The 72,089-nt window shown below is 41.9% G+C and overlaps 3 protein-coding genes across 4 annotated transcripts; 1 reads left to right on the top strand and 2 right to left on the bottom strand.

Annotated features, from left to right (window-relative positions):
* Positions 1–26,236: 26,236 nt before the first annotated feature.
* Positions 26,237–32,746, top strand: hsp90ab1 (heat shock protein 90 alpha family class B member 1). The gene is given in 12 exon segments (NM_001124231.1): positions 26,237–26,293; positions 27,811–27,954; positions 28,064–28,270; positions 28,365–28,524; positions 28,707–28,840; positions 28,988–29,302; positions 29,499–29,664; positions 30,028–30,218; positions 30,715–30,862; positions 30,970–31,238; positions 31,764–32,097; positions 32,217–32,746. Coding segments are annotated over 11 exon segments (2,181 nt in total). The 5' UTR covers positions 26,237–26,293; the 3' UTR covers positions 32,330–32,746.
* A 9,316-nt stretch (positions 32,747–42,062) lies between these two features.
* On the bottom strand, positions 42,063–48,985 carry slc35b2 (solute carrier family 35 member B2). Of its 2 annotated transcripts, none has more exons than XM_021611604.3 (4): positions 48,644–48,985; positions 47,136–47,323; positions 46,719–46,879; positions 42,063–43,984 (listed from the first exon to the last, which is right to left on the bottom strand). In XM_021611604.3, exons 1-4 carry the CDS (start codon positions 48,661–48,663, stop codon positions 43,052–43,054), a joined length of 1,302 nt encoding a protein of 433 aa, XP_021467279.2. In that variant the 5' UTR covers positions 48,664–48,985; the 3' UTR covers positions 42,063–43,051. The 2 variants fall into 2 exon arrangements, with proteins under 2 accessions (XP_021467279.2, XP_021467278.2); XM_021611603.3 differs by having other exon boundaries at positions 47,115–47,323; positions 48,644–48,888.
* A 9,174-nt stretch (positions 48,986–58,159) lies between these two features.
* LOC110529432 (nuclear factor of kappa light polypeptide gene enhancer in B-cells inhibitor, epsilon) lies at positions 58,160–68,318 on the bottom strand. The gene is made up of 6 exons (XM_021611602.3): positions 67,354–68,318; positions 64,636–64,738; positions 63,002–63,212; positions 60,996–61,084; positions 59,984–60,232; positions 58,160–59,648 (listed from the first exon to the last, which is right to left on the bottom strand). Exons 1-6 carry the CDS (start codon positions 67,695–67,697, stop codon positions 59,580–59,582), a joined length of 1,065 nt encoding a protein of 354 aa, XP_021467277.3. The 5' UTR covers positions 67,698–68,318; the 3' UTR covers positions 58,160–59,579.
* Between the last annotated feature and the right edge of the window lie 3,771 nt (positions 68,319–72,089).

Genomic DNA, 72,089 nt, shown 5'->3' with positions numbered 1-72,089 from the left:
TTGTTCTTATCTTTTCATGTCCTCCCTTAAAAGGACAAGCCATATGACATTATTTATATGACTTCAGTGGCACATTGATTCACCGAAACTAAAACAATCCTCATATCGTGCCTCTCCCCTCATTGTTCTCAGGGTTTCATGCTGAGTGTGCCGCACTCATGTGTAGTACACATTTTCGGGGAAAATTTTAGAGTAGGGGTAATACCTTTTACATTCAAGCATTCCCACGGTTGGATAGTGGCCAACCTGAGGTCTGAGTGTGACACAGACATGTCATGAGGGGCTCCCTCTCCACAGCTGACCCACTGCCCCAATGATACTGGAGGTAAACTTCTCTGTTTAGGGCTAGGTCAAGGTACAGTAGCAATTTAATCACTTCCAGGTCAAACTCTGAAGTGTCCCATGTCATCATATCTCATCTTAGCTCTAAGCCTCAAAGGTCTATATTTCAAAGTCTATACTAGCATACCACTTGGTAGTTAAATAAAAATACCCCAAAATGTAAACGTCTAATACCCAGTTAGCACATAACATTCTAAGAACCATATGTTTCTTAGCGCTTGATGAGAGCGAGGTTGTCCTGTGATTATTTTGGCCTAAAACCTTCCCTCAACTTTCTTGGAATGGTGCAGAACAGTTGCTTGGATTTGGAACATTCTCAGCATATTTAATGAACATGACATTGATATTTCATTACTTTAGCCGAATGTTCTCCTAAAAGTTCAAACATGGTTACATTTAATATCTATTTTGGTAATGTTCTAAGAATGTTCTCCAATTGGTTTGACATTGGGAATGTTCTGTGGGAATTTCAGTACTTCAAAGTATACCGATTTCCTTTAGGTTTGAAGTCTATTTAAAGTCATGTTCTCAAATTGTTCCAAGAACTTTAAGAAACAATGTTCTGTGGGAAATTCAGTACTTCAGCATAACATTTCCTACAGGTTTCCTCGTGGTTATATTTAAAGGCATGTTCTCAAATTGTTCAGAGAATGTTAAGAAAACGATCCATAAAAACACTAGAAAACATTAGTAACGTTCAGAGAAAATCCTAAGAATGTTATTTGAAAACACATACACCTAATTTTGTGGGCAGTGTGTACGTAGCCTGTCTTCTCTTTGTCACGGCAGATTTCCACCTCTTCCTCTGAAGAGGTGTAGCAAGGATCGGCCCAAAACGCAGCGTGGTAAGTGTCCATGGTTTTTAATAGGAAAACTCAACATGAACACATACAAAATAACAACGTGAACTGGCAACGAAACAGTCCCGCGTGGCACAGACACAGGAAACAATCACCCACAAAATACCCAAAGAATATGGCTGCCTAAATATGGTTCCCAATCAGAGACAACGATAGACAGCTGCCTCTAATTGAGAACCAATCTAGGCAACCATAGACATACAATTTACCTAGACAGGGTCCCGCCCCATAAACATACAAACCCCTAGACAAGACAAAACACATAAAACCCCCATGTCACACCCTGATCTAACCAAAATAAGAAAACAAAGATAACTAAGGCCAGGGCGTGACAGTACCCCCCTCAAAGGTGCGGACTCCCGGCCGCACACCTAAATCCATAGGGGAGGGTCTGGGTGGGTCTGGGTCTGTCCACGGTGGCGGCTCTGGCGCGGGACGTGGACCCCACTCCACCATAGTCTTTGTCCGCTTTAGTCTCTTCCTAGGAACGGCGACCCTCGCCGCCGACCTAGGATTAGCAACCCTACTAAATGGCTCCACTGGACTGAGAGGGTAGCTCAGGACTGAGGGGTAGCTCCGGACTGAGGGGTAGCTCCGGACTGAGGGGTAGCTCAGGCTGGTTGACGGCTCTGGCGGATCCTGGCAGCTCTGGCGGACAGGCGGGAGACTCTAGCAGCTCTGGACAGGCGGGAGACTCTAGCAGCTCTGGACAGGCGAGGCGCACTGTAGGCCTGGCACGTGGTGCCGGCTCTGGTGGTACTGGGCCGAGGACACACCTCAGGGCGTGTGCAGGGAGGAGGAACAAGGAGTACTGGGCTCTGGACACGCACAGGAAGCCTGGTGCGGGGGGCTGCCACCGGAGGGCTGGTGCGTGTAGGTGGCACTGGATAGACCGGACCGTGCAGGCGCACTGGAGCTCTTGAGCACCGAGCCTGCCCAACCTTACCTGGCTCGATGCCCTCTCTAGCCCGATCCGAGGAGCTGGAATGTACCGCACCGGGCTATGCACCCGCACTGGATACACCGTGCGCTCCACAGCATAACACGGTGCCTGCCCGGTCGCTCTCACTCTCCGGTAAGCACAGGAAGTTGGCGCAGGTCTCCTACCCGACTTCGCCATACTTCCTGTGTGCCCCCCAATAAATTTTAGGGTCTGACTCTCGGGCTTCCTAACGCACCGCCGTGCTCGTTTTTTAACCCTCCTCACACAGCTCCAGCAAATCCAGGCGGGCTCCGGCACTCTCCCTGGGTCGACCACCCACCTGTCTATCTCTTCCCAAGTCGTATAGTCCAGATTCTGCTCCCAAGTCCAATAATCCTGACATCGCTGCTCCTCCTGCCGCTGCTTGTCACCACGCCGCTTGGTCCTGTTGTGGTCGGTGATTCTGTCACGGCTTTCTTCCATCGAAGGAGAGGCGGACCAAAATGCAGCGTGGTTAGAGTTCACGGTTTTTAATAGGAAACCTCAACATGAACACATATACAACGTGAACTGGCAACGAAACAGTCCCGTGTGGCATAGACACAGGAAACAATCACCCACAAAATACCCAAAGAATATGGCTGCCTAAATATGGTTCCCAATCAGAGACAACGATAGACAGCTGCCTCTAATTGAGAACCAATCTAGGCAACCATAGACATACAATTTACCTAGACAGGAAACAGCCCCATAAACATACAAACCCCTAGACAAGACAAAACACATAAAACCCCCATGTCACACCCTGACCTAACCAAAATAATAAAGAAAACAAAGATAACTAAGGCCAGGGTGTGACACTCTTGAGAGCCAGGTCTGCCTTCGGCAGCCTTTCTTAAATAGCAAGGCTATGCTCACTGAGTCTGTACATAGTCAAAGATTTCCTTAATTTTGGGTCAGTCATGGTGGTCATGTATTCTGCCACTGTGTATTCTCTGTTAAGGGCCAAATAGCATTCTAGTTTGCTCTGTTTTTTTATTCTTTCCAATGTGTCAAGTAATTATATTTTGTTTTCTCATGATTTGGATGGGTCTAAACACATTCTGTTCTCATTACCAACAAAACTCTTTCTATCCTCTATCTTGTTAAGTGTGTTCAGGTGTGTTGGCCACACCCACTTATTGGCCACACCTGATCTTAATGAGTGATTGTTGTCTTTGAAATGGGGTCTGTTTGAATGGGCTAAAATTAACAGCTTTCTATACATAAGATAACATGGCATACTAGCTCCATCCTGGTGGTGCAGTGGATAAATTCCATGGATGAAGATCATAGGTTTGAATCTCACTGATGCTGTGTCACAATAAAAATGCATGGTTAATTAATTTCTGTGTCCTATCTGTGCTTGGAGTTCAAAAAAGTGAACAAAAAACTGTCTTATTGAAACATTCAGTGAACGTTTTATGGAAATTGTTCAAAAACCTCCAAATAACCTATAATTTCCATTATCAGAGCATTAATAAAACTTCCCAGGAAAACTTTCAAGGAACCATAGTAAAACATTCTCAGATCCTCCCTGCAACCTAAAACAAAAAGTTTCCCAGAACGGAAAAACTTTGGTTCTTAAAACGTTTAAAAAAAGTTCAGTTTTACCGGTCAGAAACGTATGGCTTCGTTTTCACATACGATGAAAAACCAAATACATTCCCACAACTTTCAAGAAACCAAAAGTGCTAGCTGGGTACATTGCTTCATTCTAGGTCAGGCCTCGGTAAAGGCCGGCCCAGGGGTCGTATGTGTCCTGCGACCTGATTCAATACGGCCCGCGGAATAATACTCAGACCACATAAAGAAGAAAGAGCTGTTTGAAAATGTTTCCCCGTCAAGACGAACAGTGACACAGCGTGTTGGGGGCATCGCAGAGAATATGGAACAACAGTTGAAAGACAAGGTAAAGGATTTCACCTATTTCTCCTTGTTCTTGGATGAGAGCAGTGATGCACGTGACCCGGCACAGTTGTTGATATTCTTACCAGGCATAACCCCATACTTTGAAATGACAGAGGAGCTTACTTCACTGTAGTAAATTTAGAGCACAACCACAGGGAAATATTTATTGGAGGAGGTTAATAAGTGTTTGGCAAAGCTGGGACGGAGTTTTGAATAGTTATCCAGTGTGACCACTGATGGATGCCCAAACTTGACAGGAAAAAACTTTGACCTTTTGAAAAAGATCAAGTAGTTGAGCGGAACCCAGATCATAAAAAGCATTTTCCTGCATTGCATTATTCATCAGGAGGTGCTCTGTAACTGTGTTCTGAAAATGGGCCATGTTGTGGATACAGTCACTAAAGTGGTAAACTGTAAAGTGGTAGACTCATATCTCCCTCACTAGGTTTAAGCACCAGCTGTCAGAGCAACTCACAGATCACTGCACCTGTACATAGCCCATCTGTAAACAGCCCATCTATCTACCTCATCCCCATACAGTATTTATTTATTTATCTTGCTCCTTGGCACCCCAGTATCTATACTTGCACATTCATCTTCTGTACATCTACCATTCCAGTGTTTAATTGATATATTGTAATTACTTCGCCACCATGGCCTATTTATTGCCTTAACTCCATTATCTTACCTCATTTTTACTCACTGTATATAGACTTTGTTTTATTTTTTTCTACTGTATCATTGACTGTATGTTTTGTTTATTCCATGTGTAACTCTTTGTTGATTGTGTCGAATTGCTATGCTTTATCTTGGCCAGGTCGCAGTTGCAAATGAGAACTTGTTCTCAACTAGCCTACCTGGTTAAATAAAGGTGAAATAAAAAAATATTAAAATAAAATAAGAGCTAAATCTTTAAACCACAGGCAGTTTGTCTCACTGTTGGAATAGACAGATTCGGGTCATGCAGATCTCCCCTACCACACAAACGTGAGATGGCTGAGTTTGGGGAAGGTGCTTAAAAAGGTGTGGGACCTGAAGTCGGAGATTGTTGAGTTTTTGCAAATGAATGGAAAAAATGTGGATTTCTCTCAACTGCAAATAAAGAATGGTTGGCTGATTTTTGTTTCACCGTGGACATCATGGCCCTGGTAAATGAACTGAATTCCAAACTACAAGGGAAGGGCCTTTTTGCACACCTGATTGTACAGCCTTGTCAAAGCCTTCAAGGGAAAATTACTCCCCCTGACCCGCCAAGTAGAAGCCAACGATCTCATCCACCTTCCGACACTACTAGTCTGTTTCCTATCAGATGACCTTCCGACACTACTAGTCTGTTCCCTATCAGATGAACTTCTGACACCACTAGTCTGTTCCCTATCAGATGACCTTCCGACACAACTAGTCTGTTCCCTATCAGATGACCTTCCGACACTACTAGTCTGTTTCCTATCAGATGACCTTCCGACACTACTAGTCTGTTTCCTATCAGATGACCAGCAGGAGAAGTTACATCGCTGCTGCGTGCTTTAAAAGGTGAGATTTCTCGTCGTTTTGAGGATTTCAAAGTGTTGGAAAATGGCCTGCTCTTGGTTTCCTCTCCTTTCACCTTCAATGTGGATAACTTGACCACTGAGCTGCAATTTGAGCTTATTGATCTTCAATCTGATGCAGTGATTGGAGAACTATTCAAAACAATGTCACTGACGAGGTTCTATGCATCTCTCGATGAGCAAAACTTTCCAAAGAATAGGAGTCATGCTCCGAAGAGGTTTGTACTATTTGGGTCAACCTATGTATAGGAACAGACATTTTCAGTGATGAAATATAACAAGGCACAGGTCATCTCTCACTGACTCTCACCTCTCAGCAATCCTGCGCATAACGTCAAACTGTACCGGACTTCACTGCTCTAGTCAGAAACTATACCTTACTTCACTGCTTTAGTCAATGCCCATCAGAGACTTCACTCCTCACACTGATTTGAGTAGTTTAAATGTAATGTTGAGCTCTCTCTCTTTCTTGTGTTTTTGTGCATACGCGTTAACAAGAGTTCTATCTGTGGTGCTGAATGCACAGTGTACTTTTCCCTCCGTGTAGTTCATTGCATGTTTAATAATGAAAATACCTACCAAAAGAAGAACATGGATGTGGTTTTATTTCTGTGCATGTTAAAAAAGTATAACGAGTAGCATATCTGGACGTGATTTACAGTAGATATATCTGTCAACAGTCATACACATTATGTATAATCTTGTAATATGATTCTGTCCTGCAGTGGCAAAAATATATTCTAATGTGGACCTCCATGGAAAAGAATTGCCCAGGCCTGTTCTAGATAGTATGCTAGTTTCTAGGTAGTATGCTACTGCTGCTTTAAAACAATTTGTTTTAATAAGATCAGCTTTAAAACCATTTATTTACTCGTTCATGAGTTACAGACATTTGTTTTGCATCATCTCTGTTTTCTTGCTTTTGATATATATTTTTTTAAACAATATCATATTTATTCCACATTACGCTATATATTTGTTGTTGGTTATGTTTCACTAGTCGTATGGGATCAAAAATATACATACAAATACCATAAATACAAAACAATACATTACATTTAACAGCATTAGTAACTTGAGTCTGATAATTATCTGTACAAAACAGTTCATCTGATAATATTTGTGGAAAATAAAAATACTTGCTTGATATGTTTTCCAGTTTCTTGAAATACTTTGCAAATGCAACTTTTTTCTGTTTGAAAACTGAAATAGTCTGTTCATTCCTTTTACATACACTCTTATCCAGAGCAACTTACAGTAGTAAGTGCATACATTTTCATACTTTTTTGTACTAGTCCCCTGTGGGAATTGAACCCACAACCCTAGCATTGCAAGCACCATGCTCTACTATCACAGTACATCGTCACAAACCACATGATGTCTCAACGTACTCAATTGCTGTATTGTGCAATATTGTTTTTCTTCATGGTGATGGAAAGTCTACAGGTACAAACCTAGATGACCAGCCTATATACAGTAATGTATATACAGTATATACAGTAATTAATACTGCACAAAATGTGGTTGTTTTCTATGTTATTTGATTAAGAAAAATATTCAATTTGATGTGTATGTTTTGTGTCTTGCCCATAACATTGCACCTTTTGATGTAAATGTTTGAGGACTGGGTTTGGTTCTTTGTGGATCCCATTAGAATGATGATCACAGAGAATGAAACAGGGAAACAACTCTGACAATTCCAGCTATTGAATCCTGCAAGGTACTGTTCGTAACTATACAACTTCCTTTTGTTCGGACAAGGAAATGTTTTTGCCCATGCGACAGATGTCTATATTGGTCTGCGAATACAGGACTAGTAAAGGCCCAATGCACTACTTTTATGAAAATGCACCCTCAGCACCCCAACTTCCCGCAGCTATGTTTACAGTTTAGAATACAAAAAGATTGAGAATGATTATTAGGAATTGGAAAGTCAAGACTCTTCCACCTAGGCTAATTCATTTTCCAATTCCTATAAATGTCCGTTTTTCAAATGTAGTTGTATGTCTTTAAATTCAGATAAGGATATCATTAAAATATCTCTACCTATTATTTTGTGCTTTGTCTAATCTAGTCTTACTATCCGCAGAATGGTGATCTGAGAGCAGCAGGATAATAATCTAAAATGAAATGCAGTGGGAAAAGGAAGCACATGAGAATGATTCCACTTTTTCAACTAACTCGATTTTGAATCATCAAGCCAGCTCAGAAGTCTCTTGATCCCTAGTCCAACACATAGTAAGAGCGCCCCCTTGTGTCCTTGTTGTAATTGCATGTACTGCATAATGAATGCCTGACTGCTTAGGAATTAGTCCAAACAAAAATAAAGGTACACTAGCATCATTTTGAAGCCTTTGAGTTGACCTAGAATACAACCCACACAGGATATAATGCTGCGATTGTCAGTCTGGTATCTCCAGTATCTTCCTGTTCTCTCTAGATACATAGTATTATTTGGATAAAAATGTATTTCATCTACTTGTTGCGGCTACGTACGTACATAAACGATTTCAAAGAACTGCAGCTGTAGGCAGTTAACTCTTTTGAAGTGGCTAAAATAAAGCATTGATGTTGTTTTTCTCATTGACTGTTCATGAATTGTTTGGAGATTTTGCTCAATCATGTAAATCACTGAGAACACATTTATAATAGACCACAGCCTTATGCAAAAACATGCTTCTTACTTATCTTGATCTCATTTGACAGGGCTTTCCATTAATGATGACCAAGACAGTAATTTCATATGTGTGCTGCACAGTGTGTGGTGGTAGGTAAGGTTTGAGGTGACATCTCAGTGAAATTAAATATGTGACACTAGCAAGGTTTCAATACAACTGACGACAGATTTTCATGCACATACTGTAAAGCGTGAAGACAATATGCACACTTTTCCACCAGTGGTGTTGCCAGCAAACAGACTTGTTGCAGATAAAAATCAGTGCTTGATGACGTAGTACACACACAATGTAATTTTTTGCTTAAGTTTTCATGTCCCTAATTAAAAACCATAAAGTTCAATGTGTTGCCATTACATTTTCGAGCCTACCGACAGTTGGTGTTGTCGCGTGCGCTCTAGTGTTGGTACTGTAGGCTGTGCTGAGATCTACATGAGATTATTATGGATAATAGTTTTATTTGTCAAACGGCAGTCAAGCATCGATCACCATGTCACCATAATAAGACCCTGGATACTTATTGGAAATTAGCATCAAACTCATCACCATGCATTTTCACATGTGTAGCTCGTGAAAGTTTATTTTATTTCATCTGTAGCGTAATAAACTGCATGGCTTCCCAAATCATAGTGAGAGGACCACACACCATATCAACGAGTGAATCCAAGTTTATGATATGATGGTTATTGTATCAATATTTGCGCATAAAGCAATTTCCACCGCAATTTCCCGCAAACTTAATTTAAACCGACACAAAAAATCCCAACACATCTAACGAACAAAATAAGAGCTGATGTGAAAAGATCTGCTGTGATTGTATATGCAGCCAATGAGGGAGTCTGTGGCCATGTTTGAGAGCATCAAATCCATGATGCATTGTGGGTAAATGGTGACTGGCTGATCTAAAAATACTAATGAGTAGTTATTTATGATGCAATGTGATTTGTAGATCACTCAGTCGCCTGCACTGTCGAACAAGCCCTGTGTACCGTTGCACTCACTGGAAACTGCAGTAAACTGGGCCCAGGTCCGGATCCACCACTGAAAGCTTTTTAATGTTGCTCTGAAATTTATAACAAGTAATAACAATTTATCTCCACATATTTTTCATAATCATGAATTATGGGCAGTTGAACCAGAGTAGCATTGGATTGCAAACCTTTGATTTGTTTGATTGGAGACTTACAATTTATTTATTTATTTTATTTTACTAGGCAAGTCAGTTAAGAACAAATTCTTATTTTCAATGACGGCCTAGGAACAGTGGGTTAACTGCCTGTTCAGGGGCAGAACGACAGATTTGTACCTTGTCAGCTCGGGGATTTGAACTTGCAACCTTCTAGTTACTAGTCCAAAACTCTAACCACTAGGCTACCCAATTCCCTACAGCTGTACTTCCTGTTGCGCAGCACACACAGTGTGATTGCAATGCAAGATGGGATAGGAGTTCTTGTCCTTCTCTTCTTTTGCCCTGTTGATCTTCTTGCACCTTCCTGGGTTATTCTTTGGTCAGAGATGGTTGTCTTTGCTTTGGACACTTTTGAATGGGTTGCATGAAATTAGCCTAATAATAACTCCTATATTGAAAAAGATTTAGAAATACTTATTTTAATTTTAGAAATACTTTCAATATTATTCATTTCCATGTTGGAAATGCCCTTGTCCGAAGCAAAAGATCCCAATTTCAAACTCAAACCCCAAAAATACTAATCTAAAAACGGGCAAAAATGAATATTAACTAAAAATTAATAGTATGTAGCTACTTGCAATTGCCCTGCGTGAATATTTATCTCAAAACTAAAAGATGTGTCCGGAGATTCCTTCCTAAAAGCTGTGTGTAGGGCCTCCTGGTCTAGGGCACTGCATCGCAGTGCTAGCTGTGCTGTGCCACCAGTGCTGTGGGTTCGCACCCAGGCTCTGTCGCAGCCGGCCGTGACCGGGAGGTCTGTGGGGCAACGCACAATTGGCCTAGCATCGTCCGGGTTAGGCAGGTAGGGATATCCTTGTCTTATTGCGAACTAGTGACTCCATTGGCGGGCCGGGCGCAGTGCACGCTAACCAGGTCGCCAGGTGCACAGTGTTTCCTCCGACACATTCTCTCTCTCAGAGGACCTGAGCCCTAGGACCATGCCTCATGGTCCGAGGGATGATGACTCCTTGCTGCCCCCAGTTCACCTGGCAGTGCTGCTGCTCCAGTTTCAACTGTTCTGCCTGCGTTGAGAACATTTACTCCTGAGGTGCTGACTTGTTGCACCCTCGACAACTACTGTGATTATTATTATTTGACCATGCTGGTCATTTATGAACATTTGAACATCTTGGCCATGTTCTGTTATAATCTCCACCCGGCACAGCCAGAAGAGGACTGGCCTGGTTACTCTCTAGGTTTCTTTCTAGGTTTTCAAATCAAATCAGAGTTTATTTGTCAGGTGCACCTTACAGTGAAATGCTTACTTACAGGCTCTAACCAATGGTGCGGGGAAAAAAAGGTATGTGTGTGTGTGTGTGTGTGTGTAAGTAAAGAAATAAAACAGTAAAAATACATTTGAAAAAAGAGTAGCAAGGCTTTATACAGACACCTGTTTGTCAAGCTTATTGAGGTAGTATGTACATGTAGGTATCGTTAAAGTGACTATGCATATATGATGAACAGAGAGTAGCAGAAGCGTAAAAATAGGGGTTGGAGGGTGGTGGGACACAATGCAGATAGCCCGGTTAGCCAATGTGCGGGAGCACTGGTTGGTCGGGCCAATTCATGTAACAGTATAACTTTAAACCGTCCCCTCGCTCGAACCAGGGACCCTCTGCACACATCAACAACAGTCACCCACGAAGCATCGTTACCCATCGCTCCACAAAAGCCGCGGCCCTTGCAGAGCAAGGGGAACTACTACTTCAAGTAGTGAAGACACAATAGTGAAGACATAAAGCTATGAAATAACACATAAGTGTTAAACAGATTATTCAAAGTAGCCACCCTTTGCCTTGATGACAGCTTTGCACACTCTTGGAATTCTCCTCTGAATCAAATCAAATCAAATCAAATGTATTTATATAGCCCTTCGTACATCAGCTGATATCTCAAAGTGCTGTACAGAAACCCAGCCTAAAACCCCAAACAGCAAGCAATGCAGGTGTAGAAGCACGGTGGCTAGGAAAAACTCCCTAGAAAGGCCAAAAGCTAGGAAGAAACCTAGAGAGGAACCAGGCTATGTGGGGTGGCCAGTCCTCTTCTGGCTTTGCCGGGTGGAGATTATAACAGAACATGGCCAAGATGTTCAAATGTTCATAAATGACCAGCATGGTCGAATAATAATAAGGCAGAACAGTTAAAACTGGAGCAGCAGCACGGTCAGGTGAACTGGGGACAGCAAGGAGTCATCATGTCAGGTATTCCTGGGGCATGGTCCTAGGGCTCAGGTCCTCCGAGAGAGAGAGAGAAAGAGAGAATTAGAGAGAGCATATGTGGGATGGCCAGTCCTCTTCTGGCTGTGCCGGGTGGAGATTATAACAGAACATGGCCAAGATGTTCAAATGTTCATAAATGACCAGCATGGTCAAATAATAATAAGGCAGAACAGTTGAAACTGGAGCAGCAGCACGGCCAGGTGGACTGGGGACAGCAAGGAGTCATCATGTCAGGTAGTCCTGGGGCATGGTCCTAGGGCTCAGGTCCTCCGAGAGAGAGAAAGAAAGAGAGAAGGAGAGAATTAGAGAACGCACACTTAGATTCACACAGGACACCGAATAGGACAGGAGAAGTACTCCAGATATAACAAACTGACCCTAGCCCCCTGACACATAAACTACTGCAGCATAAATACTGGAGGCTGAGACAGGAGGGGTCAGGAGACACTGTGGCCCCATCCGAGGACACCCCCGGACAGGGCCAAACAGGAAGGATATAACCCCACCCACTTTGCCAAAGCACAGCCCCCACACCACTAGAGGGATATCTTCAACCACCAACTTACCATCCTGAGACAAGGCTGAGTATAGCCCACAAAGACCTCCGCCACGGCACAACCCAAGGGGGGGGGGGGGGGGGGGGGGCGCCAACCCAGACAGGATGACCACATCAGTGAATCAACCCACTCACGTACGCTACGGTCACAAGACGCAGGCCTCCTAATTGTCCCTAGAATTTCTAAGCAAACAGCTGAACAGCTGGAGGCAGGGCTTTCTCCTATAGAGCTCAATTTTTATGGAACGGTCTGCCTACCCATGAACAGTTGATGTTGAGATGTGTCTATTACTTGAATTCTGTGAAGCATTTATTTCAGCTGCAATTTCTGAGGCTGGTAACTCTAATGAACTTATCCTCTTCAGCAGAGGTAATTCTGGGTCTTCCTTTCCTGTGGTGGACCACATGAGAGCCAGTTTCATCATAGCGCTTGCTAGTTTTTGCGACTGCACTTGAAGAAACGTTCAAAGTTCTTGAACTTTTCCGAATTGACTGACCTTCATGTCTTAAAGTAATGATGGACTGTCATTTTTATTTTTTTATTTGAGATGTTCTTGCCATAATACAGACTTGGTATTTTACCAAATAGGGCTACCTTCTGTATACCACCCCTACCTCAACACAACTGATTGGCTCAAACACATTAAGGAGGAAATAAATTCCACAAATTAACTTTTAACAAGGCACACCTGTTAATTGAAATGCATTACAGGTGACTTACAAGAGTGTGCAAAGCTGTCATCAAGGCAGCTGCTGGAAAAACTTGTGTTATGGCTTTACACCCCCTGCTATAATGTGGATAAAGAGTTACTTGTCTAACAGAACACAGAGGGTGTTCTTTAATGGAAGCCTCTCAAATATAATCCAGTTAGAATCTGGAATTCCCCAGAGTAGCTGTTTAGGCCACTTGCTTTTAATTTTTTTTACTAACGACATGCCACTGACTTTAAGTAAAGCCAGAGTGTCTTTGTATGCGGATGACTCAACACTATACACGTCAGCTACTACAGCGACTGAAATGACTGCAACACTCAACAAAAAGCTGCAGTTAGTTTCAGAGTGGGTGGCAAGGAATAAATTAGCCCTAACTATTTCTAAAACTAAAAGAATATTTGGAACAAAACACTCAATACACCTTAAACCTCAACTAAATCTTATATAAATAATGTGGAAATTGAGCAAGTTGAGATGACTAAACTGCTTGGAGTAACCCTAGATTGTAAACTGTCATGGTCAAAACATATTGATGCAGTAGTGGCTAAGATGGGGAGAAGTTTGTTTATAATAAAGTGATGCTCTGCCTTCTTAACAACACTATCAACAAGGCAGGTCCTAAAGGCCCTAGTTTAGTCGCACCTTGACCACTGTTCAGTCGTGTGGTCAGGTGCCACAAAAAAGGACTTAGGAAAATTGCAATTGGTTCAAAACAGGGCAGCACATCTGGCCCTTGAATATACACAGAGAGCTAACATTAATAATACGCATGTCAATCTCTCCTGGCTGAAAGTGGAGGAGGTATTGACTTGTTGAATGCAACGAGCTGTCTATCTAAACTACTGGCACACAGCTCGGGCACCCATGCATACCCCACAAGACATGCCACGAGGTCTCTTCACAGTCCCCAAATCCAGAATAGATTATGGGAGGCACACAGTACTACGTAAAGCCATGACTACATGGAACTCTATTCCACATCAAGTAGCTGATGCAAGCAGTAACATTTGATTTAAAATAACAGATAAAAAAAAACACCTTATGGAACAGCGGAGACTGTGAAGCAACACAAACATAGGCCCAGACACATGCATACACACAACAACATACGCACTATACATACACATGGATTTAGTACTGTAGATATGCATTGGAGTAGGGGCCTGAGGGCACACAGTGTCGTGAAATCTGTGAATGTATTGTAATGTTTCTAAAATTGTATAAACTGCCTTGGCAGAAGCTAATGGGGATCCATGATAAATACAAATACTTTGAAGAATCTCAAATATATTTTGATATGTTTAACACTTTTTTGGTTACTACATGATTCCATATGTGTTATTTCATAGTGTTGTCTTCACTATTATTCTACAATGTAGAAAATAGTAAAAATAAAGAAAAGCCATTGAATGAGTCGGTGTCCAAACCTTTGACTGGTCCTGTATGTCATAATTTTATGTTATGTGTCAGTGGTGGTGGTTCCCAAACTTTTTATAGTCCCCTACCCTGTCAAACATTCAACCTCCAGCTGCGTACCGGCTCTAGCACCAGGGTCAGCGCACTCTCAAATGTTTTTTGTTGTTGTTGCCATAATTGTAAGCCTGCCACACACACACTATACGATAAATGTATTAAACGTAAGAATGATCGTGAGTTTGTCACTTCCTACGAGCCGGGCTGTGACAAAGAGTTTTATATGACCAGGGCACAAATAATGTAATAATAATTCATTATTTTGCTCTTTATTTAGCCATTGTATATATAAAACATTATTTGTTAATCAAAAATTGTGAATAGCTCACCAACGGTTAATGAGAAAGGTATGCTTGAAAGGATGCACATAACTCTGAAATGTTTGGTTGTATTGGAGCGAGTCTCAATACTAAATCATGTTCCATACACATTCTGTGCCTGTATTTAGTTTTCATGCGAGTGAGGGCTGAGAATCCACTCTCACATAGGTACGTGGTTGCAAAGGGCATCAGTGTCTTACCAGCGCGATTTGCCAAGGCAAGAAACTCTGAGCGCAGAAATCTGGCAGTGATTAAATGCAATTTACACAAAACCGCTTGTTGCAATTTCGATGAGGCTCTCTTGTTCAGATATCGGTAAGTGGACTGGAGGCAGGGAATGAAAGATATAACAAATCCAGTTGTTTGTGTCGTCAGCTTCGGGAAAGTACCTGTGTAATTGCTCACCCAGCTCACTCAGGTGCTTTGCTATATCACATTTGACATTGTCCGTAAGCTTGAGTTCATTTGCACACACAAAAAAAAAAATCATACAATGATGGAAAGACCAGTGTGTTGTCCTTGTTAATGCAGACAGAAAATATCTCCAACTTCTTAATCATAGCCTCAATTTTGTCCTGCACATTGAAAAATTTTATGTAGTTGCAGAGTCCCTAGATTCAGATAATTCAGGCAGAAAAAACATCACCCAGATAGGCCAGTCGTGTGATAAACTCGTCACCACGCAAACTGTCAGACAAGTGAAAATGATGGTCAGTAAAGAACACTAAGCTCGTCTCTCAATTTAAAAAAAACTTGTCAATACTTTGCCCCTTGATAACCAGCGCACTTCAGTATTTCCTCCTCTTCCTCTGAAGAGGAGTAAGGATCGGCCCAAGATGCGGCCCAAGATGCGGCGTGGTAAATGTCCATGACAAATTTTAATAAGAAAAGCCTGAACACTATGAAATACAAAACGATAACATGACATAAACCGAAACGAAACAGTCCCGTGTGGCACTGACACAGGAAACAAACACCCACAAACCAACAGTGAAACCAAGGCTACCTAAGTATGATTCTCAATCAGAGACAACTAACGACACCTGCCTCTGATTGAGAATCATACTAGGCCGAAACAGAAACCCAAACATAGAAACCCAAAACATAGTCTGCCCACCCCAACTCACGCCCTGACCATGGTCGCTGCCCATATCATTGCATAATGCAGAAAATACAAGAGAGTTCAGGAGCCTTGCTTTAATAAAGTTAACCATTTTCACTGTAGTGTCCAAAACGTCTTTCAAGCTGTCAGGCATTCCCTTGGCAGCAAGAGCCTCTCGGTGGATACTGCAGTGTACTACCCAAGTGGCGTTGGGAGCAACTGCATGCACGTGCATTACCACTCTGTCTCCCTGTCATGGCTTTCAGTACAGATACAGATACCAACCCATTTTGACCACCAAAGTCCATTTGATGTCACAAAGCTGTCCAGTACTTTAAAAATATCCTCTCATGTTGTCCTGGTTCCAGAAGAGGATGTCTTCCTTAATTGACCCCCCATAAACTTAATGGACATATACCAGGAGCTGTGCCAGGCCCGCCACCTCTGTTGACTCATCCAGCTGTACGCATATAATTCACTGCCTTGGATGCGAAGCAGTAATTGTTTCAAAACATCTCCTGCCATGTCACTGATATGTTGTGAAACGTGAAGGCATTGTCTGTATATTTTTTTTTAACCTTTTCCCCAGCATTGTCCCAGCCATATACGCGGCAGCAGAAATAATTTAGTCCTCCACAATAGTATGGGGCCTGCCTGTCCTAGCCACTCTGTAGCTCACCATAAAAGACGCTTCTAGCCCCTTCTTATTAATGGTATCTATTGCTTTTATACATGTCTTACTACTCGAAAGTTGTCCTTATTCTCACTCAAAAAACTCCTGTGGCTTATTTTTCAAATGGTCATGTTTTGTGTCTAAATGTCTGAGCAAGAGGGAAGGTTTCCCGCAAGAGAGTAACGGTTAATGGGATTTGATGTTAATTATTTGACTAGGCTACCTGTATTTGACATTGTGTTGTTGTTTCACTGAACACTAGATGTTTTAATTTTATTTTTGGCAGTGAAATGAGGCTACTCAGGCGAGAATAAAACCTCACCCAAATGTATAGTCCCATTGGAAAATATAAAGGTACTGTTTGAAAATGTGAAGAAAAATTACAATTATTTTTAGAAAACTGCATTGCGCGTACCCATACCCCAGTTTGGGAATACCTGATCTAGGTCATTATATTAGATATACACTACCGTTCAAAAGTTTGGGGTCACTTAGAAATGTCCTTGTTTTGAAAGAAAAGCTAATTTTTCGTCCATTAAAACAACATCAACTTGATCAGAAATACAGTGTAGACATTGTTAATGTTGTAAATGACTTGTAGCTGGAAACAGCAGATTTTTTTATGGAATATCTACATAGGCGTACAGAGGCCCATTATCAGCAACCATCACTCCTGTGTTCCAATGGCACGTTGTGTTAGCTAATCCAAGTTTATCATTTTAAAAGGCTAATTGATCATTAGAAAACCCTTTAGCAATTATGTTAGCACAGCTGAAAACTGTTGTCCTGATTAAAGAAGAAATAAAACTGGCCTTCTTTAGACTAGTTGAGTATCTGGATCATCAGCATTTGTGGGTTTGATTACAGGCTCAAAATGACCAGAAACAAATAACTTTCTTCTGAACCTTGTCAGTCTATTCTTATTCTCAGAAATGAAGCCTATTCCATGCGAGAAATTGCCAAGAAACTGAAGATCTCATACAGCGCTGTGTACTACTCCTTTCACTGAATAGAAAGGAGTGGGAGGCCCCAGTGCACAACTGAGCAAGTGGACAAGTACTTTAGAGTGTTTAGTTTGAGAAACAGACGCCTCACAAGTCCTCAACTGGCAGGTTCATTAAATAGTATCCGCAAAACACCAGTCTCAACGTCAACAGTGAAGAGGCGACTCTGGGATGCTGGCGTTCTAGGCAGAGTTCCTCTTTCCAGTGTCTGTGTTATTTTGCCCATCTTAATCTTTTATTTTTATTGGCCTGTCTGAACTTTTTCTTTGCAACTCTGCCTAGAAGGCCTGCATCCCTGAGTCGCCTCTTCACTGTTGACGTTGAGACTGGTGTTTTGCGGGTTCTATTTAATGAAGCTGCCAGTTGAGGACTTGTGAGGCGGACTTGTGAGGCGGACTTGTGAGGCGTCTGTTTCTCAAACTAGACACTCTAATGTACGTTCATGACTGCAAGACAGAAGCTTAGTTTACAGTCAATTGGTGTGAGGATTTGAATGTTTTATAGCACCACTTTGTATTTAATCGCACATTGAAATTAAATTGAAATGAAGCCAGCTAAAATTGGTCAGTATTTTGCAACTGCATTTAGTACTAGTTAGAAATGTCCTAACAAAGTAGTCATGCTGCCTGACCAGGTGAACGACGCTAGTCTTGATGAGGCTCTTATTCTTTTGGGGTTGTTGTGTGTAGCGTGATTTCCTTTGGGTCAAGCAACCTGGCTTCAAGCCTACCTCAGGTCAATATCCCCTCCTACCATTTGCTACTCTGAAGAGCAGACGTAGGATAGATAGTGTATGAGGGTCAAAAGTATGTCCTGTTAAGGCGTGAGGGATTTGTGATAGAGAAGCACAGGTTGTGTTTTCTGAACCGAGGGAGTAGTGTAACAATTTCTTAATAGCCTTGATAAGTCTATTAAGAAATACCCCAAGGGAGATCTCACTCTTCAAATCAAAATTTGCTCTGAATACAACATGTCAAATGCTTACTTACAAGCACTTAACCAACAATGCAATTTTAAGAAAAATACCCCCCAAAAAGTAAGAAATAAAAGTAACTATTACTTAAAGAGCAACAGCAAATAACAATAGCGAGGCTATATACAGGGGGCACCGGTTAGTTGAGGTAATATGTACAGTGGGGAGAACAAGTATTTGATACACTGACGATTTTGCAGGTTTTCCTACTTACAAAGCATGTAGAGGTCTGTCATTTTTATGATAGGTACACTTCAACTGCGAGAGACGGAATCTAAAACAAAAATCCAGAAAATCACATTGTATGATTTTTAAGTAATTAATTTGCATTTTATTGCATGACATACAGTGGGGCAAAAAAAATATTTAGTCAGCCACCAATTGTGCATGTTCTCCCACTTAAAAAGATGAGAGAGGCCTGTAATTTTCATCATAGGTATACTTCAACTATGACAGACAAAATGAGAAAAAAAAATCCAGAAAATCACATTGTAGGATTTTTAATGAATTTATTTGCAAATGATGGTGGAAAATAAGTATTTGGTCAATAAAGGTTTCTCAATACTTTGTTATATACCCTTTGTTGGCAATGACAGAGGTCAAACGTTTTCTGTAAGTCTTCACAAGGTTTTCACACACTGTTGCTGGTATTTTGGCCCATTTCTCCATAGAGATCTCCTCTAGAGCAGTGATGTTTTGGGGCTGTTGCTTGGCAACACGGACTTTCAACTCCCTCCAAAGATTTTCTATGGGGTTGAGATCTGGAGACTGGCTAGGCCATTCCAGGACCTTGAAATGCTTCTTACGAAGCCACTCCTTCGTTGCCCGTGCGGTGTGTTTGGGATCATTGTCATGCTGAAAGACCCAGCCACGTTTCATCTTCAATGCCCTTGCTGATGGAAGGAGGTTTTCACTCAAAATCTCACGATACATGGCCCCATTCATTCTTTCCTTTACACGGATCAGTCGTCCTGGTCCCTTTGCAGAAAAACAGCCCCAAAGCATGATGTTTCCACCCCCATGCTTCACAGTAGGTATGGTGTTCTTTGGATGCAACTCAGCATTCTTTGTCCTCCAAACACGACGAGTTGAGTTTTTACCAAAAAGTTATATTTTGGTTTCATCTGACCATATGACATTCTCCCAATCTTCTTCTGGATCATCCAAATGCTCTCTAGCAAACTTCAGAAGGGCCTGGACATGTACTGGCTTAAGCAGGGGGACACGTCTGGCACTGCAGGATTTGAGTCCCTGGCGGCGTAGTGTGTTACTGATGGTAGGCTTTGTTACTTTGGTCCCAGGTCTCTGCAGGTCATTCACTAGGTGCCCCCGTGTGGTTCTGTGATTTTTGCTCACCGTTCTTGTGATCATTTTGACCCCACGGGGTGAGATCTTGCGTGGAGCCCCAGATCGAGGGAGATTATCAGTGGTCTTGTATGTCTTCCATTTCCTAATAATTGCTCCCACAGTTGATTTCTTCAAAACAAGCTGCTTACCTATTGCAGATTCAGTCTTCCCAGCCTGGTGCAGGTCTACAATTTTGTTTCTGGTGTCCTTTGACAGCTCTTTGGTCTTGGCCATAGTGGCGTTTGGAGTGTGACTGTTGGAGGTTGTGGACAGGTGTCTTTTATACTGATAACAAATTCAAATAGGTGCCATTAATACAGGTAACGAGTGGAGGACAGAGGAGCCTCTTAAAGAAGAAGTTACAGGTCTGTTAGAGTCAGAAATCTTGCTTGTTTGTAGGTGACCAAATACTTATTTTCCACCATAATTTGCAAATAAATTCCTACAATGTGATTTTCTGGATTTTTTTCTCATTTTGTCTGTCATAGTTGAAGTGTACCTATGATGACAATTACAGGCCTCTCTCATCTTTTTAAGTGGGAGAACTTGCACAATTGGTGGCTGACTAAATACTTTTTTGCCCCACTGTAAGTATTTGATCACCTACCAACCAGTAACAATTCCGGCTCTCACAGACCTGTTAGTTTTTCTTTAAGAAGCCCTCCTGTTCTCCACTCATTACCTGTATTAACTGCACCTGTTTGAACTCGTTAGCTGTATAAAAGACACCTGTCCACACACCCAATCAAACAGACTACAACCTCTCCACAATGGCCAAGACCAGGGAGCTGTGTAAGGATATCAGGGATAAAAGTGTAGACCTGCACAAGGCTGGGATGGGCTAAAGGACAATAGGCAAGCAGCTTGGTGAGAAGGCAACAACTGTTGGCGCAATTATTATAAAATGGAAGAAGTTCAAGATGACGGTCAATCACCCTCGTTCTGGGGCTCCATGCAAGATCTCACCTCGTGGGGCATCAATGATCATGATGAAGGTGAGGGATCAGCCCAGAACTACACGGCAGGACCTGGTCAATGATCTGAAGAGAGCTGGGACCACAGTCTCAAAGAAAACCATTAGTAACACACTACGCCGTTATGGATTAAAATCTTGCAGCGCACGCAAGGAATGGGAGAAGGTCATGTGGTCTGATGAGACAAAAATAGAGCTTTTTGGTCTAAACTCCACTCGCCGTGTTTGGAGGAAGAAGAAGGATGAGTACAACCCCAAGAACACCATCCCAACCGTGAAGCATGGAGGTGGAAACATCATTCTTTGGGGATGCTTTTCTGCAAAGGGGACACGACGACTGCACCATATTGAGGGGAGGATGGATGGGGCCATGTATCGCGAGATCTTGGCCAACAACCTCTTTCCCTCAGTAAGAGCATTGAAGATGGGTCGTGGCTGGGTCTTCCAGCATGACAACGACCCGAAACACACAGCCAGGGCAACTAAGGAGTGTCTCCGTAAGAAGCATCTCCAAGGTCATGGAGTGGCCTAGCCAGTCTCCAGACCTGAACCCAATAGAACATCTTTGGAGGGAGCTGAAAGTCTGTATTGCCCAGTGACAGCCCTAAAACCTTATGGCTTGGAGGTAGAAGCTGTTTAGAAGCCTCTTGAACCTAGACTTGGCGCTCCGGTACCGCTTGCCGTGCGGAAGCAGAAAGAACAGTCTATAACTAGGGTGGCTGAAGTCCTGGTATAGAGGTCCTGGATGGCAGGAAGCATGGCCCCGGTGATGTACTGGGCCGTCTCGGCATCTCCCTTGGGGTTCCTTTAGGGCAGGGTTTCCCAAACCTCTCCTTGGCCCCTCCAGACGTTTCACATGTTTGTTTTAACCCTTAACTGGCACACATGGTTCAATTAGTCAACTAATCATCAAGCCTTTGACTAATTACATCAGGTGTGGCAATTTAGGGTTAAAACAAAAATGTGAAACTTCTGGGGGGGCCAGTGGACAGGGTTGGGAAACCCTGTTTAAGGGTCAGATGCCCCAGGGTCAAGCTCTATTTAAGGCGGTATTCACCCCCGCCATTAGCTGCAATATGGTCACCTGTTCCGGTATAGTCCATGTCCTCCGCTTTGATGACAATAATATACAATTAACACGAGGCAGCCAGGACTGGCATATGTTATCTAATTAGAAAAAATGGTTACACTTTGCACGCGTAAACAAACACACAACTAAATAGGTACATAATACATACCATGTCTTGAGGTCTTCTTAGACCTTTTTTGTCCAGGAGCAGGTGACTGTTGCTTTGCAGCTCGCTCCTTCTGAACCTAAAGTATTTATTCAAATCAAACATAGAACTCGAATCTGTCTGTGATTAGATTTAGAACACAATACCATTGTGGTTGGGCTTGTCCCCGAAAACCCTCAAACATTTACAGATGCACAATTGAGAGCATCCTGTCGGGCTGTATCACCGCCTGGTACAGCAACTGCTCCGCCCACAACCACAGGGCTCTCCGGAGGGTGGTGTGGTCTGCCCGATGCAATACCAGCGACACACTGCCTGCCCTCCAGGACACCTACAGCACAGGAAGGCCAAAAAGATAATCAAGGACAACAACCACCCGAGCCACTGCCTGTTCACCCCGCTATTATCCAGAAGGCAAGGTCAGTATAGGTGCATCAAAGCTGGGACCGAGAGACTGAAAAACAGCTTATATCTCAAGGCCATCAGACTGTTAAATAGCCATCACTAGCACAGAGAGGCTGCTGCCTACATACACAGACTAGAAATCTTTGGACAATTTAATAAATGGAACACTAGTCACTTTAATAATGTTTACATGTCTTGCATTACTCATCTCATATGTATATACTGTATTCAATACTATCTACTGTATCTTAGTCTGTCACTCTGACATTGCTCATCCATATATTTATATATTCTTAATTCCATTCCTTTACTTAGATTTGTGTGTATTAGGTATTTGTTGTGAAATTGTTAGATATTACTTTGCTGCACTGTCAGAACTAGAAGCACAAGTATTTCACTACACCCGCAATAACATCTGCTAAACATGTGTATGTGACCAATAAAATGTGATTTGATTTTGTATGTACCCACAATTCAATTGCCCTAAAAATATACTGGGGAAATGGAAAGAAATATAACTTACAGCTAGCTGTTGAAAATGTAATTCTGTGCGATAGCTTTCCCAAAGAGCCTCCTCAAATGCCACCCATGCCGCATCGCGCTCTTTGCTCAAGCTCATTTCTCTATTTGGTTGAACATGAAATCAAATTGAATTTGTCACATGCGCTGAATACAATAGGTGTAGACCTACAGTGAAATACTTACTTGGGCTCCTGAGTGGCACAGTAAGGCACTGCATGTGTAAGGCACTGCATCTCAGTGCAAGAGGCGTCCCTACAGTTCCTGGTTTGATTCCAGGCTGTATCACATCCGGCCGTGATTGGGAGTCACATAGGGCGGCGCACAATTGGTCCGGGTTTGGCCGTCATTGTAAATAAGAATTTGTTCTTAACTGACTGGCCTAGTTAAATAAAATGTTAAAAAATGCACAAGCCCTTAACCAACAATGCAGTTTTAAGAAAAATAAGTGTTACGAAAGTACTTACTAAAATAAACTGAAGTAAAAAATAGATATATAAAAAATATAAAACAAAAAAAGAAAGATTATTGTAAGTTAACGTAGATTTTTTGTTTAACCAAAATGTGTGATCATATACTGTGAGACACAATCAAATATATAATAGTAGATTCACACATGATAGAAGTGAATTGGTATACATTGTGGATGGTTGGTTTTCATTATCGTGGGAACTGCGTTATATTGTGCAAAAGACAAAGCTTCCACAGTTAACGCTCAAATGTTTTTGTTATTTATCTGCTTTAATTCATTAACATCTCAGGTGCAAACAAAGCTGGTATTATTATTTATGAACTAGGTGTATTCATATTTACACAATTGGTAAACAGACAGCAAAAAGAGAAATACAGTTTATGGTTTAAAATGTGCAGACACCTGTGTAATAATTTCTATGGGACACACACACACACAGGCCATAAATAAACTAGCTACTCCATCAAATATCTAATTAAAAGGAAAAATTGTTTATTCTGTTATGTACTCTGTGCAGAGTAATTGTTTAAGTTGGGTGAGTATTCAACACAAACACAAGTGTAATAAGAACGAACACAAAGGTCAGTTCCGGTAGAAATGATAAAACGTCAGTTCCGGTGCTACGGAATCATGCGATTGTGTTTCAGTCTGTCACTCACTGCCAGACACTTTTAAATCATGAAATAAATACCTTAAAAAATCAGATAAAAAGTATTTCCATGTGCTTACACGATTGATATTATTGATTGTCTTTTTACATAATTAATAACGGCGAGCAGCTAGCTAAAAAGGTCCAATGTTCACTGGGGTTGCAACCGGCGGGAACCAAAAAGCTAACGTTAGCATACAAGCGACTGTTGGCCAGGGCGAATAAATATCACTTCCTGTCTACAAGATGAACGAATATACATAACTGATTGAAATATATTATTTAGAATTATGCGGGCCGAAATACAGAAATTATACTAGATTATGTGTAATTTATTGTCCAATAATTTACCTCGTTCTCACTATAAAATAGCTAGCTTCAACCAAATAAGCATTTATGTTTATTTGTATTTATTGCACAAACTCAGGTCGCATCGAGTTTAGAGATTCAGAAGGGGCGTGGCATCAAAGGTGTTATTGATTTCGATGAATTTCCGCAATTAGTGCATACAAACATTGTGCTTATTTTTGACATATAGTACACACTTAATGAGAGACTGGGTTGCAACCCACCTATAAGTGTGACCGGTGATTTATATTGAAGAAGCAGTTTCTGCCTGTCTTTGACTGTAATGCATCATTGACACGGCATATACCTCCGCTACACTACTTTGATACGCATCCGTGGATTAAAAAGTGAGTATAAACAATGCCCACTGAAAAAAAGTGGGTACAGTATACGGCATACACTGTACTTACGTATAGTCTCCACCACACCAATGCTTCCTTGACATTCTTTGTCTGTCACCTTCAGCAATGAGTTGTCTTTTAATTATAGAACAGGCATAGCTCCCTGTATTCATGTATGTTAGAATTTGGTTACCATATTATTTGTCTGTGTTTGAACAGTTTGTGGCTCATTTCTGGTAATCCGAGTAGCCTGCTCTACCGCGCGACCAATGGGCGCGACATCTGTGCCGTGAGGACTGCGTTTGACACGCACGTGACGTCACTTTGTAGGCGGGTTTTTCATGGAAAGTGCTGGAAAAAACGAAGTACACCCAAAAGAGCTGACTGATATTCTTCCGTGAGAGTAAAAAGACCCATAATTTCCACATTTGTATACATTTTAATTTGCGGCAATTTCTTACTACACTGTCCGATTGATACAAAATGTGACATTATGGTTTAAAATCATATATGTTTCCTAATTCACGGTGTCCACAACTAAATGTTAAATATTTGCTTTGAATAAAGCTGTAGTCTGTCATCGTGCCATGTAATCAAAACTCAAAAACCGGCAGTTCAAACAACTATATATCTATTCCTTATCACGTCAATAGCCTTTCCAAAGATATTTCAGATAATTTACAAAATATTCCACACGCTTGAGAATGCAGAGGCAATTCAAGTCTCAAGTTTTAATGTCACATGCACAACTACAGTTAAATGCCTTTCTTGCAAACTCAAAACCCAACAATGCAATAATCAATAACAATGTAATACTAGAGAAAAAAACAAGAGACATAACAAATTTGAAGAACACAATAAGTACTCGTACTATAGACAGGGTCAATTCCAATATCATATGTACAATGTGCAGGGATACTGGAGTGATAGAGGTAGATATGTATAGGGGTAAAGTGACTAGGAATCAGGATTTAAGATAAACAAAGCAGCAGCTTGTATATAAGTGGGTGTGCATGGAGTCAGTCTAAATGTATGTGAGTGAGCAGATGGAGTGAGTGTGCAGGGCCCTGTGAGTGCATAAAGACACAAATATAAATAAAAATGTCAGTGAGGATACAAGGTTAACTCACAGTCTGTGTAGCTATTTCATGATGGAAATGGATGAAGATCATTATGAAAGAAAATGAAAAAATAACTATTACTTCAATGAAGTTATTCATATTTATTTTAACGTGACAAGCATTTACATGCAATTTAACTTAAGTGTTTGGTTCCTTCATAATTGTTGGAGATGCTGCACCCAAAGATGCCGCAACAACACAGCTGCGGATGGATACGTCCGCACAATCAAACACACAAGAGGGTATAAAGATATCGGTCTTTTAAAAGGAAATCCCTTTCTATTTTCCTGCGTCAGAGAGCAGAGGGGACTTGAGATATTGGCAGCATTTTATTCAAGAGAAGTCAACGGAACAAATAAAGGTATATATTAACGTCTTAACTCTTAAACGCAGCCATGTACTCATAGATTGATTTATCAAATCACTGCTCAACTAAAGTATTATTTTTGTCTATCGTAACGCGTTAGCATCTCTGGCTTGGTCATCAGTCGAGAATGTTCGATTCAGTAACTGACGTTACTGTAGCTAGTTTACATACGTCTGCTACATTTCGCGTAGTTATATGATTAAATTCGTATTCCTTACTTATATACTAAATTATCTAACCGATATCCACATTTTGCGGCAATTTTGAGTCCCCACTCATTCGTCTCACCACACCTGGTTCTGTCTCATTCGTCCTCGATGTGTGTACTAATGGAAGTTAGCTAGATTGGTTCACTTTTGGAAAAGCACATTTAGAGGCTAACGTGACTTAACTAAATAATGTTAACTTGGTAACGTTAAGTCGGCGTAGACCTTGTCGATAACAGGATTGGCTATCGTACTAACTGTCAACGTTTCGCTCAGCAGCCATTTGCTAGCTTTCGTTTTCCGTCTGGCCAATGCAGCTAACGTTAGCTGGCACTGGGTAACGTTAGCTAGCTACACCTGCATGGTTTCTGATACTTTACAAATTGTTGCAGTCAGTTTAGTGACCATTTGACCTGCCCTGAAGTTGGCATTGGTTGTGCCATGAACCTTCTGAATGTAGTTAAACATTGTGTGCAATGGTTGACCTTGTCCTTTATGACTCCAGTAACGTGAATTGTACATTGCGGACACAGGCAGCATGACTTCGCGAGACGGTACGCTAGCTAACATTAGCTACTTCCTCGTGCATTTCTAGCACTGCGGAATCGTCGTCACCTTTGATATTAGCGAGTCGATATCCACGTGCGGACTAATTCAATTTCGGTTAACGTTCTGGAAGTCAATTTGGAGTAGAATTCTTTACGCATTCCCTGAAATCCTTCCACCGAATTTGTGAAACACGTGCTGGCAACGTCTATTGTCTCCTGTATGTCGCCATGTTGGCTGCTAGTTCCTCAACCTCCAGTAGTTGGTTAATCACGATGAATTTACATTTTAAAAATGTAACCTTTTTTTAGCTAGGCAAGTCAGTTAAGAGCAAATTCCTTGGACGAGGCTGGCGTAGGCCGTCATTGTGAAAAGGAATTTGCTCTTAACTTGCCTTATGGGACTCCCTTGTGACGCAACCTGGATTCGAACCAGGTTGTCTGTCGTGACGCCTCGAGCGCCGAAGAGCAGTGCCTTTGACCGCTGCGCCACTCTGGAGCCCCATGAAATGGCACTTGTTAATGCCCAAATGGGCATTTCTTGTATTGAGGCATTTGAGTCAATAATGCAGTCAGATTGGCATGGCCATTAACCCCGTTAGATTTGAAGACTGCTATGGAGGTGTTAAATGACTAATTTGCACCGAAGGCAATGAACTCCCCTTGTTACTAATGGCACTAGAATATGCATTTAATTTAAATCTACTTCCTATATTTGGGCGTTTTCCAGATTTCATAACATTGCTGCTTTTGCCCCCAGATGCCTGAAGAAATGCGCCAAGAGGAGGAGGCTGAGACCTTTGCCTTCCAGGCAGAGATCGCTCAGCTCATGTCCCTGATCATCAACACCTTTTATTCCAACAAGGAAATCTTCCTCAGGGAGTTGATTTCCAATGCATCTGATGTAAGTGAGAAGGTTGGCGTTTGGCCCCATGTTGAATATGTTGTGAAACACCCCACTTTGGACTTAGTGATATTTGATGCTGACATTTATTTCATTCAATGTCTTTCAGGCTTTGGACAAAATCCGATACGAAAGTCTGACGGACCCCACCAAGCTGGACAACGGCAAGGAACTGAAGATTGACGTCATCCCCAACGTGGAGGAGCGCACCCTGACCCTAATCGACACTGGAATTGGCATGACCAAAGCTGACCTCATCAACAACCTGGGAACCATCGCAAAGTCTGGCACCAAGGCCTTCATGGAGGCCCTGCAGGTATGTCAATTGGATTACAGAAATATTCGCATATGCATTCAAATACTATACAGGGAGAGAACATGTTGTGATTAATTATTTCCCTCTTTGCTAGGCTGGAGCTGACATCTCCATGATTGGGCAGTTTGGCGTGGGTTTCTACTCTGCCTACCTGGTGGCCGAGAGGGTGACTGTCATCACTAAGCACAACGATGATGAGCAGTACATCTGGGAGTCCTCAGCCGGAGGCTCCTTCACAGTCAAGGTCGACACTGGTATGTGTCCCATTCAATGAAAGCTGGGTTCGGGGCGTTGCACACAACAGAACAATGAGGAAAAAACAAAGTACATCTGTTGTTTTTAGACGGTATAGTGGATTAAAGGTGTTCTTACACTACGTGTATTGTAGTGATGACAAAATTGGTAAATGGATTTCTATGGTGTAATTAATTTCCAGGGGAGCCCATGTTGCGTGGAACTAAGGTGATTCTGCACATGAAGGAGGACCAGACGGAGTATGTTGAGGAGAAGAGGGTCAAGGAGGTGGTCAAGAAGCACTCTCAGTTCATTGGATATCCCATCACCCTCTTCGTAAGTATATGTATGGAAGTATTTGACAGGTGTGATTAGTGACCACTTTCGGTAGGTGTGGCTGAGGATACAGTAGTAAGGGAAAGTTTGTTTTATATATTTTTCTTGAATGATTCAAACTAAATTGCTCCCTTTGTTTCTGTGCAGGTTGAGAAGGAGCGTGAAAAGGAGATCAGTGACGATGAGGCCGAGGAGGAGGAGAAGGCCGAGAAGGAGGAGAAAGAGGAGAAGGAGGCAGAGGACAAGCCCAAGATTGAGGATGTGGGCTCTGATGACGAGGAGGACTCCAAAGACAAGGACAAGAAAAAGACCAAGAAGATCAAGGAGAAGTACATTGACCAGGAGGAGCTGAACAAGACCAAGCCCATTTGGACCAGAAACCCTGACGACATCACCATGGAGGAGTACGGAGAGTTCTACAAGAGCCTGACCAATGACTGGGAGGAACACCTGGCTGTCAAGGTACGAACATTGAAATTTAGAAATTGCGACCAAAATCAAAATAGTTTCCTGTGGTTGCCCAGATGGCCTGGTCCCAGATCTGTTTGTTGTGTAGCCAACTCCTATGGTCTGTGGGAATAACTATAAGCACACAGATCTGAGAACAGGGTAAGGTGATGTGAGTATATTTAACTCTCCTGCGTCTTCCCTTCTGCAGCACTTTTCAGTGGAGGGCCAGCTGGAGTTCCGTGCTCTCCTCTTTATCCCCCGTCGCGCACCCTTCGACCTCTTTGAGAACAAGAAGAAGAAGAACAACATCAAGCTGTATGTCAGGAGGGTCTTCATCATGGACAGCTGTGAGGAGCTCATCCCGGAGTACCTGAGTAAGTAACCCAGTCATGTCTTTTTCAGCTTTGGAGATCCAAAATGGCTGCCATTTTGTCCCCTGGGACATGTTTGGTTGGAAAAGTTCTTAAATGGTCAGTGGTTTCTGTAATGCAAATACCTCTGGCCACAGGCTATTGCAGGGCCACTGAATGCAAAGGCAGCACTGTCTCAATGTTTTTTACATATAGGCTAATGCCAAGGGCTGACAATGCTGCTCTGAAATAGTTGGCTACTAGTCTGTTCTCTTTAGCCTACTTATGATGTATATTAGTGTGTTTTACACAGGTTATTTCTATATTGAAGTGCTATAAAAGGGAAAATCATGTCTGTCTGTGTTTCCCTCCCCCCCTCCCCTGCAGACTTTGTGCGTGGTGTGGTAGACTCTGAGGATCTCCCCCTGAACATCTCCCGAGAGATGCTGCAGCAGAGCAAGATCCTCAAGGTGATCCGCAAGAACATCGTCAAGAAGTGTATGGAGCTGTTCGGCGAGCTGGCAGAGGACAGGGAGAACTACAACAAGTTCTATGATGGCTTCTCCAAGAACCTCAAGGTAACTATTGCGTATGTCAGGAGAAGGGTATGGACTTGAGAAAATAATTATGATTGTCTTTTGAACTGAAATTGTTTTGCTACTAATAACTATACTTGTCCTCTCCTGCAATTGCTGTCATTTGGTGTTCTTCAGTGAATCAGGTGTACCTCACTGGGTATTAAACAAAGGCTTACCTAGAGTAGATTCCTTTCTAGCAATGTAGTTTGCCCAATTTCTTAATAGCAATATTAGTGATATCTTACCTAGAGTAGATTCCTTTCTAGCAATGTAGTTTGCCCAATTTCTTAATAGCAATATTAGTACTGCATTCCAAACAGGAGCCAGGAGCCAGCCTCTCTAGTGTTGTAGAACCATCAATAATATTTAGACTGGCTTCAGGACCCACAAAGTTCCATAAGCTAAATGAGTGCATAACTTCCCTGGGCAGTAGTTTAATGTCTAATGGCCTCGTGTTGACTACCAGATTATACTAATGGTCATTGTTTCTCTACAGCTGGGCATCCATGAGGACTCCCAGAACCGCAAGAAGCTGTCAGAGCTGCTGCGCTACCACAGCTCTCAGTCAGGAGACGAGCTGACCTCCCTCACGGAGTACCTCACCCGCATGAAGGACAACCAGAAATCCATCTATTACATCACTGGTGGGTCTAGTTAGCCATTTCTCCCCAATAAAGTAGAGCCCCAAACTCAGGGGCAGACAGTGAATCATTGAAGTTGACTGACACTGTATATATATATTTTTTTTTAGGTGAGAGCAAGGACCAGGTGGCCAACTCTGCTTTTGTGGAGCGTGTGCGCAAGCGAGGATTCGAGGTCCTGTACATGACGGAGCCCATTGACGAGTACTGTGTCCAGCAGCTGAAGGAGTTTGACGGAAAGACCCTGGTCTCCGTGACCAAGGAGGGCCTGGAGCTGCCGGAGGACGAGGAGGAGAAGAAGAAGATGGATGAGGACAAGACAAAGTTTGAGAACCTCTGCAAGCTCATGAAGGAGATCCTGGACAAGAAAGTAGAGAAGGTAGGTGACTGGACCAACCTATGATTTCAGAAATTATTTAATGATTTTCTGGTATTTGATCTATTTTAGAATGCCACAGTTGATGTTTTACCTTGTATTTCTGGTTGTGAACAGGTGCCCTAGTTCATCATTAGTTAATATTGATCCCGGTGAGTCCATGTAGTCTGGGGTGGTCCTGTTGGGCTCCCGTGGTGTGTTGTGACGCTGATCACTTTGGCATTGAGTGGGAATGCTGTAGTTTTTGTCCCCAGGTGTTCGTGGCATTACCCAGAGACTAGAATACGTTGTGAATTTGAAGCAGTGATTGCGTGTGGCGATAACATTCTAACACTATCATTCAGAATTTGCCCATTTCTGACTAAATTTTGATGTGCTATTTGGGTGATGTCTAACCAGACTGCATGATATTTAACTGGATTTTGTCCATTTTAAAACATCTTGACTAAATTAAGTTACACTGGTTCTTGCCTAACTAATCTCCCATGCTGTTACCACGTGAACTAACGCTGCTTGGTGTTCCACCAGGTGACCGTGTCAAACAGGCTGGTGTCGTCGCCCTGCTGCATTGTGACCAGCACGTATGGCTGGACGGCCAACATGGAGAGGATCATGAAGGCGCAGGCCCTGAGGGACAACTCCACCATGGGCTACATGATGGCCAAGAAACACCTGGAGATCAACCCAGACCACCCCATCGTGGAGACCCTGAGGCAGAAGGCTGACCTGGACAAGAACGACAAGGCGGTGAAGGACCTGGTAATCCTGCTTTTCGAGACCGCTCTGCTCTCCTCTGGCTTCAGCCTGGATGACCCTCAAACTCACTCCAACCGTATCTACAGGATGATCAAGCTGGGCCTGGGTGAGGATGCACGCAACTGTGGGAGGGGGTGAATGAAGGTCAATAATGAAGGTCATCTTAGTTGATTATAATTGAAATGTATGCTGATCTAATGTTCCCCCCCCCCCCCCCCCCCCCAGGAATCGATGACGACGAAGTGATCCCTGAGGAGCCCACCTCCGCACCTGCCCCAGATGAGATCCCACCTCTAGAGGGAGATGATGATGCATCACGCATGGAGGAAGTGGATTAAATGCCACTTAAAATCTACTCCTTATATAGCCTCACGTTTTCCAATCGAACATGTTTATTTGCCCTTTTTTAAATGGGTAACCTGGTCAGTGTCCTTTATGGTATAAAAAGTCTTAATTCTAGAAATGCGGTTCATTTGTTGTACAAGCTGTATGTAATAGTTAATGGTGGGCAACGCATCTGGAAAAAACAGTACCCTGTTGCACTGAGTTTTAAATATTGGACTGGTAGATGTGTGTGAACAATGGGAAATGAAACATTCCATTACTGACACGGTGTTGGGTGGGTTCTCATGTGCAACATAACATGCACGCTGCATGGAGAGTTGACTGCAAGGTTCCTTTGCCTGAGTTCAGACCTGTCTGTATTCAGTCTTTGTTTTGCAGAAATTAAAAGATGTAATACCTTAAACGTTCTATTTTGCTGTCTGGACTACTTTGTTCTACAAAACATTAGAAACTGCACCTGCAGGGTTTTGTTGAAAATGAGGAGCAATTAATGTCCGATCCCCAGTTCAACCACTAGGTGTCACTGTTTCTAAGGGCCAGGTTTAATAAGTAACAGTTGACACTAGTCTAAACTACTGCACAAATCGGGGGAGTATTTTTTTTTTTTTTTAAGGGGAGCACAGGCAAACTGGCTTAATTTTGGCATACTTCTGATTTAGAATGGAATCTTGACTACAGAACAGATGTTGGCAATTGTGATTTAGAGGGTTCATTAGTGGTGAACAACCCTCTACAGTTTGAGGCTAGAGAAATGCAACCATTAAAATTCAGACTGCTAACTACAACTGACCAGCCATGATATCAAAATTATAGGTAACACTGGTCTCAATGGGTTAGACGAGTATAACAAGCATTGGGTTCTGATAAGACTGTTTTAAAAAAAAATAAAATAAACCTCTTCGGGATTGGTAAACAAATTTCCCAGGACCGACATCAGATATTGGTAGAAAGCTTATTCTTGGAAATCAAACAGCACTGTCCAATTTACAGTGAAAGAATACCATGCTATTGTAGTGCACAATTTTGAACATAAGTTAAATTAGACATATTTGGGCAGTCTTGATGCAATGGTTCTTTAGGTCTGTCAAACTGCCATCTAGTGGCATGTATTTTGCCCCTGGGATGGAATAATACATTACAGCCTTACATTTCAAAGATGATGGTACAAAAAAATAACTCTTTCACCAGATTGACTATTCTCCTACATTCCTTTCAAATTTCCACAAACCTGAATTTTTTTTCCTTCAGGCAGTTATACCCTTAAGAGGTTAACTGACTTGCCTAGTTAAAGGTAAAATAAAACTTTCTGCTTTGTCATTGGGATATAGTGTAGATTTTCCCAATCTAATCCAACTTTAAAGGCTGTAACATGTTGAAAGTCACAGGTCCAAATACTTTCCGAAGGCACCCAGTGTTTCTCAAACGCCACTGCCTCGTGCTTAGTTAAGAACAAATTCTTATTTTCAATGACTGCCTAGGAATGGGGTGAACTGCCTGTTCAGGGGCAGAACGACAGATTTGTACCTTGTTAGCTCGGGGGTTTGAACTTGCCGGAAGGTTGCAAGTTACTAGTCCAACGCTCTAACCACTAGGCTACCCTGCTATAAACTCACATTTACATTAGTATTCAGACCCTTTACTTGGTACTTTGGCAGTGATTACAGCATTGACTCTTGAATATACAAGCTTGGCACACCTGTATTTGAGTTCCTCCTATTCTATGCAGATCTCAATCTGTATGGTTGGATGGGGAGCATTGTTGTACAACTATTTTCAGGTCTCTCCAGAGATGTTAAATCAAGTTCACATCCAGGCTCTGGCTGGACTACTCAAGGACTTGGTGCCCTTCCCCAGATCTGTGTCTCAGAGCTCTATGGACAATTCTTTGACTTTGTTTTTGCTCTGACGTGCACTGTCAACTGTGGGACCATATATAGACAGGTGTGCCATTCCAAATCATGTCCAATCAATTGAATTTACCACAGGACTTCAATCAAGTTGTAGAAACAGGATGTACTCAATTTTGAGTCTCATAGCAAAGGGTCTGAATACTTATTTACATAAGGTATTTTAATACATTTGTAAAAAATGTAACCTGTTTTTATTTTGTCATTATTGGGTATTGTGTGTAGATTGCTGAGAAAATTTAATCCATTTTAGAAGAAGGCCGTAACGTAACAAAAATGTGGAGAAAAAAATCAAGGGGTTTGAATACTTTACAAAGGCACTGTAAATCAGTGGATGAAGCAACTTCAGATTGTCTCTAAGTTGGACCTTGCATAAAACTGTCTAGAATATATGTTTTCAACTTGAACCATAATGGTAGTGGTTCACACCCTGCAAATGTCTCCGTTGTCACTCAAGGCATTAACACACAAAGATATGTTATTGAGGTTATGAGTTATTCATACAATCAATGAGAATCATGAAAAAGTCAGGGTGGATTCTTTGAAATCACATGGTTTGTAGTATATTGCAGAGGCCTAGTGAGGGGGTGGAGATAAATGTAGATTTGCAGTTTTCAGCTGATGTATGGAGGAAATGTGTTCACTTGTGTGGGTGTCTTACTCGCGTCTGACCCCTGGCCACTTCTCAGTCATTCTGATACTGAAGGGTCTAACCAAGCGAGTGACAGAAACAATGGAGACCCTCTGCTAGGCTACTATGAATATCAATGGAGTGAAAAGATAATGCAGTAGTAAATTAAAAGTTTAAATGGACAGTACATACTGATGGGGAGGGACTTTTAGACAACGTTTCAATTAGCCTTTTACTACTGCAACTAGAGATTTCACATGTAAAGATTTAACTCATGTGACTTCTCTGCTTCAACAAATGACTTCCTGTGGAACTTGTTCTTCTAAAAGATCTGTGGTTGTCTTCACACTCTTGGTGGTGACAAAATGTGTCCCCAAGTAGGTGATTATGTTCATTCACACTGTACCACACCTCCCTACATGATCTATAGAAATGATAACTCAAGATCTGATTAAAGAAATGTCATCATGGGGGTGATGAAGGTCAATTATGTCGGGCAATTGCTGAGCACCCTGTGGTTGATTCTGAATGGCGTGATTTAAAAAAACTGCTCAAAGTAACGTGTGTGATATTTGCTTTACAGTAAATTGAAACCACAAGATGCAATATAAGGAGCACAACTTGCACCCCACAAGATTACAATTTGTCTTTGTCAATGTACACGGTATCGTCACTGCGGCTCTCTTGCACGATACCAGTGTTGTATTTAGGTTTCCATTACGTTTATGAGCCCTGAGAATGAGTAGACCTGAAAGGATAGAGAATCTAAATAGAATAGCTTAAATCAGAGATTACTATCTTCAATATCTGAAGGAGGAAATATTTGATTACGCACGCTGATAAGTTATCTAAAACATCACAGACAGGAAACTGATCAACCCTAAAGAAGCGGCTGCAATTCAGATGACATAACCAGAGAGGTGACCTAAAATATATGACACAAGAACTGGACCCACCAACTACTAACCTTTACAGTTGGGTGGAAGGAGATGTAGAACATTACACACAGAGCATAACACTTCACATCTGTTTTGTTCCACTACTACAGTAAGCATAATCACTAGTTAACCCTTTCCTGCCACTCACAGTGAAAGCTTGTAGTGACTGGTTGGTTTCCCCAGGAGTGGGAAGGTTAACTGAGGGTTGGCTGAGGGTTGTGTGTGTGTGTGTAGCCTTTTGCCCCTTTACACCAGTGAAGAGGCATGGAGATGCTCACGTCACCACACACTGATCCGGACGGTTTGGGAGTAGGAGGTGTTGTAATGACAGCCCGGGGGTTCCCCCCATATGGCTGTGTGTATATGTGGATGTCACACTGATAAAATAATGTGACAAATATCACACACTACCATAATAGCTTTAAATCAACACCACACACTAACAGCCAGCTTATGGAGAAGATTATCATTCTGTTCTCTGGTAATCTAGTTTACACACAATGACCACATTTTACTGACTCCTTGACGTGAGAACTACACTGGATCAGGATAGCACCAAATTTTCCTTAGGTTATAATAGTTTAATATCAAGAGGTCATGACCTTTTAAAGGTCAATAATCAATATGTGCAAGAGGAAATAATGTATCACTAGTGTAGTCAGCCCCCCTAGGGCACAGCAACATCTCATAGCACCCTCTGACCTTTTCACACAAAAAACAACCCATTCAAGGTGGAAATTACACATACATCCATTCCAAGTGTTAACTTCATGTATTTAAATGAATTTAAAATATTTTAATGATCAATCCAGCCTACTAGTTGAAATACTACAAAGGATAAAAACAGAAAGTACCGGTTACATGTAGTTCCACGCCAAAGCCCAAGACTGTCCAATCCATCCTTCACATTCCTGAGAGAGAACATCAACCACCATCACCATCCATTCAGGCCACATTAAAACATTCACACATCAAAAAGCAGATATCAACAGCACGGCTCTCCCCAAAATAAGCACATCATTACAGACAGATTTTTTTTTTTTTTTTTTTTTTAAATGTACGACTCCATCATAAGAAACATGTACTGTATTCGACTACGCGCCATGTGTCCAAAGACAAATGTTTACATTGCATTCTCCCCTAGGCAACATTCAAGGCTCTGTAAAAACCATTGAATTATCTTGAATATGCCACATCCCATGACCCATTCTATGACATTTGCTTTGCTACTAGTACATTAGTTGTTCTAACTATAGTCTTTGTCTAGGCCGGATAGAGGTGGGGCAAACAGTCTATTCAAACACCACCATAAGCCAACTGACATCTCAACAAAGTTGTCAAGCTAATGTAAACAGAACATAAAAATATAACATTTGTACAGCCTATACATAGGGCATTGATATTGTTTTGAATCTTATTCATCTCAAGTGTTGCAGCAAGAGCAGATTGGCTTCTGGACCATAGTTAATGATACAGTGCTGTATATTTGAATGTTTTATATTTCAACTTCATGATTGCAATTTGACAAATAAACACCCTTCATTGACAGTGCCTGTACATGGGTGATTACTGACAATGGCTTGTTTGAATATAAATTCAAATTTTGATAATACCAGTATAACAGGTCCATGTCCGGTTCCAAGTTATACACCGAGTGTACAAAACATTACAAACACCTGCTCTTTCCATGATGGATCGACCAGGTGAAAGCTATGATCTCTTATGATCTCGATGATACTTGATAAATCTTTTGAGGGCAAAAGTGGGGGGTGCAACTCAATATTAGGAAGGTGTTGTTAATGTTAGGTACACAGTGTACCAGGAAAAAGTTTGAACACACCTACTCAATCAAGGGTTTTTCTTTATTTGTTTCCATTTTCTACATTGTAGAATAATAGTGAAGACATCAAAACTATGAAATAACACATATGGAATCATGTAGTAACCAAAAAAGTTTTTGAAAAATCTCAAACATATTTCGGTTCGTTTAAGTAGCTAAACACTGCTGCATTTCAATTAACAGGTGTGCCTTGTTAAAAGTACATTTAAAAAAAAAAAAATCCTTCTTAATGCGCTTGAGACAATGAGTTGTGACATGGTAGGGGTGGTATACAGAAGATAACCCTATTTGGTAAAAGACCAAGTCCATATTATGGCAAAAACAGCTCAAATAAGCAAAGAGAAATGACAGTCCATCATTACTTTAAGACATGAAGGTCAGTCAATCCAGAAAAGTTCAAGAACTTTGAAAGTTTCTTCAAGTGCAGTTGCAAAAACCATCAAGCGCTAAGACGAAACTGGCTTTCATGAGGACCGCCACAGGAAAGGAAGACCCAGAGTTTCCTCTGCTGAGCACATAAATTCATTAGAGTTAACTGCACCTCAGATTACAGCCCAAATAAATGCTTCACAGGGTTCAACGAACAGACATGTCAACAACTGTTCAGAGGAGACTGTGTGAATCAGGCCTTCATGGTTGAATTGCTGCAAAGAAATCACTACTAAAAAGGACACCAATAAGAAGAGACTTGCTCGGGCCAAGAAACACGAGCAATGGACATAAGACCGGTGGAAATCTGTCCTTTGGTCTGATGAGTCTAAATTTGAGATTTTTGGTTTCAACCGCCGTGTCTTTGTGAGACGCAGAGTAGGTGAACGGATGATCTCCACATGAGGGGTTCCTACCATGAAGAATGGAGGAGGTAATGTGATGGTGCATTGAAGGTGACAATGTTAGTTATTTGTTTAGAATTCAAGGCACTCTTAACCAGCATGGTTACCATAGCATTCTGCAGCAATATGCCATCCCATCTGGTTTACACTTAGTGGGACTAACATTTGTTTTTCAACAGGACAATGACCCAAAACACACCTCCAGGCTGTGTAAGGGCTAGTTGACCAAGAAGGAAAGGGATGGAGTGCTGCAGATGACCTGGTGTCCACAATCACCCGACCTCAACTGAGATGGTTTGGGATGAGTTGGACTGCAGAGTGAAGGAAAAGCAGCCAACAAGTGCTCAGCATATGTTGGAACTCCTTCATGACTGTTGGAAAAGCATTCCACGTGAAGAATTTAAAATCTATTTTGATTTGTTTAACACGTTCTTGGTTACTACATGATTCCATACACTACCGTTCAAAAGTTTGGGAACACTTAGAAATTCCCTTGTTTTTGAAAGAAAATTGTTAAAAATTGTCCATTAAAAGAACATCAAATTGATCAGAAATACAAATAGTACCTGCAAAACACCAGTCTCAACGTCAACAGTGAAGAGGCAACTCCGGGATGCTGGCCTTCTAGGCAGAGTTCCTCTGTCCAGTGTCTGTTCTTTTGCCCATCATAAACTTGTATTTTTATTGGCTAGTCTGAGATATGGCTTTTTCTTTGCAACTCTGCCTAGAAGGCCAGCATCCCAGTCGCATCTTCACTGCTGACGTTGAGGCTGGTATTTTGCGGGTACCATTTAACCTGTTGAATGTAGGGGGCAGTATTTTGATGTTTGGATGAAAAACGTACCCAAATGAAACTGCCTATTTCTCAGGCCCAGAATTGTGAATATGCATATAAATTGTCAGATGAGTGTTTTCTATCCTAAAGTTTCCAAAACTGTCAAAATATTGTCTGTGAGCATAACAGAACTGATATTGCAGGCAAAAACCTGAGGAAAGTCCAACCAGGCAGTGCCTAAGAGAAACGAATCACCCTGTTCCATTGCATGCCTTCCCTCCATTTAAAAGGGATATCAACCAGATTCCTTTCCCTATGGCTTCCACGTGGTGTGAACAGTCTTTAGAAATAGTTTCAGGCTTTTATTCTGAAAAATGTGCGAGAACAATCACATCATGTCAGTGGATGGCTTGGTGCCAGCAGAGTTTTGCATGTGCAACAGCTTGGAGCAGACATTTTCTCTCTCTCTCCTATTGAAAAAGCTACGGTCTGGTTGAAATACTATCGATTATTTATTGTAAAAACAACCTGAGGATTGACTATAAAAAACGTTTGACATGTTTCTACGAACTTTACGGTTACTATTTGGAATTTTTGTGTGCCCGTCATGACCTGCACGAGCCTGTGGATTTCTGAACAAAACGCGCCAACCAAATGGAGGGTTTTGGATATAAAAATAATCTTTATGGAACAAAAGGAACATTTGTGTAACTGGAAGTCTTGTGAGTGCAAACATCCGAAGATCATCAAAAGGTAAGCAATTCATTTTATTGCTTTTCTGACTTTCGTGACCAATCTACTTTGCTGCTAGCTGTTTGTAACGTTTTGTCTGCTGAGAGAGCTGTCCTAACATAACCGCTTGGATAGCTTTTGCTGTAAAGCTTTTTTGAAATCTGATATGCCAGGTGGATTAACAACAAGCTAAGCTTTGTTTTGCTATATTGCACTTGTGATTATGATAATTCAATATTTTTAGTAATTTAATTTGGCGCTCTGCAATTCAGTGGATGTTGACGAAAAGGATCCCGCTAACAGGATGGGTGCGTCAAGAAGTTAATGAAGCTGCCAGTTGAGGACTTGTGAGGCATCTGTTTCTCAAATTAGATGCTAATGTACTTGTCCTCTTGCTCAGTTGTGCACCGGGGTCTCCCACTCCTCTTTCTATTCTGGTTAGAAAGCCAGTTTGCGCTGTTCTGCGATCTTCAGTTTCTTGGCAATTTCACGCATGGAACAGCCTTCATTTCTAAGAAAAATAATAGACTGACATGTTTCAGAAGAAAATTCTTCGTTTCTGGCCATTTTTAGCCTGTAATCGAACCCGCAAATGCTGATGCTCCAGATACTCAACTAGTCTAAAGAAGGCCAGTTGTATTGCTTAATCAGTACAACAGGTGTGCTAACATAATTGCAAAAGGGTTTTCTAATGATCAATTAGCCTTTTAAAATGCTAAACTTGGATTAGCTAACACAACGTGCCATTGGAACACACAAGTGATGGTTGCTGATAATGGGCCTCTGGACGCCTATGAATATATTCCATGAAAAAAATTGTTTCCAGCTACAATAGTAATTTACAACATTAACAATGTCTACACTGTATTTCTGATCAATTTGATGTTATTTTAAATGGACAATTTTTTTTTGCTTTTCGTTAAAAAACAAGTAAATGTCTAAGTGACCACAAAGTTTTGAATGGTAGAGTGTGTTATTTCATAGTTTAGAAGTCTTCACTATTATTCTACAATGTAGAAAATAATTAAAAATTAAGTAAAACCCTCGAATGAGTAGGTTTGTCCAAACTTAACTGGTACTGTATATAAACATATAGTGTATCAATTAATGATAATTAGTTTATATACACATAGCGCTGATTCATTTGCCTGGCTAAGCAAACTGGAAGTCCTTCCCTCTCCATACACACTTCCTGGGTCAGCCAGGCCACTAAATTAATGCCACAAAACTTTTAACATGCAGCATAAAGATTGATGGCATTTATGCTAATCAAATATGTCACTATGGTTTGCTGAGTTGAATCCTAAACTAACAAAGCAGAGAGCAAATAATTGTGCAGGCTGAATGTTCAAATAAATCCGTCTGGCTGCAACTCTTGCTGGCATTTGACAGCAAATTGTCTTTTGCATGACCCAACGTTAGTGTGTCCTATTTAAAAATAAGATGGGCATCTTGAATAAGCATCTGTTGGCCGAACACACACACACTGCATCGGAAAGTATTCAGATCCCTTGCCTTTTTCCACATTGTCACGTTAGCCTTTTTCCACATTGTCACGTTAGCCTTTTTCCACATTGTCACGTTAGCCTTTTTTCACAGTCACGTTAGCCTTTTTCTAAAATTGATTCAATTGTTTTTTCCCCTCGTCAATCTACACACAATACTCTATAATTACAAAGCGAAAACAGGTTTTTAGAAATGTTTGCATATTTATACAACTTTAAAAACAGAAATACCTTATTTACCCAAGTATTCAGACCCTTTTCTATGAGACTCGAAGTTGAGCTCAGGTGCATGAATGAAAAGGGTCTGCAAACTTACGCAAATATTATATTTTGTTTAATTACATTTGCAAACAATTCTAAAAACTAGTTTTTGCTTTGACATTATGGTGGAATTGTGTGTAGATTGAGGAGGGAAAAAAACAATGTAATACATTTTAGAATAAGGCTGTAACGTAACAAAATGTGGAAAAAGTCAAGTGGTCTGAATACTTTCCGTAGGCACTGTGTTGGTGACAGACACAGTCCCAGGTCCATACAATATAGAACATTAACTGCTGCAAAGTTATTTTTGATGGTTTGCTAGTAAGCGGCACATTTATTCTTGGAAAATGGTTTAGTTCTCTCTGTGGGGACACGATCAGTAACATTCCTTATCAGACATACTCTGGTAAGCCACGAGGGATAAAAAACATCAACTTTCTCTGATCTGTATTTTGACTTGAGATCTGGGTTTGCACAGCTCGAATGTCCGCGCAAATCCTTCATTCATGTCAATGATAGACTTCTGCGAAAACGTAAGTTAAGTGGGCAGATCTCAAGTCAGAACACTGCCCAAAGTGAATCTTCTTTATACAGAAGAAATAAAATATTCAAACAGAATTACCTGATCATTGACTAGTAATGATCACAGAACATTTCTCTCATGCCATGTCCAAAAAGTAGAACAATGCAATAATGACATCGTTTTTAAACAAAATTGATATAGTATCTAAACAGAGATGATCCCCTGCTCCGCTCACCACAATATCTCATGTTCTCTCACTGTCAAAGTAACTTTTCATTGGGCCCTTATAAACCACTTAATATGGTGCCATTCGCAATGTTACATTACCAAGAGCTGGAGTCTTGCAGTACACAGCTCATGTACTAGCGCTAACGCCAACACTACACCTCAAATGTCAAATTTATGTTCCGAGTGCTGCTCCAGAAGCATATCATGGAGGCAGAAATCAAAAGGCGTCAGCCATTATTTACATTTCACATGCCAATGTGGTATGTTTTTGAGCTGGGCTTCAGATACACAAATGGACAAGCGATGGTTGCCGTGTAATTTAAAACGCCTGTGACTGCTGATTGTTTTAGCCGAATGACCTCCGACAACAGCTCAGTTCGTGTCAAGTCAAACACCTTTAAAAGGCATTAGAATCCCTTTCTGTACCTTTTCTATACAAGTAGAAACCCATAAAATGAACACTTAAAAAGTCAAACTGGACACACAGACGAGAAAAAGTGCCACCGAAAACATGGCTTTAGTTCATTTTCCAGTTCCTCCTCCTAGACCTTCTGCACCTGTGGCTGCGGTACCTTGCGTCCCGCTTTCATGCGGCTGGGGGCGTAGACACGCAGGAAGAGGGAGAGGAAGACCACGGCCATGCCAAAGCCCCCCACCATGGTGACGGCATGGCCGTACAGGAAGCAGGAGAGCAGGATGGCGATGGCCTGCCGCAGGGTCATGATGATGGTGAAGACGGCGGCGCCGAACTGCGCGATGGTGTAGAAGATGAAGAGCTGGCCGCACGCCGAGCACACCGACAGCAGCACAGCATGGAATGCGAACTCAGAGTGGCGCGTCATGAAGGCCAGCGAGTCGAAGAAGGCGCCCTGCTCCAGCAGCGAGCCCACGGTGAAGAGGCAGGAGAAGAGGTTGACGCCGAACATCATCTGCACAGATGACATCTTGTGCTTGAACAGGTTGTCCTGCCAGTTGGACGTGAAGCTGTCGAAGACTATGTAGCCACCCAAGATGACCACGCCGCTGAACGTTGTGACCGTAGATGGGTGCTTATCTGCCGTGCTCGTCAACAAGAACATGCTGACACCCAGAGAGATGAGTGCCGCCGTCAGGTACTCCCAGTACTCGTAGCTCTTGTGTGACACAATCTTGCCCATGAGCATGACAGGGATCACTTTAGAGGCCTTGGCCAGCACCTGGGTGGGGAAGCTGATGTACTTGAGGGCCTCGTACTGGCACCAGCTGCTGAGGACGTTGGAGAGCGAGGCAAATGAGTACTTGTACATGGGTGCGCCGTGGCGGGGCTGCTTAAACAGGACACACCACAGGCCTGACACGGTCAGTGCCAGGATACGGTTCATGAACACCAGGAACTGGGAGTCCTTGAAGTGTTCGCCCTCCTCCTCGGGGGTGGAAGCCCCGTACGAGCGAGTCATCACCCTCTCCTGTAGGACACCCCATGTCAGGTAGGACACCTGGAGGGACAACAGGATAAGAGAAGGAGACTAAACAATACGAAGTACATCAGATATGAATAAGTCAATATGTTTGCATTGCAGTTTAAATATATAGAATCTACCCAATCAAATGTATTTACAGTGCCTTCAGAAAGTATTACACCCCTTGACTTTTCCCCCATTTTGTTAATACAGCCAGAATTTAAGTGATTCAATTGCGATTTTGACACACACACACACACACACACACACACACACACACACACACACTACCCAATAATATCAAAGCGGAATCATGTTTTTAGAAATGTGTGCAAATTAATAAAAAGTTGAAATGTCGTGTCAAAAAGTGGCATAAAAATGTGCTTAACAAGTCACATATATTTTTGAATGACTACCTCATCTCTATACCCCACACATACAGATAATTGTAAGAGCCCTCAGTCGAGCAGTGAATTTCAAACAGATTCAACCACAAAGACCAGGGAGGTTTTCCAATGCCTTGCTAAGGGCACCTACTGGTAGACAAAAAAATGGACTATCCCTTTGAACATGAAGTTAATAAATACATTTTGGATGGTGTATCAATACACTCAGACAAAGATACAGGTGTCCTTCCCAACTCATTTGCCATAGAGCAGGTATTGGGGGTAGGCCAAATAAAAATGTGATTCACATTTTTTCCCTCACAAACAGTCCATTTATATTTTCCAACTGGTCTATACATCCCCCCCCCCCTCCCCTCTCCTGAGTAGCCTCATTTCATTGCCAAAAATAAAATTAAACCATCTAGTGTTCAGCGAAATTAGAACACAATGTCAAATACAGGTAGCCTAGTCAAATAATTAACATCCAATCACGTTAACCGTTACTCTCTCGCAGGAATTCCACTAACGGTCCGTATGAAGCCAAATGTAGCTGCTGCTCATTCCGTTTGCTCGAAAATTGATAGATGGTTTAAAAAAGTAAGGCCCTCGTCCATAGAGACACATACCAGCTCTACTGGTAGTACTGCTACTACCAGCAGTACTACACCTGCAACTGTCGACGACACAAGTTGTTCTGCTTCCACGAGCACATCCAATGCTAGCATCAGTAATTCTACATTTGTTGTAAGTCCAGCTAGCATTGACACTGACAGTTGTGAATCTGATGCAGCCGAAGAGCTACTGCCCACTTACCTGGGAAAGCGCCAAACAACAGAGAGGGACGTTGGACCATCAGAGGCACAAATATGATGAGAACTACATTGATTTGGGGTTCACTTATATTGGGAATAATGCCTTTCCTCAGCCACAGTGTGTTAGATGTGCGAAAGTACAATATCACAACTCAACGAAACTTACACTCTTGTGCACAGAGATTTAGAAACAAAACATGCCAATTTGAAAAATAAGCTGCGGGAGTTTTTTGAGTGAGAATTAAGAAGACTTTCGAGTAGTAAGACATGTATAAAGGCAACAGATACCATTAATAAGAGGCTACAAGCGTCTTATATGGTGAGCTACCCCGAGTGGCTAGGACAGGCAAGCCCCATACTATTGTGGAGAATTTGTCCTGCTGCCACAGATGTGGTTGGGACAATGCTGGGGGGAAAGGACAAAGCAAAAACAACTATACAGACAGTGCCTTCATCAAACAACAGATGTTTTGAAACAACTACTGCTTCACATATAAGCCAGTGAATTCTATGCGTACAGATGGATGAGTCAGACGTGGCGGGCCTGGCACAGTCCGTGTCACTAGCATGAAAACGAAATAAAAGTTTGGGAACCACTGCTCGAGGAAGGAAACTGCTCAGGGATTTCACCAGGAGGCTAATGGTAACTTTAAAACAGTTAGTTTTCTCCTAACACAGCCATTTAAACTAAGGATGGATCAAGAACATTCTAAATTGATCTGGGAGAATCTAAGAAGTTGACAGGGAAAGACCATAGTAACACTGTAAAAACAGTCTCTCAATGTGCTTGATAGACATAATCACTGTTACATCTTCAGAAAGCATGAGATCCTGAGCTTGTATTCAAGATCCTAAATGGTCTGGCACCCCTCTGCCATGAGAGGTGACTGTATAGTTCCCTTAAGGAATAGCACCTTCAGTCAAACTGCTTTCTCTATGAGAGCTTCCCATGTCTGGAACACACTGCCTTCAGACACACAACTGCACCACCTATCGCACCTTCACAAAAAACTAAATCATGGCTAAAGGCCAATTAGACTTGGGAACATAATCCCTAGCTGTGTATTACTGCTTTCCATGTTATCTGTAGCTTGTGAGTGTTGCTTGTCCTGTTGCTTTGGATGTGCTCACTGCTCATTGTTTTTCTGTATTGTTATTGTAATAGTTTTTAATAACATGCCCAGGGACTGTGGTTGAATATTAGCTGGCTGGCTAAAACCGACACTTTTACTAAAAGGTTGATTAAATGTGCACTGTCGCTGTAAAAAAACTCAATAAAGTAAAGAGACTTACCCAGAAAGAGTCACAACTGTAATCTCTGCCAAAGGTGCTTCTACAAAGTACTGACTCAGGGGTGTGAATACTTACGTAAATTAGAATTCTGTATTTATTTTTTCAATAAATTAGCATGTTTTAACTTTGTCATTATTGGGTAACGTAAAAAATATATATTTAATACATTTTTGAATTCAGGCTGTAACACAACCAAATGTGGAATATGTCAACGGGTATGAATACATTCTGAAGGTGCTGTATACAGCCATTTTAACTACATGTCACAAAGTGCTCTACCTGAAGTCCTGCAGCACAGAAGACTAACTTGAAGGCTTGTCTGGCCGACGAGCCCGAGTCCGCATCATTTCTGGGAGCTAGCGACACGTCGTCTAGGAGACCTGTCTTCGTTTCACTTCCAAACACACAGGCCTTTATGACAGGATAGAAAATGCCTCGGCCTGGGAGGAGGGGAATAAACAAGGTCCAGAACACATCAACCATTCACTGATCCATCCAATTCAACATACTGATTATGTTATGTCAACAGAGAGAACATGGGATTTGCAACTTGAAGGACACTAAGTCATACCGGATAGATAGATAGGTGTTAGTCATGTGAAGAAAGGATGTAGGCCTGTGTGTGTATGGGTCTGTGTGTATGCCAGCGTATAAGTGCAACGTGTGTGTAATCACCAGTTTGTAGATCATCCACACCTGTTTGGAGGTAGTTGATCCTCTTCAAGTAGGTGATGAGGAAGTAGCCGGGGATGATGATGGTGGTGTAGCCCAGCACGTTGAGGAAGAAACGGAACAGCCACACGTCATGCCAGTCCTGCAGCAGCGACGACGCTTCACCCGCCGCCAGCGAAGATGGGAGGATCAGAACCAGGCCAAGCCAAAGCCTTCCGCGCGCACACACACACACACACACGGATTAGTACCAGAGACATGGCAGGTACATTACGTAGCATGTTTTTCCCACATTTTTAGAGTGATGGATTGAAGTACTGCAGACTCATCTCTGATGAGATATCCAAACTTTTATTAATATTGGAAGGTGGGACACTGTCATTTAAAGCACAAAACACCCATTGAGTCAAGAGAAGAGACCAACCATCCCTTTTCATACAACAGCCCCCTCCCTACTGGTCGAGGTGGCAAGACCAGTTTCCAACTGTCATGTTCACTAATCCTGTACACTAGCATCCTTTTCCACAAGGGATGGGTGTAGGTAGGTTAGTAGTATGTATGTGTGTGTTGGGGGTGGAGATTGTAACCTAATCAGGCTGTGTGAAAGGTGTGTTCCCAGCCTGCCTGGATACTTCTCTGCTTGACAGACAGAGGCTCTTTGTGTGCACCTCTACCCCAGGCCACTGCAGCTTCTCCCAGTGCAACCTAGGCTGTGAACAAGCAGCTCACTATACGCAGGAATGCAGTCCTCTCTGCACTTTAACCAACCAACCTGCAGGCCGAAGCTGTTCACGTCAGGGCAGAGACTGAAAAATGGCCACATTTAGGCTCCTGGAATGGACAGTAGCCAAATCGTGCCACAGTTGCCGGGATTTGATCTACTTATCACATGGTTCATATTTGAAGGTTACACAATTGCAAAGAAGGGCCTTGTTGCTTTTATATAAAGTAGGTACTCTGCAACAGTTAGCCTAATTATTGTAATGGTTAGAATACACTCTTGTATGACTTGAGACTAAGATGTCAGCACGGACCCATAAACGCCTTGGCGTTTACATGTTGTTTTTCACAGACTTGACAGGGATGGACTACATTACACAGGCTTGTCCATGAAAAGCTGAACTCTCTCCATTGTTAATAATATACAGTAACAGCAACCACATACGACTAGTTACACCCCCCAAAGGAATGGACTAAAAGCTGAAACGCAGTTACATGACTAGACCTACATCATGTCAATGGCCACAGCAAGGGTCTTTATTCTGCATTTATTCATTTGGACGTAAGTAACTAGTTAAACTGTTGTCATAACAGCTAACATTAGCTCTAGAAACTAAGTACAATGTTGCAATCGTCCTGAAAACAAAACGTCGCGTGCACAGTCCGACTGTTGTTTACAAAGGCGCGCTCACATTGACAACTAGCAGTTTGCTGTGTCAAATCAACAAAATAATGCTTTACGTTGGGTTTAAATTTAATGCATTTTCAAAGGAAAATTAAGAGGCGACCGCATCAGCACAATGTGTTCCTACCTCCATGAAAAAGATGGCATTTTCCTCCCACTTACAACTGGCGTAGCGAACACGCCGAACAACTTAACCGCTTTCGTTGCAATGAAGCATGTAGCGACGCAAATCAACTGTTGGAATCGTTATTATAAAAGCAATTTCGCCCCTGAGCTAACGGTTTTCTTTCCCAGTACCTTTACAACTTATCAATTGCCTATGTGTTCACTTCAAGAAAGAACCCCCCCCCCTTCAGTGGAAAATTAGGTTGTAGTCCTCTTTTGCGACATTGCCATCTGTAGGGCTGGATGAATACATTTACGAATCCACTGCACTGTAGTACAGCACAACTATTGTGCACAGCACAGTACTGTAAGTATCGCTACAATATGTAAAGTAGTTTAAATTAAACAAGAAAGTCAATCAGAAATCAAACCTTGGAAGAATTAAGTTGATTCACAACAACAGAATACATGCCTGTCCCCCGTTAATGTAATAGAAACAATATTATCAACATAGTTTTTCCAAAGCATGAACAATTTATCCAAACAAGGAGTTTTAATTTATCCACACTGAAAACCAAAAGTTTGGAAAGATGCATGTCCCTCACAAAAAAGGAAGCTAGAACAGCCAGCACGTTTCTCAGCACACCAGCAAGCAAATGCTGTTCTCTTGACAATGAGGAAGTGTTGCTGTCCAAAAACACAGACATGCCTGTCATTGAATAAGCCCATGCCACGATTAGATACCGGAAAAACCCACCAATCTCTTTTACAAGTTCTTTAAACAATTGAAGTTAATTTACCAACATTTCTGAAAATGGACCCATGTTTCAAGAGCTGAAATAAAAGATCCCAGAAATGTTCAATACACACAAAAAGCTTATTTCTCTCAGATTCTGTGCACAAATTTGTTTACTTCCCTGTTAGTGAGCATTTCTCCTTTGCCAAGATAATCCGTCCACCGGACAGGTGTGGCATATCAAGAAACGGATTAAACAGCATGATCATTACACAGGTGCACCTTGTGCTGGGGACAATAGAAAGCCATTCTAAAATGTGCAGTTTTGTATCACAACACAAAGCAACAGATGTCTCAAGTTTTGAGGGAGTGTGCAATTGGCATGCTGACTGCAGGAATGTCCACAAGAGCTGTTGCCAGATAATTGAATGTTAATTTCTCTACCGTATTCCACCTCCAACATCATTTTGTAGAATTTGGCATTACGTCCAACCGGCCTCACAACTGCAGACCGCATGTAACCACGCCAGCCCTGGGCCTCCACTTCCGGCTTCTTCACCTGCGGGATCGTCTGAGACCAGCCACCCGGACAACTGATGTAACTGAAGAGTATTTCTGTCTGTAATAAAGCCCTTTTATTGAGAAAAACTCATTCTGATTGGCTCCCCAGTGGGTGGGCCTCTTGGCTTATCAGTGATGTCTGTTGTACTGTTGTGCTGGGTACAGTATGTGCTGCACACTGTCAGTGCAGTACACATGCTGCGTAGCATGCTACACAATGGCCTTTTCCGACAGCTATCATCTTATTAGCCAAGGATGGCCTTATGAGACTATTACCTTAAAGAGGATGTGCAAATACTGTATCTGCTCAAATTGCTGATTTTAAATGCCACACCACCAACCACAGAGGAAGTGCCTACCTACCTGCCCATCATGCTCCATTCTCATGCATGCTTTCATGCAATGAAATGAAAAGATTAGAGCTCAAAATATTAATAAATTCAATACAGACAGGCCTTGGAGTCAGTCTCTTTGTCAACATGAATATTAACATCACCCAACACAATGATTTTATCATAGTTCTCAAGGACAATAGACAATAGTTCAGATAAATCAGTAAAGAAAGTGGGGCAGTGCTTTGGTGGCCTATGCAGGGTTATAGCCAGCACTGGTGGCTGACATTTAAACAGTGTAGCAAGATGCTCAAAAGACCCAAAGTCGCCAAACGAAATGTCCTTACAACTGAGAGCATTAGTAAAATTAGAAGCTGTCCCCCCACCCTTTTCCCTTTTCTGATAGAGTATGAAAAGCTGTAGTCTGGGGGGGAGGTTTCAATAAGAGCGGCACTACAGTCTGACTACACAGTCATGTTTCAGTGAAAAACATGCAATCAACTTTGCGCTCAGTAATGAGGTCATTCATGAGAAAGGTTTTACTGGTTAAGGTTTTACTGGTGATTAAATTATTAACATTACAACCACGGGCCTCCTGGGTGGCGCAGTGGTTAAGGGCGCTGTACTGCGGCGCCAGCTATGTCACCAGAGACTCTGGGTTCGGCCCAGGCTCTGTCTTAACCGGCCGCGACCGGAAGGTCAATGTAGCGACGCACAATTGGCATAGCCTCGTCCGGGTTAGGGAGGGTTTGGCCGGTAGGGATATCCTTGTCTCATCGCGCACCAGCGACTCCTGTGGCGGGCCGGGCGCAGTGCACGCTAACCAAGGTTGCCAGGCTTCCGGGTTGGATGCGCGCTGTGTTGTGTCGGAGGACGCATGATGTTCAACCTTCGTCTCTCCGGAGCCCATACGGGAGTTGTAGCAATGAGACAATATAGTAGCTACTAACATACCATGCAATTGGGGAGAAAAAAGGGGGTTAAAATAACATTTAAAAAACATTACATTTTCTGACAGTCTCAAATCTATCAGAATGGTAGGAGATAAAAGTTTGTATCTCTCGGTGCATAGATATAGGAATATTAATTAGGTTACTCACAACAACCATAGTTCCATTTCTGCAGGAGTTGATATGGTTTCCAAGTCCTCTGTTTCTTATTCTGACAGGGAGAACTGGAGCACTATCAGACCCTGTCCGTCAGTCTCTAAAACAGTTTGATGTTGCTGGAAATAATTTTGGTCTGCACTCCTAGTCTGAGATGCTTGATACATACAGCCCCCGGAGTCTTGTCACAGGACACAGGACACAAAAGCAGCCAGGTGTGTCTACTGACAACAGAGTCATTTTAGGGAATTCGTTCACTCAAAAGGGCGTCGGCCATTAGGTTCACAACATTGTGTCCTGGTTGGGGCAAATAAAGATTTGTTTGTTCAGTTACAGTGTTGAGAAAATATAATTTGCATAACCCCTGCCAAAACAGTGGATTCCTAATGATCCGGAAAAACAAACTAGACTAGTTTATCTGGCTTATATTTGAGTATTAACAAGTTGTCAAAGAATAAATCAGATAAATGCCAAAATAAAGGCTGAAATAAGTTCCTCCCCACCGGGCACACTGGTTGAAACAACTTTGTTTCCATTTCAATGAAATTACATTGAACCAATGTGGAATAGACATTGTCTGTGCCCAGAGGGTAAAATGCTTGTGAAATAAAATATGCCAACATGCAAATAGAAGATAAAACATTCCCCATCAACAAAGACAATAAATGAATCCCTCACCTCATTGAAAGGCTTCTTTATACTTGGGCCCAGTCTTGCCTTAGGCCTGTGCCTGAATATTAAATACGGGCAGCCTGTCAGAGTACACAGAGAACAGGTAAGTTATCCGGCTGAGTGAAATTTCCAGACTCATTGTACAAAGGGAAGAACCCAGCAACAACAATAAATAGGATTTACCAAAAGCAGCAGACAGGAAACTGAGAAATAAGGGGGTTTGCCGTTATCAAGGAGGCTTTGTTCTCCCGAGTCAGCATCCCACAATGTTTACAAAAATTAATTGGATGGATTTGTAGTACATGCTGAGTCAGCAATAGCCTGCAAGAATGGCTCTATCAAGAAAACATCTATTCGACCTCTAGTCTATATTAATGACAAACAGTGCATTCGGAAAGTATTCAGACCCTTTGACTTTTTCCACATTTGTTTGTCACATTACAGCCTTATTCTTTAATGGATTAAATCATTTTTTCCCTCAACAATCTACACACAATACCCGATGATGACAAGGCGAAAACAGGTTTTTGAAAATGTTTGGAAATTTATAAAAAGAATCAAAAACAGAACATAATTATTCAGACCCTTAACTATGAGACTCAAAATTGAGTTCAGGAGCATCCTGTCTCCATTGATCATCCTTAAGATGTTTCTACAACTTTATTGGAGTCAACCTGTGGTAAATTAAATTGATTGGACATGATTTGGTAAGGCTCACACTTGTCTATACAAGGTCCCCAAGTTGACAGTGCATGTCAGAGCAAAAGCCAAGCCATGAGGTCGAAGGAATTGTCCTTAGAGCTCCGAGACAGGATTGTGTCGAGGCACAGGTCTGGGGAAGGATAGCAGAAAATTGCTGAAGCATTGAAGGTCCCAAGAACACAGTGACCTCCATCATTCTTAAATGGAAGAAAATTGGAACCACCAAGACTTTTCCTAGGGCTGTCCGCCAGGTCAAACTAAGCAATCAGGGGCGAAGGGCCTTGGTCAGGGAGGTGACCAAGAAACCGATGGTCACTCTGACAGAGCTCCAGAGTTCCTCTGTGGAGATGGGAGAACATTCCAGAAGGACAACCATCTCTGCAGCACTCCACCAATCAGGCCTTTATGGTAGAGTACCAGACGGAAGCCACTCCTCAGTAAAAGGCACATGACAGTCCACTTGGAGTTAGCCAAAAGGCACCTAAAGACTCTCTGACCATGAGATACAAAATTCTCTGTTCTGATGAATCCAAGATTGAACACTTTGGCCTGAATGCTAAGCGTCACGTCTGGAGGAAACCTAGCACCATCCCTATGGTGAAGCATGGTGGTGACAGCACCATGCTGTGGGGATGTTTTTGAGCGGCAGGGACTGGGAGACTAGTCAGGATCGAGGGAAATATGAATGGAGCAAAGTACAGAGAGATCCTTGATGAAGGTTCACCTTCCAACAGGACAAAGACCCTAAGCACACAGCCAAGACAACGCAGGAGTGGCTTCGGGACAAGTCTCTGAATGTCCTTGAGTGGCTCAGCCAGAGCCCGGACTTGAACCCGATTGAACATCTCTGGAGAGACCTGAAAATAGCTGTGCAGCGACGCTTCCCATCCAACCTGACAGAGAAGAATGGGAGAAACTCCCCAAATACAGGTGTGCCAAGCTTGTAACGTCATACCCAAGAAGAATTGAGGCTGTAATCGCTGCCAAAGGTACTTCAATAAAGTCCTGAGTAAAGGGTCTGAATACTTATGTAAATGTCATATTTCATTTCTTTGTAATAAATTAGCAAAGATTTCTGAAAGCCTGTTATTACTTTGTCATTATGGGGTATTGTGGGTAGATTGATGAGGGGGAAAAAGGTATTTAATTCATTTCAGAATAAGGCTGTAATGTAACAAAATGTGGACAAAGTCAAGGGGTCTGAATATTTCCCAAATGCACTGTAATTGACTAAATCCTAATTCCATATACCATACTTTTTGTATTATCCCCTTTGAGCTTAGAGGGCCTGCTCAGATAGTATAGGTACATTACTTATAAACAATTAATATGACACACATCTATGACACACATCCATGAAATTATTAAGGAACCTACCAGGTACAACCCTAAATCCGTAATCACGGGCACCCTCATAGATATCATCCTGACCAACCTACCCTCTAAATACACCTCTGCTGTCTTCAACAAGGATCTCAGCGATTACTGCCTCATTGCCTGCATCCGTAATGGATCCGTGGTCAAACGACCACCCCTCAACACTGTCAAACGCTCCCTAAAACACTTCGGCGAGCAGGCCTTTCTAATCGAACTGGCACAGGTATCCTGGATATCAAGGATATTGACCTCATTCAGTCAGTAGAGGATGCCTGGTTATTCTTTAAAAGTGCTCTCCTCACCATCTTTAAATAAGCATGCCCGATTCAAGAAAATTAGGACTAAGAACAGATACAGTGCCTTGCGAAAGTATTCGGCCCCCTTGAACTTTGCGACCTTTTGCCACATTTCAGGCTTCAAACATAAAGATATAAAACTGTATTTTTTTGTGAAGAATCAACAACAAGTGGGACACAATCATGAAGTGGAACGACATTTATTGGATATTTCAAACTTTTTTAACAAATCAAAAACTGAAAAATTGGGCGTGCAAAATTATTCAGCCCCCTTAAGTTAATAGTTTGTAGCGCCACCTTTTGCTGCGATTACAGCTGTAAGTCGCTTGGGGTATGTCTCTATCAGTTTTGCACATCGAGAGACTGACATTTTTTCCCATTCCTCCTTGCAAAACAGCTCGAGCTCAGTGAGGTTGGATGGAGAGCATTTGTGAACAGCAGTTTTCAGTTCTTTCCACAGATTCTCGATTGGATTCAGGTCTGGACTTTGACTTGGCCATTCTAACACCTGGATATGTTTATTTTTGAACCATTCCATTGCAGATTTTGCTTTAAGTTTTGGATCATTGTCTTGTTGGAAGACAAATCTCCGTCCCAATCTCAGGTCTTTTGCAGACTCCATCAGGTTTTCTTCCAGAATGGTCCTGTATTTGGCTCCATCCATCTTCACATCAATTTTAACCATCTTCCCTGTCCCTGCTGAAGAAAAGCAGGCCCAAACCATGATGCTGCCACCACCATGTTTGACAGTGGGGATGGTGTGTTCAGCTGTGTTGCTTTTACGCCAAACATAACGTTTTGCATTGTTGCCAAAAAGTTCAATTTTAGTTTCATCTGACCAGAGCACCTTCTTCCACATGTTTGGTGTGTCTCCCAGGTGGCTTGTGGCAAACTTTAAACGACACTTTTTATGGATATCTTTAAGAAATGGCTTTCTTCTTGCCACTCTTCCATAAAGGCCAGATTTGTGCAATATACGACTGATTGTTGTCCTATGGACAGAGTCTCCCACCTCAGCTGTAGATCTCTGCAGTTCATCCAGAGTGATCATGGGCCTCTTGGCTGCATCTCTGATCAGTCTTCTCCTTGTATGAGCTGAAAGTTTAGAGGGACGGCCAGGTCTTGGTAGATTTGCAGTGGTCTGATACTCCTTCCATTTCAATATTATCGCTTGCACAGTGCTCCTTGGGATGTTTAAAGCTTGGGAAATCGTTTTTTATCCAAATCCGGCTTTAAACTTCTTCACAACAGTATCTCGGACCTGCCTGGTGTGTTCCTTGTTCTTCATGATGCTCTCTGCGCTTTTAACGGACCTCTGAGACTATCACAGTGCAGGTGCATTTATACGGAGACTTGATTACACACAGGTGGATTGTATTTATCATCATTAGTCATTTAGGTCAACATTGGATCATTCAGAGATCCTCACTGAACTTCTGGAGAGAGTTTGCTGCACTGAAAGTAAAGGGGCTGAATAATTTTGCACGCCCAATTTTTCAGTTTTTGATTTGTTAAAAAAGTTTGAAATATCCAATAAATGCCGTTCCACTTCATGATTGTGTCCCACTTGTTGTTGATTTTTCACAAAAAAATACAGTTTTATATGTTTATGTTTGAAGCCTGAAATGTGGCAAAAGGTCGCAAAGTTCAAGGGGGCCGAATACTTTCGCAAGGCACTGTATAGCCCTTGGTTCACTCCAGACTTGACTTCCCTTGACCAGCACAAAAACATCCTGTGGCGTACTGCATTAGCATCGAATAGCCCCCGCGATATGCAACTTTTTTTTTTTGAATGTAGGAACCAATATGCACAGACAGTTGGGAAAGCAGAAATTTGCATCCTGTAGCACAAACTCCAAAAAGTTCTGGGACACTAAAGTCCATGGAGAATAAGAGCACCTCCTCCCAGCTGCCCTGTTCAACCTCTCTTTCGTATCATCTGAGATCCCCAAAGATTGGAAAGCTGCCGCGGTAATCCCCCTCTTCAAAGGGGGAGACACTCTAGACCCAAACTGTTACAGACCTAAATCTATCCTACCCTGCCTTTCTAAAGTCTTCGAAAGCCAAGTTAACAAACAAATCACCGACCATTTAGAATCCCACCGTACCTTCTCAGCTATGCAATCTGGTTTCCGAGCTGGTCATGTGTGCACCTCAGCCACACTCAAGGTCCTAAACGATGTCATAACCGCCATCGATTAAAGACAATACTGTGCAGCCGTCTTCATCGACCTGGCCAAGGCTTTTGACTCTGTCAATCATCGCGTTCTTATCGGCAGACTCAATAGCCTTGGCTTCTCAAATGACTGCCTCGCCTGGTTCACCAACTACTTCTCAGAGTTCAGTGTGTCAAATCGGAGGGCCTGTTGTCCGGACCTCTGCTAGTCTCTTTGGGGGTGCCACAGGGTTCAATTCTCGGGCCGACTCTTTTCTCTGTATACATCAATGATGTCGCTCTTGCTGCTGGTGATTCTCTGATCCACCTCTACGCAGAGAACACCATTCTGTATACATCTGGCCCTTCTTTTGACACTGTGTTAACAAACCTCCAGACAAGCTTCAATGCCATACAACACTCCTTCCGTGGCCTCCAACTGTTCTTAAATGCAAGTAAAACTAAATGCATGCTCTTCAACAGATCGCTGCCCGCACCCGCCCGCCGAACTAGCATCACTACTCTGGACGGTTCTGATTTAGATTATGTTGACAACTACAAATATCTAGGTGTCTGGTTAGACTGTAAACTCTACTTTAAGACTCACATTAAGCATCTCGAATCCATAATTAAATCTAGAATCGGTTTCCTATTTCGTAACAAAGCATCCTTCACTCATGCCGCCAAACATACCCTCGTAAAACTGACTATCCTACCAATCTTTGACTTCGGCGATGTCATTTACATAATAGCCTCCAACACTCTACTCAGAAAATTGGATGTAGTCTATCACAGTGCCATTAGTTTTGTCACCAAAGCCCCATATACTACCCACCACTGCAACCTGTATGCTCTCGTTGGCTGGCCCTCGCTTCATATTCGTCGCCAAACCCACTGGCTCCGGGTCATTTACAAGTCTTTGCTAGGTAAAGCCCCGCCTTATCTCAGCTCACTGGTCACCATAGCGACACCCACCAGTAGCACGCGCTCCAGCAGGTATATTTCACTGGTCATCCCCAAAGCCAACTCCTTGTTTGGCCGCCTTTCCTTCCATTTCTCTGCTGCCAATGACTGGAACAAATTGCAAAAATCAATGAAGCTGGAGTCTTATATCTCCCTCACTAACTTTAAGCATCAGCTGTCAGAGCAGCTTGCCGATCATTGCACCTGTACACAGCCCATCTGTAAATATCCCACCCAACTACCTCATCCCCATATAGTTCTTTTTTTCTCTCCTTTGCAACCCAGTATCTCTACTTGCACATTTATCTTCTGCACATCTATCACTCCAGTGTTTATTGCTAAATTGTAATTATTTCGCCACTATGGCCTATTTATTGCCTTACCTCCCTAATCTTACTACATTTGCACACACTGTATATAGATTTTTATATTGTGTTATTGACTGTACTTTTGTTTCTCCCATGTGTAACTCTGTTGTTGTTTGTGTTGCACTGCTTTGCTTTATCTTTGCCAGGTCGCAGTTGTAAATGAGAACTTGTTCTCAACTGGCCTACCTGGTTAAATAAAGGTGAAAAAATAAATAAAAATGAACAGAAATTCTGAACATATGTTTAGGAATGACAAGAAAAAAAGTGAAATGGTGTTGATTATATTCTGTTTATTACAAAATATAAGAGTTTGAAACTGTTAAGAGAAGGCTCAAAGATCAAAGCTAATTGATCAGAGAGAAGGAGGATGGTTAAACAGGGAAAATTTAACTGTATTGAAAATACATCTATTACGATAAAATGTGTCTTACCAACAAAGATACTGGCAAGGCAATACATTCAAAGTATAAACCAATAAATGAAATATACAATGAAAGATATTAAGTTATGATAATAGATAAAGAACCTCTTTATGATAACAGATTTACAGTGACTAAAGTTTTTTTTAAATGTAAAGTTCCATTCTGAGAGCTGAAACTATTTTAACTTACAGCATGACAGCAATGCATTTTCTTAATCAGTTAGTATACACATTTGATAGAGGTAGATTCCTTGTATTTTACAGGGAAATTAAACTTTTGAATTCTTCCCACTCATAATCATCTGTTTTTCATAGTAAATGAATGTAGTTCATTTAGTTTCCAAGTGAGATTTAACTGCTCCTAGTATTTGATTACAGGTATAGAACTAATTCAGTAGATATACATTTTCCCCTTTGTACCTTTCGCTAGTGGAGAAAAAGCTACTTTTCAATGTGAATTTCTCATGCAGAGGGACAAATCCTAACTTTGACTTTTCATGCACAACTCAATCTTTCATTGACTTCAATGCATGATTAACACAAAAGGCATGCAGATTGCAGGTTAGTATTCAGCCCATATAGTATATAGTCATGATGTACAAAACATTAGGAGCACCTTCCTAACATTGCGTTGCACCCCCCCGCCCCTCCCCTTTGAACTAAAAACTGCTTTAATTCATCGGGGCATGGACTCTACAAGGCGTCCAAAGCGTTCCACAGGGATGCTGACGCATGTTGACTCCAATGCTTCCCACAAATGTGTCAAATTGACTGGATGTCCTTTGGGTGGTGGGCCATTTTTGATACACACAGGAAACTGTTGAGCGTGAAAAACCCAGCAGAGTATGCAGTTCTTGACACCCTCCAACTGGTGCACCTGGCCCCTACTACCATACCCCATTCAAAGTCTCTTGCCCATTCACCTTCTGAATGGCACACATACACAATCCATGTCTCTTAGGTCTCAAGACTTAAAAATCCTTCTTTAACCGGTCTCCTCCCCTTCATCTACACTGATTGAAGTAGATTTAACAATAAGGGATCATAGCTTCCACCTGGATTCACCTGGTCAGTCTATATCAGCAGGTGTTCCTAATGTTTTGTTCACTCAGTGTACACACAATATAAATGAAAGTAAACCATCACACAATAAGAAACATGATTGAAGTAAAGCTACAGTTTTCCGATGAGGCTCCATGATGAGGCTCAAGATGTTCAAGATTCAAAATGTCTCCAGCTGTAGAGTATATTCAGGTGGTGAGAGTACACTCAGAATGGCCCTCCAACCACTGACCTGCCCTGGATTTGAATGTCATCAAAAGGGAAAAGAGCAAGGATCTGAAAGGAAGCCATATGGTGGGGGTTTATTTTTCACATATTTTATACCTCTGATCCAGACAACAGTCCAGTCAGTCTCTTTCATAACAATTAATAAATTGGGAATGTTACAATTTCCCCCCAAATCCTCAAAAATATGTATTTATAGCATTTTCAGTGAATATCAGCGGACTTCGAGTCAAACGCCAAATACACTTTGAGTTGATTTCCCAGACACAGATGAAGTTTATAGCTATAGTCCTGGACTAAAAAAAGCATTTTCAATGGAGAATCTTTTTAGTCCAGTACAAGGATTCATTTGTGTGTGGGAAACTGACCCTTCCTGTATAACTCACATCATCATTGCCGTCGGCTAGATCCAGTGCCGTCTCATCCTCCATGTTCCTCAGCATCTTGTCGGCCCCAGACTGGCAGAGCAGGTTGGCGATGGCTGCGTCCTGCCGGCCCACCGCCAGGTGAAGTGGCGTGCAGCCGTTAAACATTGCAGCGTCCATGTCAGCTCCCTTGTTCAGCAGCAGAGTCACAGAGATTGCGTCATGGAGCTCCACGGCCAGATGGAGAGCTGTCTTACCACTTGTACCTTCCTGGGGGACAGAGAGAAGACAGGCAAGGGTAAGGGAATCGGTAAATACAATTTCCCCTCAAAAAAGATAGGGGGAGGGAAAGGCCACCAGGGGGAGCAAAGGACCAAACAAGCTGTCCTCCTCAATCAAGTAGCTTATTCATTCTAAAACTGAAAATGTGCCAATGTCTTGAACACATAAAATTAGGCATATTATATCTACTGTATAGCAAGCTTATTTCCCCCAGAAATATATCTGGGGTAGGTAAGGTCAGTCTGCTATGTTGTGTTGAGTTCTATATCCATCTATATGTGACTCAGACTTGCTGGCCTGGGCCTATTCTCTGACACGTCAAGCATCTCCAGAAAACCCCCTGGTTCCCAGCCAGCCTCATCACGACCCAACTCTAATTACATGAATCCATCAGAATCCACTGAGCTCAGGCCGTATCACTATCAGTACAGTAAAGTAGTAAAGGACATAGCTTGAAGGAGAAAGTCTGTACCTCTAAATATATATATTTTTAAATACCATGTGTTCATTAATATATCACATTTGCTCATATCATGACATGATACATTCATTTAAAGACAGTCCTCAAAGGTGCAGCTTGATCATCTAAGTCGAGGTAAATGCATATCTGCCCTACTACAAATTAACAGGACTTAGGAAAGACACAATGTCATGAAGTACTAACTACAGTATTACAACACAATGTAATGCAGTACTTGAGTAATGCAAGGTTATTGTAAGGGAGTACACCCGGGGACGTCATTGGACAAACCTGGATGTTGAGGTCTGCCCCTTTCTTCATCAGTAGCTTCATCAGACAATGCTGTCTGTTCACAGTGGCTAAGTGGAGACAGGTGAGACCTGAAAACAAAGACACATTCCTTAAAAAAATATCACCTTTCAAAAATCACCTTTCTGAATGAGGGATTAGATTATTTTGACTACATGTTATAGCTAGTATCAAACAAGCATCAGTAAGGTCATGCCACGTGACACACAATAACATACATAAGCTACATATCAAACAAAATATACAATTGTTTACAACCATTAACATGATTTCCATCTCCAAAATCTACTAAGCCAGGAACATCGAATACCAGCTCGACAGCAACAACAAATCATTTAGACCACAGTCTTGTCTCGCACAGAGCAATGTCGCAATAAAACACAAAGTGCGAGGCAAGAACAAGCTCGCACAGATGCCGACATACTGTAGACGCCAACACAACAACAGGAAGTGCCACTAAATAAAGAGATATCACATCATGGTATCGTTATAGCCCCTCACACAGCGTGCAAGGTGGCAACAGCTGATCATCCTGGGCTCTATTCAGTAGGCATACAGCGTGCAAGGTGGCAACAGCTGATTATCCTGGGCTCTATTCAGTAGGCACACAGCGTGCAAGGTGGCAACAGCTAATTATCCTGGGCTCTATTCAGTAGGCATACAGCGTGCAAGGTGGCAACAGCTGATCATCCTGGGCTCTATTCAGTAGGCATACAGCGTGCAAGGTGGCAACAGCTTTGCAAAGAAGGGCACCTATTGGTAGATGGGTAAATATAAAAAAGCAGACATTGAATATTCCTTTGAGCATGGTGACGTTATTAATGACACTTTGGATGGTGTATCAATACACCCAGTCACTACAAAGATACAGGCGTCCTTCCTAACTCAGTTGCCGGAGAGGAAGGAAACCGCTCAGGGATTTCACCATGAGGCCAATGGTGACTTTAAAACAGTTACAGAGTTTAATGGCTGTAGTTACTCCACAATACTAACCTAAATTACAGAGTGAAAAGAAGGAGGCCCGTACAGACTAAAAATATTCCAAAACATGCATCCTGTTTACAACAAGGCACTAAAGTAATACTGCAAAAAATGTGGCAAAGCAATTCACTTTTGTCCTGAATACAAAGTGTTATGTTTGGGGCAAATCCAGTACCACTCTCTATATTTTCAAGCATAGTGGTGTCTGCATCATATTATGTGTATGCTTGTAATCATTAAGGGCTGGGGAGTTTTCAGGATAAAAAATAAATGGAATGGAGCTGAGCACAGAAAAAAATCCCAGATGAAAACCTGGTTCAGTCTGCTTTCCACCAGACACTGGGAGATTAATTCACCTTTCAGCAGGACAATAACCTAAAACACAAGGCCAAATCTACACTGGAGTTGCTTACCAAGAAGACGGTGAATGTTCCTGAGTGGCCGAGTTACAGTTTTGACTTAAATCTGCTTGAAAATCTATGGCAAGACTTGAAAATGCTTTTCTAGCAATGATACGTTTTGAAAAGAATAATGGGACAATATTGTTCATTCCAGGTGCAAAGCTCTTAGACACTTACCCAGGAAGACTCACACCTGTAATGGCTTTCAAATGTGATTCTAACATGTATTGACTCTGTATTGAATATTTAAGTAAATTAGATATTTCTGTATTTCATTTTCCATTTTTTTTTGGCAAAAATATATATTTAATAGGCTGTAACACAACAGAATGTGGAATAAGTCAAGGGCTATGACTACTTTCTGAAAGCTTGTACATTATGTAGAACACACATGTAGAATAAGGAAAGTAACAGCTCTACTTATGACATTTATAGCTGTAATATTTCATGTTTGCCTACTGTAACGGGCCCAGGGTTGTATTCATTAATGCACACATAAAAAAACGAAAATGAGTGTTTCTTATATGGCAAGTCCAGGTAGGCTCCCTGTTTCAGTCAGTTTTTCCCCCATTTGGTACCTAATGAATATGGGCCCTGCTCTCTCACCTCTCCAGTTCTGGGTCTCCAGCACGGAGCCCAGCTTGCTGGGGGAGACATCCCGGGTCATCTCGGTGGCGCATTTGGCCTGGCCCTGCTCGCAGGCCACATGGAGCGGCGTGTTGCCCTCCTGGTCCTGCAGCTCCAGGCTGGCCCCGCTCTCCACAAGGGCCCGCACCACCGAAGACAGGCTCAGGTAGGTGGCAAGGTGTAGCGGCGTCTAAAGACCACGCATAAAAATATAATTACTTCTATGGGTACACTCAATATCCAGTCCACCCATCACAGAACATTGACTAGGATGGGGATCCCCTTTCTAGTGATTATATTTCAATGGAACCACGTACCAATCCAAACAAACAACCAACAATGGGTTAGTATTACAGGTTGGTGTGATATCTGACTTGGGAGTCAGAATGGGCCCTCTTTTAAAGTGAATGTAATACAATCAGGGTTACTAAGAGCTGATCAAGGATCTGAACTTAAGTACAGTAGCTAGTATCTACACTGAGTGTACAAAACATTAGGAACACCTTCCTAATATTGTGTTGCACCCCCTTTTGCCCTCAGAATAGCCTCAATTCGTCGGGGCATGGACTCAAAAGCATTCCACAGGGATGCTGGCACATGTTGACTCCAATGCTTCCCACAGTTGTATCAAGTTGGCTGGATGTCCTTTGGGTGGTGGACCATTCTTGATACACATGGGAAACTGTGAAAAACCCAGCAGCGTTGCAGTGCGGTGCGCCTGGCATCTACTGCCATTCCCCATTCAAAGGCACTTTGCTATTTACCCTCTGAATGGCCCTCATACACAATCCATTTGTCCATTTGTCTTAAAAATCCTTATTTAACCTGACTCCTCCCTTTCATCTACACTGATTGAAGTGGATATAACAGATGACATCCATAAGGGATCACCTCCATTCACCTGGTCAGTCAACGTCAATGTCAATACATTGGTAAGTAACTAAAATAAATCAAATGTAAGCCTAAGGCATCAATGTGGAACTGCTGGTTGAACTGTGTAGGGGGGAATATAATGACTAATATAACCAGTAGGGCTACCACTGCTTACGTGGCTTTTGGTAAACTCTAACAGAACAGAGAAATAACAAGGCTATGTGTGTGTGAGTCACGGTGTAAAACGCTGACTGTGTCATTTCTGCTCTCTCCACTTTCCTCTCTGACCCATCAGGATTTCTCCAATACCACGTCAGCTTGCCCCCCCCCCCCCTCCCCCCCAGCATGTTCACTCAAACCTCCTCTTAAATCTGCCCTGACTAGCTTAAATGTTTTTATCTATGAGACAGGGAAGATTCCAGATACGATTCCTCCACTCTTATTCGTTTTTTAAAGGCGGGAAAGCAGGGGAGTTTCCCATTTCATTTAAGCTCCCTTATGAAATAACTCTGGAACCACCCACCGAACCGTTACTGTGGGAGGATGCACTACTGGAGAAAGGGGAAGAGAATTTCTCTTGAATTACACGATGCAGAAATAACATTATCACCTCTGTCGTCATAAACATTGGCAATTGCAATCATCAAGAGGAAGTATCATGAAGGTTAAGTCAGTTTCAGTACACCAGTATAACCAGTGTTGAGGGTGTAAAGGGAGGACTGTTGCTTTGTTTACTGTACCTGGTATAAGTTGTTCTGGATGTCCAAGACATCTTTGGGGAACAGCTGTACCAGTTGGTTGGCAAAGTGTTCATCTTCATGGATGATGGCTAAATGCAGGACTCTAGAAGTGAAACAAAAACAAAACAACTTTTCTCATTATATTTCTATAATAAATTAGACTGATTTATAAAGACCTTTTTTCATTAAATGTGTCATAAAATGCTTTTACGGTAACCCGTCCTAGGCCCCATAGCAAGCAAAAGCAGTTTTGAGTTACTGTCACTTAAACGTTGCATTCGACTGGAAAGTGAGCCGCCCGAGGAGAGTGGAATCATTTCTCATTCAAAATGTCCAGTTACTTTCCTTTAAACGTGTCAAAGTAAGCAGCCTCAGGAGATGAGAACAACATATCATTTGATGGAAAGAATTACCTGCTTGAGCATTCTTAGAATGATATCCAGACCTACCTGGAAATGTAAGACATTGCATTAATGTCAACTGTTTGCTTAGCAGGCCACACTCATTGGTTGCGAATGTTGTGCAATAATGGAACTTTTATGCAAAGAACAGTCATGTCAGGAGGATGTTTCATTCCGCAAAGCACTTTTCAAATATGTATCTTCTTGGGTATCATTCACCACTAGAACCGTAGTTACTTGAAGAAGAACAAACAAAACTATCGGTTGATGAAGGGATGTTTAACATACACAAACCGCAGACCTATGAACTTTAACTACACAGTTAAAATGCAAATGCAATGAATTTTGTTCTTTACTGCACCCCATTCACGCTGTCATCACATTTGGTTCATACAGTCAAAGTGGAAAACAACCACACCAAGAAACACTCACCCCAAAAGCTAAAGGGGAAGTTCTAGCAGACAAGAGTCAAATGCAGGAAATGGGCACAACAGTGCTTTGTTTAACCTACATCAAGGCTTTCCAAAACACATTGTTCACACATTATTCCCTACAAAGTGCATTACTTTGGACCAGAGCTACATTTTCAACCTAACTAACTGATGTGAAAGTAGTGTAGAAGGCCGATAAGGCCAAAAGTCTGCATGTCTGTGTGTCTGTGGTAATTGTATGAGTTTCATTAATCAGTCTATTCTTGGGAGATAATTACTATGTGAACATGTGCCCTGCCTCGTCTATCATGGGGAATTTCCAGTGCTGTGTCTTTTACACTTCTGCTTTCCAAGTCGAGGCACCTCACAGGAGTTCATCCGCAGCTTTCACACAAAGGCCTGAGAGTATGTATCACTCCACACTTAAAACTCTCCTCTTAGTCGACATCACATGCCATGATTATTGGAATTAGGATAAATATGACACACGCAAAGAAAGAGCTGTGCAGGGCAAAACTACAGGTCATTCCCCAAGCCTTGATTTATTCATCCAGACAGCAACAACAATTGGTGGTTGTTTTGATTGTTCGCTGCAAATTGGTGCAGTAGGCCTAATCTACGAAAACGCATCCATCTTCAAATTGTTATTGTGGTTAACACACTCAGACATCCAGTCATTCCATCAGACATGACGGCATCAATGAAAACGTCACCTGTTTGTTGACAGTGGTAATTTTAGCTTATGCTTTCATTGCCAGATGAAACCCCTAAGAGGACAGCCAAAGAGTAGCACCCATCCAATTCTGTAAGATCTACCAGGTTGAATCTGGAAGGGTCTCTAGGTGCTTGGGGCAAAGAGTTGGTTTTTGGATTGGGCACAAATGTATGGGGTAGGACAGACACCATCTTGTGCATTAGAATTGAGTTGATAGACATTTGCATGCCCCAATTGGTACTCAATATAGCCAATGCTATGTATTTTAGAGAGGGGAAAGTCATATTATGTATTCAGATACTAAGGACACAACTGCTGTGACTGTTCTTTATTCTTACTCTGATTATGATCTATTCTGATGCCTAGTCACTCTAGCCAGGGTTTATGTACATATCTACCTCAAATACCTCATATTCCTGCACATTAATCTGGTAGTGGTACTCCCTTTATATAGCCCCATTATTGTGTATTCTATTTAAGCAATAAGGCCTGATGGGGTGTGGTATATGGCCAATATACCGTGGCTAAGGGCTGTCCTTACCACGACACAACGCTGAGTGCCTGGACACAGCCCTTAGCCACAGTATATTTGCCATATATCACAAAGCCCAGAGGTGCCTTATTGCTATTAAAAACTGTTTACCAACAGAATTTGAGGAGTAAAAATAAGTGTTTTGTCATACCCTCGATATACGGTATAAAAGCTGTCAACCAATCAGCATTCAAGGCTCAAACCACCCAGTTAATAATTCTCTTTTTAACTCTGCATCTTTAGGGAGGGGTCATAAAACAAACATTTCACGGTAGTCTACACCTATTGTTTTCGGCGCATGGAACAAATATAATTTGATTTGATATTGTCAAATTAAACTAAAATTAGCCGACTGTTGTCCATACTTGTGCCTATACTGAAAAATGTGTCAATTTTTTTTCTCACAATTTCCTTCTGGCTATTTGTGGCCAACAAGAATTGTGGGCGGTTCCCAATGTAGTTATTTAAAATGCAAAGTTAACCATGCCTTGCACACACATACACGCATGCGTGTGCTTCTTGAAACGTTGTTCACCAAAATTTCGTCGCCATGACAAGAACACGTTTTACCTTTTCAAAAACACAGCCATAGGGGAAATTAAAATATGAGTTATTTAAAAAGAGGTTAAAAAAACGTACGTGTCTCCATCTTCAGTGATGGTGGTGAGAAGATTTTCTTCATGTTCACTGCATTCGTTGTTCTCTGCGCTGTCATTTTTAGACTTTGAAATGTTGCAGTCCCCTATAATCTCACTCAAACTCTCAACATTTAGTGACGATGAGCCATAAGCAGAATCCAACCGCTCCTCTGTGCTGGTGATAGTCAATTTATCCCTGGCTTCACTGGGTTCAGAAGTCGAATCCTGATCTGTTTTGATAAAGGGGTCATCTTTCATTAATGATTGGAAGGATTCAACACCAGAGTCCATTTGGTTATCCTCCAACAAATCAAATTTCCGCTTCGCATCTTCGGCGCTTTGCATGGTGGCCCGCGATCCACAGTCACTCCAGGTAGTCTTGACCGGTTTAATCCCCGAGAGGTCTATATGTTGCTTGATGGTGCGAGCAGTTCTCGGGAGGAAAACTCGATCACACCTGAGTAGGAATTCACTGTTCCTTTCTGAAACCAAAGGTAGCGGTTGCGTTTCATGCCATCGGATCGAGCGCGTTTACTTTCCCCCACACCACTAGTTTAGGCTACATGAAAATAAGTGGAGTCATCTTACAACAACGCATAAATGGTATAAACGCTTCCCTACACCCAAAATGGGGCATTTACTTCAAAACATCATAAGAGTCTTAACATCAGCAACAGTCTTTAAAATAACGTTGACACTGTCATAACCTGTGGTAAACCTGCATAGTTGAGAGCATGTGAGCGATGAAACGCGATAGGGGAAGCGCTCTGCGCTTACGTGAAAAGGCGGACTGTTTTTGTCTGGAGATGCGGATGGGGAATCCCCGAAGTGCGTATTATGCACTTACATTACAACCACCCCCAACGCTGTGGAGTGTCCCTGGTTTTACAGGATAGGTTTGAACGACACTCCCCGTACCATGCTTCCATTTGTGTTTCCTTCTAAACGAGTGTGTCACAATGTTTCAGTGAGTAAAGGCCATATGATAGGCCTAAAACAGCATAGCCTAGACCTGTACTCTAAATGTTGCAATATGGGGACATGGAACTTTTTGTAGATACACTGCCTTCACAAAATTATTCACACCCCTTGACTTTTTCAAAATCTTGTTGTGGTACAGCCTGAATTTAAAATGGATTCAATGAAGATTGTGTTGGTCACTGGCCTACACACAATAACCCATAATGTCAAAGTGGAAATATGCTTTTAGAAAAATTAAAAGTCAATAAGTATTCAACCTCTTTGTTATGGCACGCCTAACTGCGTTAAGGGGTAAAAATGTGCTTAACAAGTTACATAATACCTTGCATGGACTCACTCTGTGTGCAATAATAGTGTTTAACGTGATTTTTGAATGACTGCCTTATCTGTTTACCCCACACATACAATAATGTGTAAGGTCCCTCAGTCGAGCAATACATTTCAAACAGATTCAACCACAAAGACCAGGGAGGTTTTCCAATGCCTTGCTAAGAAGGTAGATGGGTAAAAAAAAAAGAAGCATATATTGAATATCCTTTTGAGCATGGTGAAGTTGTTAATTACTCTTTGGGTGGTGCATCAATACATCCAGTCACTACAAAGATACAGGCTTCCTTCCTTACTCAGTTGGAGGAAGGAAACTGCTCAGGGATTTCACCATGAGACCAATGGTGACTTTAAAACAGGTACAGAGTTTAATGGCTGTGATAGGAGAAAACTGAGGATGGATCAACAACATTGTAGTTACTCCACAATACTAATCTAATTGACAGAGTAAAAAGAAGGAAGCTTGTACAGAATAAAAATATTCCAAAACATGCATCATGTTTGCAACAAGGCACAAAAGTAATACTGCAAAAAAATGTGGCAAAGCAATTCATTTTTTATCCTGAATACAAAGTGTTATGTTTGGGGAAAATACAATACAACACATTACTGACTACCACTGTCCATATGTTCAAGCATAGTGGTGGCTGCATCATGTTACTGGTATGCTTGTAATCATTAATGACCGGGGAATTTTTAAGGATAAAAATGAAACGGAATGGAGGTAAACACAGGCAAAATCCTAGAAGAAAACCTGGTTCAGTCTGCTTTCCTTCAGAAACTGGGAGATTAATTCTCCTTACAGCAGGACAATAACTTAAAACACAAGGCCAAATATACACTGGAGTTGCTTACCAAGAAGAAAGTGAAAGCTCCTGAGTGGCTGAGTTACAGTTTTGACTTAAATCTACTTGAAATCTATGGCAAGACCTGAAAATGGTTGTCTAGCAATGACCAACAACCAATTTGACACAGCTTGAAGAATTTTGAAAATAATAATGGGCAAATATTGTACAATCAAAGTGTGCAAACCTCTTAGAGACTTACCCAGAAAGACTCACAGCTGTAATTACTGCCAAAGGGGATTCTAACATGTATTAACTCAGGGGTTTGAATACTTACAGTGAGGCAAAAAAGTATTTAGTCAGATACCAATTGTGCAAGTTCTCCCACTTAAAAAGATGAGAGAGGCCTGTAATTGTCATCATAGGTACACTTCAACTATGACAGACAAAATGAGAAAAAAAATCTCGAAAATCACATTGTAGGATTTTTAATGAATTTATTTTCAAATTATGATGGAAAATAAGTATTTGGTCACCTACAAACAAGCAAGATTTCTGGCTCTCACAGACCTGTAACTTCTTCTTTAAGAGGCTCCTCTGTCCTCCACTCGTTACCTGTATTAATGGCACCTGTTTGAACTTGTTATCAGTATAAAAGACACCTGTCCACAACCTCAAACAGTCACACTCCAAACTCCACTATGGCCAAGACCAAAGAGCTGTCAAAGGACACCAGAAACAAAATTGTAGACCTGCACCAGGCTGGGAAGACTGAATCTGCAATAGGTAAGCAGCTTGGTTTGAAGAAATCAACAGTGGGAGCAATTATTAGGAAATGGAAGACATACAAGACCACTGATAATCTCCCTCGATCTGGGGCTCCACGCAAGATCTCACCCCGTGGGGTCAAAATGATCACAAGAACGGTGAGCAAAAATCCCAGAAACACACAGGGGGACCTAGTGAATGACCTGCAGAGAGCTGGGACCAAAGTAACAAAGCCTACCATCAGTAACACACTACGCCGCCAGGGACTCAAATTCTGCAGGGCCAGATGTGTCCCCCTGCTTAAGCCAGTACATGTCCAGGCCCGTCTGAAGTTTGCTAGAGAGCATTTGGATGATCCAGAAGAAGATTGGGAGAATGTCATATGGTCAAATGAAACCAAAATAGAACATTTTGGTAAAAACTCAACTCGTCGTGTTTGGAGGACAAAGAATGCTGAGTTGCATCCAAAGAACACTATACCTACTGTGAAGCATGGGGGTGGAAACATCATGCTTTGGGGCTGTTTTTCTGCAAAGGGAACATGACGACTGATCCGTGTAAAGGAAAGAATGAATGGGGCAATGTATCGTGAGATTTTGAGTGAAAACCTCCTTCATTGAGGATGAAACGTGGCTGGGTCTTTCAGCATGACAATGATCCCAAACACACCGCCCGGGCAACGAAGGAGTGGCTTCGTAAGAAGCATTTCAAAGTCCTGGAGTGGCCTAGCCAGCCTCCAGATCTCAACCTCATAGAAAATCTTTGGAGGGAGTTGAAAGTCTGTGTTGCCCAGCAACAGCCCCAAAACATCACTGCTCTAGAGGAGATCTGCATGGACGAATGGGCCAAAATACCAGCAACAGTGTGTGAAAACCTTGTGAAGACTTACAGAAAACGTTTGACCTCTGTCATTGCCAACAAAGGGTATATAACAAAGTATTGAGATAAACTTTTGTTATTGACCAAATACTTATTTTCCACCATAATCTGCAAATAAATTCATAAAAAATCCTACAATGTGATTTTCTGGATTTTTTTTCTAATTTTGTCTGTCATAGTTGAAGTGTACCTATGATGAAAATTACAGGCCTCTCTCATCTTTTTAAGTGGGAGAACATGCACAATTGGTGGCTGACTAAATACTTTTTTGCCCCACTGTATGTATCACGCCTGCTCCCGCTCTCCCTCTCTGGCGCTCAAGGGCGCCAGGCTGCCCTTCATTACGCACACCTGTCACCATCATTATGTGCAGCTGCGCAATATTGGACTCCATTACTTTGTTGATTACCCCCTCTATATTTGTCTGCTCCTCAGTTTGTTCCCTGTGTCAGCATTGATGTCGTTATTTTTTCCCTGTCCAGACGCTGTTCCTGTTCTGTTTCATGTCCGATGTTTATTAAATGTTCACTCCCTGTACCTGCTTCTCGTCTCCAGCGTCGATCCTCACACTTATGTAAATTAAATATTTCTGTGTTTAATTTTCAATACATTTGCAAACCTTTCAAAAAACATGCTTTCACTTTGTCATAATGGGATAGTATGTGTAGATGGGTGAGGAAAAAATGGATTTAATCCGTTTTGAATTCAGGCTGTAACACAAGAAAATGTGGAATAAGTCAAGCGGTGTGGATACTTTCTGAAGGCGCTGTGTGATTAAACATTCACAATAGGCCTAATACAAACATGGAAATACAACTGGTGGCCTATAGTATATATAGACTACTAATGCTTACTCACTGTAAACACAACTTCAGTGGCCAATATAACCTACTAGGCTAATGCTTATTCACTGTAAACATAATTTTAGTGGCCTATAGAAAAGCCTACTAATGCTTATTCACTGTAAACCCAACTGCAGGAGTTTCAGTGCAAGACT

This window comes from Oncorhynchus mykiss, chromosome 8, assembly GCF_057628025.1.
Source record: "Oncorhynchus mykiss isolate SJ-2025 chromosome 8, ASM5762802v1, whole genome shotgun sequence".
In the NCBI taxonomy this organism is placed as follows: Eukaryota; Metazoa; Chordata; class Actinopteri; order Salmoniformes; family Salmonidae; genus Oncorhynchus; species Oncorhynchus mykiss.
This window is presented reverse-complemented; position numbering and strand designations above follow the sequence as displayed.

Bases quoted from the DNA above. Each gene is read 5' to 3' on its own strand.
- LOC110529432 (XM_021611602.3), bottom strand. From the start codon at position 67,697: ATGCAAAGCGCCGAAGATGCGAAGCGGAAATTTGATTTGTTGGAGGAT. The intron at 63,213-64,635 runs GTACAGTAAACA...CGTGGTCTTTAG, and splicing joins TCCAGAACAACTTATACCAG to ACGCCGCTACACCTTGCCAC. The intron at 60,233-60,995 runs GTTTGTCCAATG...TCTGTCCCCCAG, and splicing joins GGGCAGACCTCAACATCCAG to GAAGGTACAAGTGGTAAGAC.
- slc35b2 (XM_021611603.3), bottom strand. From the start codon at position 48,663: ATGCCATCTTTTTCATGGAG. The intron at 47,324-48,643 runs GTAGGAACACAT...TGCGCGCGGAAG, and splicing joins ATGCCATCTTTTTCATGGAG to GCTTTGGCTTGGCCTGGTTC. The intron at 46,880-47,114 runs GTGATTACACAC...CCCTCCTCCCAG, and splicing joins TGTGGATGATCTACAAACTG to GCCGAGGCATTTTCTATCCT.